Raw genomic sequence first — 72,089 nt, forward strand, 5'->3', positions numbered from 1 at the left:
TTCACTACTCATAATAAAGATGCTGAATCAGGAGCGTGGTCTTCTCATTCACTCATGTAGTTTTGCTTATCTGCAGTTGTACTGCAAACTATTTTGTTAAGGATATACTTATTTTTGTTAGGAAGGAACAACTGATCTGTCAGTGTTTGAAATAGCGGGAAGATTATCCTTGACACTTGAGAAAATTCTTGAACACCTGTCAAACATGGAACTGTTAGTCAATGGATTCAGGCCAAATCCTGATTTTATATCACTATACACATCGTTGTATTTGGGTCACCTTTTCAGTGGAGGGAACTGAGAAGCTACTTAGCAGAGGAGAGTTCCACTACTGTCATTTCACTGAGAATTAAAGGAGTATTTTGCACCCATGCTGGATAAAAGGAGGAAGAAAGTATGTATTAAAGCCTGCCAGCTAATACCTTCCCCATTCCATTTAAACAGACTTTGTATGAAATGGAGAATCCAGATTCTCGGTGTCAATGACAGCTATCTATATTTATCTAAAGGTTAAGTGTGGCTTTCATTTACTGCATCAATTTTCTTCTACAAATCAAAACCAAAAAATGTACAAGTGAAACAAAAGCTCTTGCTCTTTTTTTTTTTTCCCAATTGTTTCAGGCTTACCAAAGGAGTAAAAAACTGTATTTGAGCTAATTTTTGTCAGAACAGACCATCTGCATTAAAATTTTCTCAAGTAATACGGGGTTTCATCACATCACTGCTTTTTGTGTTGGTGTCTTCATGAGCAGAAACATTTTGCACTGACAGTGTCATCATATTAATAATGTCCTTTTTGGGGTTTTCTTCTAAGTCAGTTTCTATTGCTCCCACTTCTGCTAGTTTCCATTCGAGCTCTGTAAAAACACATTACAATTAATTCTGATAATTGCAATAAATTCTCCCTTAAGAGGAAAAGAACTTTTAATAAAGACCAAGCTCAATCTCAACAACAACAAAAAATAGAGCAATCCTTGTGACAACGCAACTTTATCTCAGTAAAATATCTAACTGTGGAATTGCAAAATATCCATGCTTATCCAATATTCGTACCACAGAATTACATAAATTAATTCTTTGCTTTTTGTACACTTTTTTCTACAGAAATAATCGAAAACCTTTTCCACCTTTAAGCAGTGATCTTTAGATGGAATGATTACAAACAACATAAAATCTTCTATAATGTGAATTATTTTAAAATATTTCATACCTTCCACTTTAAGATATATTCCCCCACATTCAGCTACTCCAATGAACCTGCCTTTTATTTCACCAGTTTTGTATACAAGTATTGTGGGTAAACATCTGTCATGGTAATTCTGAATGCAACTGTTTACAATGGCTTTGAGAAACTTGACTTCTGGAAACTTTCTGGCTAGCAGGCTGAGATGTTCATTAACCAGTAAACACATTGGCATGCTAGAAAAGAAAAAGTATGATGACACTTCCCACGTAAATGATTTGTAAAATAACTGAAGTTGTTCAAAATACTTTGAAGAATAAATGTACCTTTTCATTTAGTATGCCTCTACTTTAATTTGTTATAAGAATTGCACCACAAATTTTATTTAGCTTCCTCTAAGCTCACTGTGATTTAAAGAGCTGTCCAAGTAAAAATATGTCAGGAATGCTACAAGATGCTGCAAGCATTGTGCCTGAATTTTGTTCTCCACTAAGATTTTTAAAGCTCATTTTGTCCGTTTATTGTAGAGTTTAAATGAGATTTTTTAATCTGTAATATACATTTTACTCTAATTTATTTGAACTGGCTTTCAGTTGAACATTTAATTGCTTCTTCATTCTCTTAGTAAAAATCTAAGTAATGTCAGGGAAACCTTTGCATAGTCCTATTACCACCAAAGGCCTGTTCATTACTTTCATAGCTACTATTTGCAATACAATCACTATCTAAACCTCAGTAAAAAAAACACACAAAAAAACCAGTGGGTGTTGTTTTTGTTCCCCTCCAGCCCGTTAACCTTGTAGAAGTTAGGATCTTTGTTGTGACTGAAGTTCAAGAAGCCGATTTAGCCTATGGACCCTCGACGGGTTCCAGCAGCACCCTCTGGTGGCCAAGGGCAGGTGAGGCACCCTTATTACTAGCCACAAGAGACTTCGGTGGTCTCGTATCCATTCCTAAGGAATTAGGAGTTTCCTCAGACTCGTATTTATGCAATGGTAAAGTATAGAATTGGTTCTCCAGTAAACAAAAACAATAAAAAATCAAGAAAACCTGATATTTTCTTTCTTCAGATCTGTAAATTTAAATTACTGTAATCTGAACAATTCATTTGATTGACCTATTCCTATTGCTCCTGCAAATAATACTGAATTCCTGACAATTGAGAAGAATCAAAGAAGCTTCCTCCCAAGACACTTAAAAAGAAGGAAAAGAGAATGCTGATCTGAATCTAAAAAATGCGTTAAACATTCTATACTCATTCTCAGTGCTTTTGAAAAACATTTAATAGAGTTGCTAATGTATGCTGAACTAATCATGGGAGACCTTTGACATTTCTACTCAATCCTGTCACAACTTCTGCTACCATTAGAGAATTTATTGGGGAACCAATAAACTAACAAATTCCCTAGCTTTCCTCAATTTTCATAATTGAGACTTTTCCTATTGGGCTTTTGATTTGTTCATGTCAAAGGGGAAATAAAGGTAGAATAATCCTGTTAAGAGCATTCCTGCTGAGAAAAGAATCTGCAAATGAACTTCCCTTAACACAGACAGTGGACACCACTTTCTCAGTGAAATTCAGAAATGTCAGTGAGGCTAAGTACATGGTGATAAGCATACACAGCAAAAGAAATCTTTCATATAATTGATCAAAAATGAAGTGATTTAACTCTCACAAAGTGAATTAACGAGTCAAGGAGGTCCCATGCTCTATGATTCCATTGCCTCCAAACAATTGCTATTTCATTAGTCTATTGTATTTCATTTTTCTTGGAATTGCTTTTTAATTACCAGTTCAATTCTCTGTATTGAAGTATTCAACATCTTAAACAAGAATGTAATTACCTTGACCGATAAAGATGAATTATTACCCAAACATCCTCTGGAGCATTTGTAACTTCCTTTACATACTGCTCTCCACAAATTTCTCTTAGCTCCCCATACTTTTGCCGCCTCTGAAGACATTTCCATTCTTGCAAGCGTTGCTGCCTAATGAAAAAGTAATAATAACAATAAGCATCTTCAGAACATTTTAAATGCATTTTAAAATAATATCTAGTGCATTTATCTCAATTAATTTAAAAAATGCTTTGAATAACCCTTTAGCTCAAGGTCTTCTAATGTAATTTCAGAGCTAGAAAGGCTTCTGTTCTAATCTTTATTGAATAAGATAACAATAAAATACATTTTCTTAGTTCATCAATATCAGATTTGGGAAACTTGAGTAACAAACGTGTTGCAGAAGGGTTTATCATTTGAGACAAAGCAAGAAAAAATTAAAGCAGCTACTAATTGTTTTAAGATTCTGAAAATGAGATTAATCTGAGGAAGAACTACCAGTACTTATACTAATATTTATCAGACAATTTTAAAATCATTCATGAAAATTGGAATGTAAAAACAGTAGATGGCAGTCTTCATTTATAAAAATACTTACAAGGTAGAAAAGGAAAATGCCTTACTGAGATTTGTTGAACTAAAAGTAGCTGTTAATTTTACTAACTGGAAGCCACTATAGAAGTGGCTTTTCCAAAAAAGATTAAATAATGTATGTGCAATGTTATTATACTCTAGCAACATTGCATGATAATTTAGGTTCACAACTCCCACATAATTATGTGAAGTATTATCTTCCTATGAGAATACAGTGCTAGATACACAGTGTTAGCATTAGAATTATTAGTCATTTTAAGAATGAAAAAGCAGTAAGTACAGGTAGAATCTAGACAGAGGAAATGTTTTGATCACATTAGCTTTTTTATTCTGTGTAAACTGCATGTTTCATTTTTCTTAGTTACAGTACAAAACTCTGCAGAACTCAGCAGAGTACTTTGTAAAATACCTACAAAAATATACATGTGAATGTCCAGTACAGCTAAAATTACTAAGTCTCCATACAAGGTGCCAAAGTTTTCTGAACCTGAGTTCATAAAACATATTGACGCTGCATGGTATTGTAAGTGAAATGATTGGTGTACTCCTCCTATTAAATAGTTGAATAAGGTTGTGCCTAAGAACAGTTATGCCTAAGAACAGTATATGGTATCAGTATATGGTATATCACAGAATTACACAATCACAGCATGGCTGAGGTTGAAAGGGACATCTGGAGGTCATCTGATTCAACCCCCACCCTGCTCAAGCAAGGTCAGCCTTGAGCAGGCTGCCCAGGACCATGTCCAGACGGGTTCTGAACATCTCCAAGGATGGAGACCCCACAATGTCTCTGGGCAACCTGTGCCAGTGCTCGGTCACCCTCACAGTAAAAAAGTCTTTCCTGATGTTCAGAGGGAACCTCCTGTGTTTCAGTTTGTGCCCACTGACTCTTGTCCTGTCATCAGGCACCACTGAAAACTCCCTGGCTCTGTCTGCTTTATACCCTCCATTCAGGTATTTATAGACATTGATTAGACCTCCCCTGAGCCTTCCTTCCATATAAACTTTGAATGAGTATTTTCATGAAGTAAGAAACAGAGAAGCCATTAAAATTAATCTTGGATAAGAAGCAAAATAAACACAATAGTTGTGTATTAGGGGTCCACAGCTGACTTGATAAACATCTTTCAAAAACACGTAAGTTTATCAACTACCACCATTCCAGCATAGAAACTGCAGTGTATGATACAGTGAAACTGTAATTCATAATAAATTTTGCATTGCATTTTTATTTCAATTATATCTTTAGAAAGCATATTATACCACAAATGAGTGCTATCCAAAAGGCAGAGATGTATTTTGCTCATAATACTCAGATTAATTATTTAATTATCAATTAAAAATACTAAACAGTTTGATTCCAGCACTGAAATACAGTTTTCTTCTTTAATGGCATGCCATCCTGACATAGGTGGCACACACTCTATATGCACAAACCCAGTATCTTTCACAAAGCTGGGGTCACGTATGTTGGGACCCTGTTTTTCCTAATGTTCTTGTGCAACATGATAGAAAAGGGATACCTGCGACCAGCTGTCCTGGCTTGAAAATGCTATCCACAAGAGAGAAAATGGGATACAGAACTTCCCCTTTCTTTGAATATTTATCATCATTTCTCCAACTCCTAAAGACTGGCAGACAGTATCTTCAGAGTGGCAGACTGAGGGGTACAGTTTAATCAGGCAAACAGTGAATGAACCCTACTTGTGTAACTTAGATAAATGTGGAATATACAGCACTTCAAACATACAATGCCTCTAAAAATACAGTAGCACAATATATCTTCAGCTGAACTGAGGATATATAACAGTGGTTTCCACCGTGGCCCCTTCTATTCTTTTTCTTTTAAATATCCAGCTTTGAGACTAAATTAAGTACTTTAAAAGGGGAATAATTTTGTTCTAACAAAATGTCAAAGTAAAATATGGTGTAAAGTGCTTCTCTTTGCCACTGGCAATCAGGAAGAAGTAGGACAGTAATGTGAGTGCTGGCTATCTGCTGGCAAAGGAGCAGAAGGTGAAAAAAGGCAATTGTGCCAGTCAGCAGACATTACTGTGCAAAAGATTCTGAGTTTATTTTTCAGGAGCACGTACATGTACAATAGCAACACGTGCACTGTTAATCTGGGTAGAAGTATCTTACTATACCTGTACTTTTCAATAGCTTTCCTATCAGTCTCATCAAAGTCATCTTCAGCTTCCTTCAATTCTTCAAGAGTCATTCTTTCATACAGTTTCACTAGAAACAACAAATGAAAAATTAGTCACCTTTTGTTCTCCAAAGTGTTTGCAAACATTTTAAATGTACAAAAAGTAGTACGCACACATGGAACTAATGAAAGAAAAAGATGTACTAATTTCAGAAATGAGTCAACTACTATATAGGAAAATACAGAAATACTGGAGTGGATTACTACCAATTGTTCAGAATGTGAATCTTCCTTATACTGACTGGTTCCTTTATGGAATTATGAAAATCAGTTATCCATACATGTCACATGCCATAATGTTTGTCACTAACTGCGTTGTATGTTTAATTCAGAATCCTTTTTAAAATAACCAAGTGAAAATAATTAAAATAAAAATATAATTATTGTACGATGTTCAAAAAACATTATTGAAAATACCTCCACTTTTCAAATTTTGTTATACTGATGGCATGCATTTTTAGTTTTACTTGCCTTCTGCTTCTTTCTGCAATTGTAAAACCATTTCTTCAATTTCATCTTTTGGTTTTTCTTTTGGAGGTAGAATTCCAAAATGTCTCAGTATGTCATTCCATTCAGTATCTTCATTTGGATCCTGTTTTAATATTATGAAACAAAACTAAATCAACAAATCAGTCTTGTGTGCCCTTTTTTAAACCAAACCCAGCCCTTTTTCACTTTGGCATATATTAAGGATGTAACAAAAGGAGACCATTACTTAGAGGCTGCAATACCTTCGTGGACCATTCTCTATCATGAATTTTCATTTGTCATTTTTCACTTCTGAACAGAAAAAAGCAAGAAAATAAGAGAGAAAGAAAACTCAAAATGTAAGCATAGATAAAATAATCAGTCTCCAAAATATCAGCTAAAAAAATTGTCTAAAAGATATATGGAAACCTACTTCAGAAAGGCCAAACTGTATGCTGCTTACTTAATCACACTTAAAGAAATACAGCTTTATACAGACAAGACTTTTGTATCAGTATTTTTATGTTACTCCTAAGAATAAGGTATTGACACAGTGAATTATCATGTAAAAGCATGCCTAGAATCAGAAGAAAAAAGACCTTTTTATTTTAAATGAATGATTAATATTAATGTGTCAACATAAGCTACTTCATACACTATGTTTTATAACACAGGACTTCTGTAGGTGTTAAATCTACATTTGTGGTAATTTTAATTAAATAGTTAAGATAAAGGAACTGCATCCTATTTACAAGACTGCATTTCTACTGAAATTATCACCTTAGTTTATTATAACTGGACTGTTGTTGGAATGGTAGAATAGCAACACATTACGAGGCCTCAAATACAGATTAGAAGTAGTAAAGCAGATTTTAAAACAGGTTGTTAATCAAAAAGTGTGGTATTTTTGGCCCTGAAATAACAACTCTTTTGAAAACCTCCATAAAGAAATATCTGTATAAATACATGTATATCAGAAATATTTAGTGATATTCATAATTCCATAATAATGCAGCATCAAATGAACAAAAAGTACATTACAAAAATTTTACCTGAAGAAACATCCGGGATTTCCATTGGATTACTACCATGCCCGTGAGTACTACACTGGCCTTTCCAGCTGCCAGCTGCCTCATTTCATTTAACAAGGCTCTTGTAGAGAATTTAGCATGAGTATAATGAAACAAATTCTAATGAGGATCAAATGCTACACATGCCTTAAGGAATTTCACAAAGGTAAAAGAATTGCTTTGCAGTTTAGATGAAAATGTACTTGGGAAATCCACAAAGAGACTAAATAGAATCACACTGTCGCTCACAAGGAAGTTAAGTACAGTGGGTTTGCAAGAAGACTCTTAAGTCTGCCAGTTTCTCTGGCATGAGGAACAAAGCAAGGCTTGGCAGGGTTTGGAATGAAAGGGAAGTGGCAGTAGTTCATGACAGTTCCTCCAACGCTCCTATTGCATGGGCTCAGCAGACTGCAGGCAAGGGTAGTGCTACCAATGTTCACTACTAGCAGAGCACTCTGGCTTTGCAAACATCCAGTGCCTTATTGCTAAGATAAAGAAGAGATTTCATACTTCAGTACTTTAATTGATTCCTTCTGCAAAGCTCCAATATTCAGGTTTTGGACTAGAGATGGCAACTCCATTGTAAATAGTTATAATATTTGGAAAATTATTTTCTGTAACATTATGCCTCTAAGAACATGGTTATTTCATCATCAAGTCAAATATACTAGCAAACTTACTTTATCCACATATGAAAGCATAGATAAAGAATTAAAAATAAGTGATGTTTTCTCCTTCTTGGATTGAAAATTGATATAATCCTTTGGAAAAAAATAAAAGAGAAGCTCCATATATAGTCTAATGAATTAGATGGTCACTAATGGGTCTGGAACAGGAAAAACCCAAATGAAGATTTTGCTACAGTGCAATTCCTCAGGATTTACTTACGTTAAAAAGTCTTACACTTAGTCTTACTGCAAGTTTCCAACCCTTCACCAAAGCAGAATTTTGACTTAGATACAGCCAGGGTATCAAAAAATCCACAGAACTAAGAGGACTACTCCTCCAAGGGAACCCCTGAAGAAATATGAGCAATACGCATGCACTTTGGTTTGGCCTGCACAGAAGTGCTTTACTGTGCTTTTAATTAAGGATCAGATTTCCCCACTTCACAGAATGAAAATCCTTCTCTGTAGCAGAAGGATTATGAAGAATCATGAAGCATTAAAAAAAATAATAAAAATCGTCATCATAACTGGACAAATAATTTCAAACCACACAACAAAAAGGACTACTGAAACAGAATTGGAATGTAGGTAACTTACAAGATAAGCTCTGGCCAGTTTTTGCCAGGAAAGATTTTGACATTTTGTGGTTTTCTGTAAATTTAGGTCCTACATAAAATGTTTCCATAGTATTTTACTTAAATGGTATATTTTATACTATTTCTATTTAATGTTTGTAACATTCAATAGGTTTGTGTAACAAGTTGTACACTGGACATTTTCTAGATGCTGTTACATCTACAAAATGTAAAGCAAAAAAAAATTGGATCAAGAATCCTAGATCACAGTAAACATAACAGAAAGAGGTGTGTCTGATCAATCTGAACTCCAGTCTCAAGGAAGAAAAGATCAGAAGCTAGCAAACCTTTAACAATTTTTTAACAAATTAGGTTAAATCAATGTTTAAAAAGTTGGTGCTAAGTGACTAGTTCAAGGTTGCAGTAATGGGAACAGATGAAATAAATGAAACTGTGCATCAAAAACTTCAGAATATATCTGATGGTAAGAGTGCAAAGGAGCCAAGAAGTGACAAAAGTGATCCAACGACAACTGGTTTCAGAGTATGAAGCTGGACTACTGAAGCAGTATTACTCTACTAGCAGGCCACAATCCCAAGCAAAAAAACTCCTTATGACACTTCTCACTGCTGCCAGTGATAATGTTAGTTACCATCAGCTTTGCCAGAGTTGATGCACGTATCAAGTTTGGGAACTGGCAGGCTGGATAACTTCAATCCTTCAGTGTAAATAACACTTCTGATAGATTTAATTTGCAGTTCTTTTTTTTGGTGAATGACATGAAGCAAATTCTCAGTTATGTTTTTAAAACATGGTACACCTATGATTGTCCAGCTATCAAAGTGTAGTATTTTATTACTCATACAGGACAGTAATGGTGGTTAATTCTTAACCATTAGAAACTCAGAGTTTCCTGATGTATTCTCGCAAGAAAACCCACATAACCTGCCCTCCCATCTGCCATTTCTGGGGACCCCCGCAGGGACTGAGAAGGCCACACAGGACCGGGGCTGCAATGCCAGCTCTCTCTGTCCTGCGGGGCCCTGCGGCGGGCTTGGCCATGCCAAGGGAGCCCTTCTGGGGGCTGGCTTTGCTCCTGCCCTCCTCGCCACCTTGCCTTTCTTCTCTCCCTGCCCAGCAGGCTTGGCGGTTGCCTCAGGCAGCAGGACACAGCTCTCGAAGCACCCAGCACCTCTCGAGTCCAACTCCTGCCTCCGCCATTTCCTAGACATCCCCACCCCAGCTCCCTCATGGCCCTCAGGCTCAGCTGCTGCCCCACCAGGACAGCTCGGGGCCGGGGTGACCCTCTGCGCCCACCTGCATGGCTTCCCCCCGGGGCACTGCCTCTCCTCAGGGAGGCCGCTGCTCTGACCCGACGGTGGCAGGTCCGTGGCGGCTGTTGGGGCAGGGCCACGCACCCTCACCGGTTCTAACGGTGGCGGCAGGAGGCAGGAGGGCAGCGAGGCGGCGGCAGGCCCCGGCCGATTGCCCTGTCGGCCGTTGGTTACTGCTGACAAAACTGATCTGTTTAAACACATTTCAGAAGAAAAAAAAAACAAACAGGAAACAAAACAAATAAACAAAATCCAAACAAACAAAACATCACTTTCAGTCTGGGCCACTTTAAGCTGTGGTTTGGTGCTGGGTGTGACTGAGGAGACAGCCCTGCTTCCCTGCCTTGCCCTGCAGCCACGGCCTGCTCATCCCACTGCCTGCTTGAGTGGAAGCTGTCGGTCGCTAGTAAGGCAGTGGGGGGAAAAACTTGAACAAATAACCTAATTTAGTACAATACAACACAGTAAGTGTTTTGCGGCAGAAGACCACGTTAGTTCCGACCAGGGGTCCTATAAAACTGGACCCTCAGTTCACAAATAATTGCACCATTTCGACTGAAGACACAGAAAACTGCAGAGTCAAAACAGGTGGGTAAGAAGAGGAAAAGGACTTCCTTCTCAAGCTGGTTTCCACCTCCGAGGCCACCTGTTTTCCCAGCTAACTCCTGAAGTTCAGCTGCTCATCCAAACTTGCAGAAGCAGGAGTAGTAATGCTGAGGTCAGTTCAAACCACGACCAGCCAATATAATGTTAAAAACAATAATCCGCTTGTACACTGAATGATTAGTTACTTTCAACATAATTACAACCTTGACCATATTTTAACACAACTCTGGTGTGGAGGAAAACTCAGGGAGAGAAGCTAGGAAGATTGTGAGGCTAACTTGTTCTTTTGAGTGGAATTTCTTCAATTCTACATCAAAATCACTTGAGTTTTCAAATAGATCCTAATTCTGGAAGAATGTAAATAACGCAATTAAGTCTTCTGAATGAGAACCATACTGCATCTGTGTTCTTAATAGCTAAAAAAATGATGTCATTGTATTTTAGTTGAATTAAGTAAAGATATTTCTTCAAAACATGCAGCTTATTCTATTTCCTTTAGTTAGGGGAATAAAGATTCTCGGGTTTTGCAGCCAATGAAACACTATTAACCTTAAGGCTTATTGAGGACTGCCAACTCCTTTATCATCAATATGGTTCTGTAGACCACCTGCAGACCACTTATCTTGACCCTGCAGACTGTCAGAAGTCCACAGGCTACAGTGAAGGAAGTACAGGGGTAGAGAACAACATCTTGAAAAGCAAACCACACCTTTTGTTTGGCCTGCCTAGATAAGCTGCGATTTTTAAAGACTGCACAAATCACTTGCAATATATTCTGAAGAAATGCAATAGTCTACATTGCAAACATTCTCGTTAAAACAACAGAGTGCCTTTATTTATGAGGGAAAATAAATGCACATAGCAATCTTGTTAGAGGCAATGTCTGTTGCATGCGTACACTGTGACTTTTTTACACACAGTTGTAAACATCATAACACCAGGAAACATAACTTTAATATGCTTTTAATATAATCAACAAAGTAAAGAAACATTTGAATTCTTAATGGAATTGAATTTAAGAACTTTTACATTCTAGTGATTTTTAATTGTAAAGAATAATTTTTGTAAAGAAAACAGTATGTCCATGTACACAGCATTCCTCCAGCATTAGTTCTAGGTCAGGAATCTGAAATCCTGAAAAATAAGAAAAAGCTTCAGCTGTTGCTATGATATAACACTAAATACTTAAAATATGATAGAGATGTAAGATATATCGGAAAACAGAGCATTATAATATTGGCATAATGAAACATTTTTATGTCTCTCCAAACAGTTAAATGATTTAAAATTAAATCCTGAAGTCTGTAATTAGTTTCAGTGTGAGGGTTTTTTCTGTGTAAGAATAGGGGGATTACCCCCAGGATGTCAATATGTATTTGATAGGTATTTGAATCAGTTCTTCCTGACATACACTTATCATCGTTAACTTTCCAAAAGGTTTACAGAGCTGGGATATTTTCCATTTCTTGCTGCCTGAAACAGCTCTGTGTTCTCTGTTCTAGGAAATGAGTACCTACAGCTTTTATTCACTTCACCTGAAGATACCTGAATTTAGCGCATCTGGGAGAAGCTTGTCTGCAGAAATCTGAAGTTGCAAAAACAGTTAAAGGCTTTCTGAGACTACTCCTCAACATCAATATTGTGCCCAGTTTGTATAAAAATGAATTAATTTAAGTATAGATTGTGATTAAAAGCATTAAATAAATACCTCAGCGAAAATCCACTGATCTCCTTCCATTGCGTGGCTGAAAGACAAATATCCAATAAGCGCTCCATAAAATTCACCGGTTTCATTAACAAAGCCCCACCCAACTTGGTATGTATAGAAAGTGGGAAATTTCTCAGTTCTGTCAATGTGATCATCATTAAAGATAAACCTGAGACCAGTTATTTTTTAATGAATATCCCCCTCTGGAGGAGAATTATACAGTAAAAATTGCTGTATAGAGATTGAAGAATGAATTATGCGCATCTTGTGTTATTTTGTAAGGGAGAGAAAGCCACAAGAAGTCACTCTAAGAGACCATTATCCTTCATTCTTTTTGCATTTTCTTAAGATGTTCTTCCAGATTGTTGTTATTATTGCATTATAAGTGTTTGTTGTAAGTAACAAAGAAATATACGTCACTCAATGATTTTATTTTTAGACTGTTCTTTAATACGGGCAAAGAGTTTCTCCCTTTCCACCATGGTCATTTCAGAAATATTTTGTACTACAAAGGAACTTGATACAATGTCTAGTAAAGCTGATGAAAAATCTTTTGCTGAGCTTAATAAGAATTTGCTTTTCACTCTGGCACCATGAATGCATAGATGTTAATATTACCCATAACTGGCCTGTCATAAGAATTGTAAAGATGCAATCCTGATACACAAGAAATACAACTGTACAAACTTGACTTCTTTTCATTAGCCACTTTCTTATTTAAATAGAAAAACAGATTAACCAAAATCAAGAGAATTATTATTAAGTTTGATGTGCCATCTTTAACTTGCTCAATTTTGCAAAAATGGAGTAAAAAACTCTATGGCATCAAAGATTAACAGAGGAGTTTCATTCACATGAGAATTTCTGTATCTAGTTTCTAATCTCACTGGTCAAAACACAAGGAAAATAGGAAGGTCAGGCCCAGCAGCTGTTTTGATATGGTGTGTAAGCATGGTATTGTATTTATATCACATGCAAATGTACCATATTGAGCAATGCTTTGGAAGGATTGTCCAAGATGGCATATTTTCTAGAACTTTCTCTGAGAATTATATGTATAATAACCAATTACTTATTAAGACACAGCATGGTATCATGTATACACAAACATTAAGATGTGTACAAAACTTCCTACTACGCTTTTATTTTAATCCAAGAAAATGTCTGGAGCAGATCTTGAGTAGTCCTATACAGTAGGATGCTCTCGATTGAAACAAGTTTCCTCAGTCACCATACTTCTTACTGTAATTTACTGTTTTTTTCTACTTTTTGTTTTGTAACACTCATCACAAAATGAAAAGAAAAAAGTCAAACAAACCATACCCTGTAGAAAAAGTAGCCTCTGCTTTGAATCCCTCCAGGTCCTTGAAGTTCTTCCTGAAAAAAAGTATTTTAAATCATATCTACTCTTTTAAGTGAATCCGTATAGAGAGGTTGTTTATGTACATATTAAAAGTATTTCTTCAGTACTGCTATACAGTCTTGCCCCTTAAGGCATGCTTTATGTATATTTCTCCGTGTCAGTGACAAGAAGTTCATGTTGTCATCTAGGAATAGCAGAAAACACATGAATGAGGGCCAAATTCCACTTCAAGTTTTGACTCAGTTCAGACTGCTTTTTTTTTTTTTTTTTACGATCGTACTAGTAATGATGAGCAGCCTTTGCTTTCGAGCTTCCAGGTTTCATTACCCAGACACAACCAGAGTGTCTTCATGGTAGCAGAGTCTCTACGGACAAAGTAGAGTTGGTCTCTTTGCACCTTGCAGAAGGACAACAATGCCAAGCTTAAAAAACACAAATACTTGGGCTCCAGCCCAGGAATGAGATCCCAGACTGTTCCCAGAGGTTTATCATAATCACCCCTCTCAGATTAACTCCCAAAGAAAAGACCAGTGCCTATGATATTCTATCCTGTCCATGCTGCACATATTGAGAAACAACTTTCTACTAATCTGTACAGCAAGGGAGGGGAAACTAACGATGAAGAAAATAGAAATTCCATTTAAATGTAACAAGTACAATGCTTGAAGTATCCAGCTGCTTTAATGAGACCTTTATGATTGGAGAACACATAAATTTAATGACAGTATTTTCATTGCTTTTGTTGATAGCAGATATATGAAGTGTCTGTCCTACAGGTGTAGAGACAGGCCAATTGAGAAACAAAATAGTTTAAATCTTGTGTTTAGCAGAAAATAAAATTTTGATGGAATTTATTTAGCAGTGATGGTATTTCTCAACTAAAAACTGAGGTCATGTGATCTCTTGGGCTATGATCATAACCAGAGTTGTCAGAGAAAACAATCATTCCATGCTTTATTCTAATGCTGTAAGAATTGTATAAAACAGGATGGCTCCCATAATTTCCAAACACAGGAGCAGCTTCAATCCAAGGAAGCTTTCGAGTCTTGCTTTTAATTCTGACTTCAGTTCATCAGGTATACCGTGATACCCAGTTTCTTTGCTGTAGGTAAAACATGTATGATTTTTATTCCTATTGTCCACTTGATTCTAGCATTACCTGGGTTTGAAATACCCATCTCAGATCTTCCATCCATTCAATACTATAGGTTTTTTTAATTTGAAAAGGCTAAAAATTTGCCCATTAGTAGAATTTTGTACATTGCCATTGGACTGTTTAACACTATTTATATTTCATTATTTTTCTGGTTTTTCTATTCAATGTGTGAACAAACATAACAGAAACAAACCAGGCAGCTGTTGCAAGTTAAGGAAATTGACCTAGAACATGAAAGGAGTCAAGAGTACAATTACTAATATGGAATTATGATTTATTTTATGGACTTTTAACATATTAATACATCATTCTCTACTTAGAACCAGACACCTCTTAAAGAAGATTACATAGTTTCCTGGTTTGATTTCATGTCAGGAAGCTGATATTAGAAAACAACTGAAGCTAAAATCTGTCTTCATTTTAACACTTGCCTTGTAACTTCCAAGGCTTTGGACATGTAAAAAAAACCCTGATACGTTCTGTAGTGTACATGCATGTATATTCACAAACCTACATGTATATATGTATACAGAAACACATGTATTCCTGAAGAAGTATTTTCTCTGTGTTTATTTAGAGTTTAATGCCCGCCCTCTAAAATTTATCTTGTTCAATCTCTTTGACTGTGTCTTCTGTCTTAGATCATATTATATCAGTCAAGATGGAGCTCAAGAGGAATCAAATTCATGACAAAATCTGGTGTCAGTCCAAACTGGGAAGAAAGAATAAATTTAAGATAGCATGTTCCTCCTTCACCTATCCACCTTTTCAATTCCTTCTCTGGTCGGGGAGAGAGGTGGGTGTGTTTGCGTATAGCAGGTTCTGGTTTTCTTCCCAGTATGAGGAGGAAAAAAATCAGCAGCAAGCTAACCCTTCCTGGAGCACAGTTGGTGACAGCAGAGTCAGGTAGTCCAACTGAAGGTGGGCAGTGCACAGGAACACTGGGGCTTCTGCTGCATGGGGGAATCAGAGTTCCTCTGCACTTCTCAGGCAGGGTTGCTCCCATCCTCTCCTGGCTTTAAAGTTTACCTATGCCATTTCCCCATTGGCCCATCTGGTAGGGTCTCTGGGAAAGATAGGTTTATAGCTTTCTCACAGTCAGGGAATAATTGTAATCCTTTTATTATTGATGACAGATAATTTCAGTATTTTCTTAATTTTCTTATAAACTGCTATGACCCTCAGCAATAATATTTAGAGAGGATTTTAATCTCTTATACTAAAAGACACCAAAATCTGCCATGTAAATAAATATGATAAGCATAATATGGATGAATTTCAAAGATTTATTATGACATTAAAATAGATAAGGTGCATACAAAAATACCAAAACTAAAAGAGTATGCAGACAAAATTGATTCCAGAAGATGCTAGCATTTCATAAATGTCTGGCGTTTATGTACTGCATATCGGTAAATAACACCTTTAAAAAGGTGACTGGTATTCACAGCAGGAATTGACAAGAGGAAATCAAAAAAGTTGCTTTATATAAAATGCAATTCAATTTAGAGCTGTTTTCATTGTTTCCTTAGATTTTCTACTGGGTTTATGAATATTTTTAAATGGCTATATTCTGTAAGTGTTGGCCATGCCATTACTTCTCTTGGCTTCAGCCTTACAGAAGAAAATGTATTCAAGTGCATATTTAATATTACACATTTTACTTGGGATTTAATGAGCTCTTCACTTTGTAGGCCTGAATGCCAAATGATAAAATATTCCAAAATAAATAATCATTTATTTAAAACATATAGGGAAAAATCAAAGCTGCTTAAAACCATTAATGACTATTTTACATAATGGTCTGGATGAAGCCTTCAGCTCTGAAGGTCTCAAGGATGTGCTTGCCAGAAGCTGGAGAGTATATACCAGAGGAGTGATCACTCCACACTTCCCCTGGTCCTTCCACCTTTTTTGTGTCTATGCACAGCAGGACACTGTTAGACACAGGGTACAGGACTGATGAAAATATAGTCTGAACTAGTGTGGCTTTTGTTAATACACCTTCTTTCTTAAAAATTGTTACTATGATATGAATGTGACCGTTCTATATTCCATTCCTCTTCGAACAAACCCTAGTTAGACTACCATCCTTGTTCTGTTTAAGGATTGATGAAGTTACTGCACCACCTACTGTAACCTAATCCAATTATCCATGAGAGCACTGACTAATCTAGAAGATTCCTGTACTGGTAGTTCACAAAATATGGGTTACTGTTACTCAACACAGGAGTTGAAAGTGCCACAAATTCTGCATTCAAACTTTTAGCTGGAACTACAATTCTTATGTAGCAAAGAGCCTAGCACTAAGCATGTGAACAGTCCCACTGAAATAATTACCTCAGTTATGCATGTGCTTATGTATTTAGCTGGGTTAACATATAAGTGTAACATCATGATTGCAAATTAAAGACTGTTAGTTATCAGCGCAGAATAGTTGGAATTCTAACTGTTGCTATTTCCATGTACTACTAGTTATGAGTACAATCAGGTGCCTTACAAAAAGAAGCTTGATAAAATGTTTGCCTTTTGCCACAAAGTTATATCTGCCTGCTCTGGGCTTATTCGCAAACACTATAGCAATTTTTTTTGTCTGTTTTTTTAATTCCTTTTGGAAGAAATATTTCCAAACACTATCCTAAAAAAAGGACTTTTTATATCAGATAGCTAGTATAATTGTTCATTTTTTTCTAAGGAATTGTAGAGTATGGACTTTGATTTCTTTGATGTAAAAAGTAAGTCTTTGTCACATGATGGCTTGACAGCTCTTGAAGAGAAACAATTTATTACATTTCATTTGTGAGTTCTTATAAGTATAGTGACTTTCTAAATATATATAAAGACACATGATCTGACTGATATACTCTGTAGAGATTAGTATTATTATTACTTGGAAAAATATCCTTGTAGTAGTTTCTTTTTTGAGCCCACTAAAAATAAAACTGCCATGAAGCAGTTGAAATATGTTGGAATATGCCACATATACTACAAATTTTAGGTTATTATTTGTTAATTAACGTATTCTATTTCCATTAATTATGCCATCAACCTCAATGAAAGTAAGTTCAGGATAATAAAGTATTCTAACAAAAGGAATTTATTGACTTTAAAAGGTAGGGTTTTTTTCACTTACAGCAGTTTTGTGTTCTTGTGTTTATGCTTTCCTTCCCATTCTTTGTCTTAGTTGACATGTACATTCATTTAAAAGCACAAAGAGCAATTCCAAGCATATTCTTTGCCAGTATATAGGTCCAATAGCATAAATACAGTTCACATCAATGTCATCATAGAAGGTATATTTTACCCTGTATTTTCCTTTCAGATGTGTAGTGAGTTAAAATTTTCATAACAATTTTAGTCCATGAGAAGACATACCAACTCTTTAAATTCTTATATGTGGCTAGGTTCTGTTGCCAGATAAGAAAAATGTGATTTAGGGCATATAGTTGGGATTATGCAGTGATCCAAAGAGAGGGGTAGATAGTATTACCAACCACAACCATGACTAGATGAAAGCTGACATACATAATCACAGGATTAAGAGTTCACTGAAAATTTGGGAGTTAGCAACACAGTCTTTACCTGGATTAATAAAGGAAAAGTCCTACTTATGAGGATGTCACTATCTGAGTTATAAATACCACATTCATACACCTAATTTAATTTGTGTATCAGTGAATATAAGGAATCATATCAATGAACACAAGGAATAACAAGCTGAATTCAATGTAAAACAGGAAGAATCTAGGTGTTGGATTTTGGTATATTTTATTATATAGGAATCTTCAATATTCTTATAGAGAAAAATTCTTATATATCTGACTGCATTTTTCTCTTCTCTCCATAGCTGCATTAAAGAGATGGACATTAATAGCCATCTGCTTTTCGATTTTTGAAATTCGAAATTGCATTTGCAGCAAATATACCCAAATTTTATGACATCTTGGAAACAATGGGGCTATTTCTCTCTATGTGAAACTTTTGTTCTAAAACACACTACTATTCTATGGAAAATTAGTTCCATAGGGAACTTTCTTATCTGCACCTTAAGTTAAACAGTAAAATTGCCTACAAATTATGTGGAAATCCTTAGTGCTGTAAGTCATAAATAATACATATTTAAGGAGTAGACATGGTTTGAATTCCAAACAGGGGGAAAAAAAAAAAAAAAAGAACCCCCATAGAAAATATAACTCAACCGCAATATAATGGTACAGATAAATTTGAAAGTTGGGGTGTTTTGTTTGGGTTTTTTTTTTTTATAAAAGAACTAACAGATCCATTTTGATACATAGGCTCTGTGTTCTACATCTGTTCTGTGTTAAGCATATATTACTTCAGTGTTTTTTGTTTTAAATGTTAAATATAAGCAGGATTATTTTTCACTAATTAAAGAATGGAAAAACCTCACATTTCTAATGCAAATACACTAGTGTGATATTAAATCATGAAAATAAAAATGTTATGAGCACAAAGGTCTACAAGGACATTTTTAGAAGAGCTAATGAATCACAAAGTGTGAGAATGCAAGCATGCAGAGTTTAAGATTACATACGTCCACTTTGTATCTCTTCAGTCTTCTCTCATTAAGCTGGGGAACGAGTTGCAGCAAAGGATGCAGGACAGACGACTGAGAGGACACGAACACAGACACATGAGCAACAATGAAATTCGGGTCTTATGATGCAAAAAAAGTCTCTTCCCACAGTATTGGCTTATGGACCAAACATACACCAAAAAAGAACTGAAGTTGTTAATTGAGAAACTCATTTTTTGAGCATTCTGACTTGACAACAAACAGGTACCAACATTTATATTTACACTATGAATGTGACTCACAGAGTGATGGAGGGAAAAGCTATGTGTCCTCACCTTTACTCATTGAACGTTCAGAACTGTTTACAGACCTCTTGCCTGGACAATGGCAGTTATTCCGACTTTGGTCTGCCTCTGTGAGTGGTACAGAGAAATACACTACTCCTACTAACATTTCTATGATTATCTACTATGGAAGTTAGCAGCTTCAATCTCTGTTGTACTGAGAAGTTAATTTTACTTCAAAATAACTTAAATTGAAGCAAGAAAAATGATTTTTTTTACTAGAAAACAGTTTGCAGGAGGGATCCATTCTCAAGCAAAATTTGTAACCATGGCACTGGTCACTCTAACTAAAAGAGAAGTTCAAATCCTGAAATTCCTTGTGTTCAACAAGACTTTATGCTTGCAGACAGCCTGGTTAAGCACAGTGCCATGCTGTGCAGCATAGGTGGCCCCATGGCAAACCACAACCACGTGGGCTTGTGGAAAGAGGTCCATAGTGAGAAAAAGTAGAAAACCCATGTTCTGTCAACCAATTTCAACCTTCAACTCATGTAAACATAATTTTAAAAAGAATGCATTTTTTATACAATACTTCTTAGAAAAGAGATACAACAAAGAGAAATATAATTTATGAAATAACTAGAGTTACCAAAGTGATAATGTATTTAAAAGGTAAAATGAACTTGCCTACTTGGAGCCAGCTTTTCACTGTCTGCCTAAGGTAGGCAATGTGGCATCACAATAGCTAAAAATGTAGAGGTCTGATGTGTAGCAGAGGAGTTAAAGGGCATCCCAGCTGGCCACTTGGGCTCTGCCTTGCAGTTGGTAGAGAGAGGTTAATAAAGCCAAAGAATGATGGATCTCACCTAAGTTAGTATCTCTGAGAACTGGGCTATAAAACAGTCACCTGAACAGCTAAACCAGAAGTGAGAAAGCAGTAATCCCTGTGGGCAGGCAGGGGCAGAGGTATTCAGGTTGGGGGTGAAGGGGGATGCAGTACCCTCTTAAGCAGGAGCAGCAGCAGAAATAGCTCATTTCACTGTGCCCTTGTTACCATTAAAGCTCCAGAGCAGCTCTATCATGAAAATACTGACCCAAATATCAGCAATATCACTTTCTAAGAAATACACCACATAGTTCTGAAGAAATATAAAGAACAAGGAAAAAATGGACATTAACGTATAAGAATGATTGTTAAGAAATGAGAAAACTTGAATATTTTTAACTTTCTCAAAATCCTATGGTGCACAGAAAAAACACATAGATGCACAGAAATAACAGATTATGTTTGCACTTTAAAAGCAAGAATGGATCACATGTAGTTTATTTGTTGGTTTATGAAAATATTTTTATAGCAACAATACTAGGATATTTTTTAAATAATACTTTTCATTTAAAATATAATCCAAAGACTGAGTGAGACTTAAGTACTATTTTGCCTGATGCATATTTATGACACACACAAATAAATACATACAATTTAATTAATAATTAATAAAAATTCTTTAAGAGTTCTTAAAATTTATGGTCATATTCTCAGCTTCTATAAATCCGCATTGTTTCACTGCATATGTTATGTTCCAGTACCAGAAAAAAAGCATTTGTTATTCTTAAATGTTGAAACAACAAGATTAAGATGCAGGTGGGATTTCATGAATATTTGGTTGGGTTTTTTCACACCCATACAGTATTGACGGTCTCCCATGTTATTAAAACACATTCTATACCTTAAACATGAAACTCCCAGTTCTGAGCTTGCTATATAGCTGGAGAGACTACTGCAAACAGGAACATTACCTTGGTTTTATGTATAGGCACACAGGTACTCACAAGGAGGTGCTATGCCACTTACCACGATGTCCGAGTTGCCTGAGTCATGAGTCTTAGAATAATGAAATAAGAACTGTTCAAAAAAATTAAAAGTGGGGTTTTACTACAAAACAGGGCAAGGGTGTTATGATTTTCTTGACAATTTTAGTGTGATCATAAAACATACATAGAAATCTTACCCTTTTGTTGTTGTCTTTTTCATCTAAACCCTGTAGGAATAATAATTGGTAGAGAAGCTTTTATTTGTTAAAAAAAAAGAGCAATGGGCAATTTTGATTACATTATAAACTTTTCAGTACTGGATTAGAATATCATCCCTCCTTGACAGTTCTATTACATGTCTTTGCTTATCAATGTAACCACTCTTTTCAAATTCTGTAGAGAGTATTGATTACTCTCCAGTAGAAGACTCAATGGGTTTAGCGGATGTTCCTTTGCATATCCTTAAGGTCTCCTTAGTAAATTTCTTTCTCCGTTGAGAGCTTATAATTTTTTTAATCTAGAGCAATAAAAACACCTGAAACCTTGTATCCAGCCTGGAGATTATTGTCCAAACATTGGAGTCTCCCCATTATCTTTAATAGGTGTTGGATTAGGACACATAGCATTTCAGCGTAAGAACTGGTAGCATTAGTTCCAGCACCAAGTGACACTTCACATACTGGGTCCTCAGAATTCTTTGTAGACACTGGCACACTGAGAGATCAAGCTAAGTAGTCTTTTGTGTGTGTTACCTGTGGTTTCTGGAGAAATCCCATGACGAAAAAACAAAGTTCTTCCAGTGCACTGGATGCCTAATGCAAAGAAAACATGAATTCAGGTATCACACTTCCAATCCTACTACATATAACAAATAGTATCAAAATAATAAAGTAAAGTAACCTGTCTGACTCACCTGAGGCTGAGAATCTCTGGACAGGTAGGCAGAACATGCATCGTCTATCTGTAAAAGTTCACACAGTCCTTTTTTAAGAAGTCAGATTAATAAAAACAAATGAAATATGTATATTTTCAGAAACAGTTCAGTGCAGCTAAAGGCATGGCAAGCTTGCCCACCGTAAGGAATCCTTATAGGTACATTCATGAAATATTTTGCATTCAAGGGGGAAAAAAGCCCTTAACCATATTAAAAAAAAATATACTTGCTTGATCTGATCAAACACATACATATCTGTGTCCTTTATTCTCTTAGCTGCCTCATGCCCCTCCTATTTGTAACCTTTGCAGACTAAGTCATATTTTAAATTATGATTTTAAGCATCTAGGGTATGGACTATGAACTTAAATCTCTCCTGTGATATCTTTGGATTATACAAAACTGCAAAGAAAATGACAAAACCAAAGCAAGTGATTCAGTGAGCAGTCCTCAAATACAACCCTTCCAATTGGATTCCAGCACCCCTGCAGGTGTATGTCACATGCATCTCATGAGTGATTCTGATATGTGCCAGCACATCTTATGTATGCCAGTTACTTTCCGTGAGTCACCAAGCAGCCAATATCCGAGGTTTGCACTGATTTCTTTGGCAAACGAAGAACCTTACAGGATCTTGTTTAAAGGAGGCAGTTCCCAAATCACAGTGCTAGTAAGACATATATTCTATATATTTCAAGGGTTCTAAACTCAAAGAGGACTGTGGAAGAAGTCATTGCTGTTGAACTTAAACAAGTCAGCACAGAATGGAATGTTACACATGTAGACACAAAACAAACAAACAAACAAAAATAAATCTGCAAACCAAACAAAGAAGCCCCAATACCCATCAGCCATTTCTTCTGGATCAAAATAAATGTCCGTTTAGCTCTGCATCTTATCTCCAAAAATGGCCATATACTAGCACCCAGGGAAGAGCCTAAGAAGAGACCAGTGGTCTAATAAAACCCATGCTCTCCAACCAGAGTGGATTTCTGTGCTGTGAATTTGACCAATCTCTCTCTGAACCATTGTAAACTTTTAGCATCCACAATGTCCTGTGGTAAGGGTTTCCTAAACACTGTGTGAAATATCACTTCTGTTTGTCTTGTTCAGTCTTTTCAAAGCTAGCTTCATTCAGTGCTATCACAATCTTGTGTTGGAAGAAGTAATGAATGAGTGATTCCCACCCGTTGCCTCCCTACTGTTCCTGACCTTGTGTAGACAATTAATCACATCCTCCTTCTGTTGTCTCTTTTCCAGGATGAAAGAATCCCATAATACTGAATCTTTTTTAGTGGAGTTGTTAATCATGGAGGGAGAAGAAATGGAATAAGGGGTATTTGAATTCATGGAGGTAATATTATCAGTGCTGAAAGCTCAAAGGATACTGTAAGGATAAGAAAAGACTGCCAGTACTCCAACTGAAGATGCACAGTTTAATAATAATGAAAAAAGAGGCTTAACTTTTCATATATATCTTTAAAATTGTATCAATAGCAACGTGCATTGGTACGCACCATTTCTTCCACTGAATCTTTGATACTGTTTGTCTAGATGCCAAAAAGCTTTGCCAACCCTTTAGTTCATAGACTGCATAAAAAAAATGTGATTTTTAAATAAAGACTAGGCAATGCAATGAGTCTTATGATTTTAGTATAGGTAAAAAGCCCTAAACAACACTCCTTAGCAATGAAAACATTAAATGAAAAAAAGCAATAAACAAATAATGCATATCTGAGCACTTCAAAACAAGAGATGATTCATTTCTCTAGAGACAATCTATGAAAAAGCATTAGCAGAGATAGTGGGAAAGCTAATAGCTCATAGAATTCCCCTTTCAAATAGTTTTTGTTGGTAACACATCTTCCCCATTCTCTTTTCCCTTCACCTTGCAGTTTGTCTCTGGGTATATTAGTTCAGCTTCACTACTTTCAGAGCAAGAAAATGTAGGGGAGAAATCAGCAGTAAATAACAAAATAAGCTGAAGTCATCTCAGTAGCCTAAATTAAAACTTTGCTGTTTCTTCTTAAGGGTTTTTTTTGTTGGGTTTTGTTTGTTTGTTTATTTGCTTGTTTTGTAGTTGGAGGTCACTCTTAGAAAACTACCATAATTCGGTAGCAGGACAAGCCAGGGACTGCTTTGTGTTGGATGCAATGCAAGGCAAGGTCTCTCTCAGCTAAAACCTGCATGGACAAAGCAAAGGCTGAGGAAAAGCCACAGTTTCTGTTAATTTGTTTTTAAAAAAAAATAAAAATAAAAATTTAATAGTTTCTGTCATCCTTCATGCATCTTCTCAGTAATTTTCTCTCCAATCTCAGAAATGTGGCCTGAGGGTGGGAACTTGCGAGTTGTTTGTGCTTGGTTAAATAACATAAAGAAACAAAAGGATGTGAGAGACAAGTAAAGAAACACAATACTTAGTTAGTTTCCTGTATTTATAAACTCAGAATCATTCCTAGAAAATACCAGGTTAATTTAGAGGCAGGGCTTCTCCTGAATGATCCGCTAATAAAGTAACAAACAAAGAAGAACTGATTCTTTTCACTCTTAGAAACTCTGGTGGACTAGTATGATTCTGTAATCAGGTTGATTTAGGTTATATACCTATGCATCTAATTTGCTTTCCTTAGACCATCTCCAGTCCTGCATTATTCTTGTTATAACAGTAAGTTTTATATTGCTCATGTTACATAATTTTACATGGAATTTAGTATCTTATGTGTACTTTTTTGTTCACTGAAATCAATGGAAACTTTGCCTTTGCCTATACTTGGTGTAGAGACAAATCCTGTGTTACAACTAGCAAATCTCAACAATAAATGCAGAAATGTATAAAATAGCACTTTTCAATCCAGAATGTAAATAACTCCTTAAAGCTGTCAGGACCTTACTTCCCCAAAGACCACTTTTCCCCCAGGAGGCAAGTATCACCAGTGCTTGTTTAAGTGCCAGCCTAGAAATACGTTGGTGTTTGAGTCAACACTTCTGATATGAACTGAGGGGAGCTGACAGTAAGGGAAGTGTCTCCTGTAATGGCCACAGCAGGAAGAAAGTTACTCTCTGCATCTGTACCCCTGGTGAGTCACTTGTTTTCTGATGCTATCAGAAGCTACAAAATTAAATGTCAGAAGAATACTTGAAGGTTACAGCAACACCAGGGCAGGCAAGTTACAGGCTAAACTCTGTTATGCCCTGCCGCTCCATCTGTTCCAAAAGGGCAAGGAAGAGCCCATGTTAACACGTGTCACGTTCTAGAGTCAAAACAAATGTTCATTTCAAAGATGAGAGCGGAAGTTATGATAGCGATCAATAGCAAAACGTTAGAGGGACCAACTGACACAGTATATTATCCTTTACCTAGTAAAGTGAGAGGCTAGGATAGGATTAAATACAGTGTCCCAGCCCTGTGTACAGAACAGAAGAAGCAAGAGGTAAGACTGGCTGAGTTGAAGCAATTCCTGTGTATCATGCACAGACTATAAAACTACCAGACAGGACACTGTGTTGCTTCCAGGGACAGTGACTGCCTGGTCATTGGCAGTTGAATGACAACCGTTATCAAACGTAGCTCACCACTGAGCCAAGACAGGCTTCCCAGAAGGACATCTTAACACCCAGCCTCAACATCCTCCTGGAAATACTGTTCAGAAATTCTGAAAAATAAGATGTTTCACTTCTTTGCTGATGTCAGGATAGGAGATGTACAGGAGAAGCAGGACTGGAAGAAGAAGAACCTGAACTCCATGCAAGAGAAATACTGGAGAGTCAGGTGTGACTGTGGCAAGGATGGGCACAGAAGAAATGGGAGTATACCATATGGCAGGTGGTGCTTACCTCTTTCCACAGCTGCAAATCCTCATCTGCCTCGAGCGCTTGGGATGGCATCAGTGCACCTGGAAGCACAAACCACGCTTAGCAACGCTGTACAGCAAAGGTCATTTGTATAAGTATCTTGTGTCAGTGATTTAAATAAAAACTCTGAACATGATATGATACCTAGCACACTTACTAACTGCAAAGTCTGAGAGCTGGATGGTCCAAGGCAGTCCGCTGCCCTGGGCGTTGTGGGGTTTGTCCAGTAGTTTCTGCCTGCTCTATGTTAGCAACACAGCAGGAGGCTTCTTCCCAAGTTCACAGCAGATACAGACACTCACATCTCTTAGCAATAAACAGTGTGGAAGTTACTCAGGTTTCACTGAGGGTCAGGCTAGCATTAGTCTGTTCTCAGCGATAAGTAGCAGGCAAGAAAATTTGCATGGCAGCTCTTTAATACTAAGACCTGTTCAGGAAAACACATTCCAGCACCTACAACCTTGAGGTTTCTGAGAACTCAGGTCACCTCCAGCGCACTCATTCCAAGTTGAGAATTTGGATCCTACCTCTTGCTTTCCTGTATGTTACAATTCAAGAATTAAACGTGCTACATAACGTACGCTTGCATATGAATAATGCCCATGATATGAACATGGTGTTTTTGAGAAGGTGATAGACAGTACATGTGCAACTGGCTTTGTTTCCTCTGTTTGGTATATGTGATGTGGAAAATCTGAATCCCTTAGAAGATTAAATGTGTTACTAATTGCATAATGCTACAGTGATGCCATGCTTGGCTTGGGGGCAGCTCCTTTCTCCATCTCTGCCCACCCAGGCTGCAGATGTGGAAGTCACTGTCTCTGGGTCCCTCCGAACTCAGTGCCCTGAATACCCACCTTTCCACATTGTTATTTTATCTGGCAGTATACTTCTAATAGCAATGTACTATTGGAGTCTCTGTAAATAGTAGAAATGTGAGCATCGCTGAATTGTGAGTACACTAGACTCCACACAAGTGTATCAGTGAGGGGATGTGTTGTAACTCACCTGGGAGGGAGATTGGTGCTGGAGAGGGTGGTGGTTTATCTTTACAGTCCTAGCACTGCAGAAAACCCTACGAAGTCATCTAATTTATCCCCCTGCCCAACGTTGCTGCCCATGAGGCATGCCTAACCAGTTTATATACTGTGCTTAAAGACCTCAGATTAATAGAGATTTTTATACCCTCCCAGACAGTCTATAGTTACCTGTGGTCACATTTTTCTAAAGAATTGAACCAAATTAAACAAAAAAAGAGGTGAAGGTAGACTTAACTAGAATGGCCAGGTGAGTAGGGTACAAATGCCCATCCTCTCCATTTGTTTTACATGAACCATTAATAACAATAATTACAACATTAGTTAGTTCCAGACATTAAGGGGTGAATTTCAAAATCATATTACTGGCACAGGCTTAAGGTGCCTAATCATTCTGGATACTTGTTTTCCCAAAAAAAAGAATTAGAGGGGGTCTCAATTTCACACTGTGTAGAAGCGGGATATTTTTTAAATTTCTGAGATGTTCACGTAACAAAAAAACTGCTTTCCAAAGAAAAAGTTGCTTTTTTGGATGTTTGTTTTAGTTCAAGGAAAAACACCAAATAAATTAAAGGTGCTACCCTTCTCTTACTTTGTTTTCTATTCTTAAATTAGTATATTCAAATTGGAGTATTGCCTGGGACTGGTGTCCTGGTTGCAAAGGGTGAAACTGGGCAACATTTCAAATTAACACACCTTCCCCATTAAACCTTTGCCTGCCTGTCTCTGAATGCTGCTTCTGCCGTTGCCAAGGCTTTCCAGGGGGAGCAGAAGAAATCCAATAGCTGCTAAAGGTTAGGGCAGCAGGCAAGAAAGCCTGAATATTACAGCTTGCTGCCTTTTTTTTTTTTTTTTTTTTTTTTTTCCTGGAGCATAAACTTTTGGACAGAGGAGATGCAAGTATTTCACCACCTCCTAAGTTTCCTTAACCCTTCTCCACTTATTCACAAAAACCTTATTTCATGTGCAGTCCCATCCGTTTTGTGCTCACACCCAGGACTATGTTCCTCCCAGCACCTAGGGGTGTCCCTCCATACCCCATCCAGAACAGAGCTGCAGTCCCTACAGGACTTCATTCATTTACACACGTACACAACAGCACACACAGGGAAACAATGAGTTCGATTGCAATATATACAAAATAACCATAGGGGAGGGGGAGGGGAAAAAAAAAAGAAAAAAAAAAAAGAGTGCTGTTGAGGAAAACAGTCCTGGTGAAAAGGAACATGGAGGAGAAAATCCTCCTACAGAATTGACACTGTCTGTGACACGTTTGTTCTCTTGTCCTTCAATTCTGCCAACTTCTAAAAACTCAACTTCTTCCAAGGCAGTAGGATGCCAGATGCAGTTTCAGTCACTTTCCAACCTGGGATTCACTTCTTACATCTTCTCTTCCCTCCACTGCTCTCCCTACACAAGTTCCTGGCAATCATTTCTACGGGAACAATGATGAAATACTGTGTGCCATTGCCCTTCCTTGCCCCCCTTTTCCTTCCCTCCCCTCTTCCACATCTCCAGAATTTATTTTTAACAGAATACTAGGTATACTGTACTTACATTTCTTTCATTCTTGATATTAAAAAACCACAACAAATCAGAAAAAAAACTCTTGATGAAAGCAACTCACACATACATAATACAAACAAAACAGAAATCCTCCTTGCACAGCAACTTATTTTGTAATGTGACTTCACAAGGTATAAGCAGTTAATCTATCTGGAGTGGGAAACTAGAATAGAAAAAGAGAGTATGTTTTGTTAAAAAGCCCATTAGCTGTGCTTGTTTCACAAGCACGCCCTGCTACAAAAATAGCAACTTTCAGGTGTAAGACAACATTTCAAATTAAACCAAGGTAATCAAGCTCTACGCCTAAAGCAGCTCAGCAGCTCTACCCTTTCCCACTTAACGCCAGCCCCAGGGATTCCTCATGCAATAAATATCGCTTCAGGTTGGACTAAGTGGCTTCCAGAGGGTCCTAATTTTTCCTTCAATTCTGCGATACACCGCGTTTCTCTTTTCTTAGCTTTTAAATCCGAGTAAATTATGTTTAAAACGAAATCGCTTTTATCAAAAGCCACTTCCCCAAGCTGCTGGAGCGTAGTTTTGCCAGGACAGGGCAATCCTGCCGGGATACACGAAGCAGCCCCCCCCAGAACGGAGCCCCGAAACCGTGCCCAGCAGCTGCAACCTCCAGCGCACCCCTGCCTCTCCGACCCCAGCCGCGCCGCCCACCCCGGCCCCGCTTTGCCGCCCCCCCGCGAGGCTGGCAGGCTGCTGGGGTCACCCCCCTCCCCCCCAAAAAAAAAAAAAAAAAATAAAAAATCGCAGAGCTGGCAGTGCAGGAAGGGGTTGCGAGGGGGATGCTCCTCACCTTTGGAAGCAGACACCGAGGAGGCGAGGAGGAGGAGGAGGAGGAGCGGGGACCCCGGCAGAGCCGCGCCGTGCCCTGCCTTCCTCCGGCCGCGCTGGCGGGGGGCCGCGGGGGGCTGCTGGTGGCAGAGGTTTCCCATGCCGGCGGCGTCCCCTGCGCTGCCTCCCTGCCAGCCGCTCTTCTGGGCACGGCCCCGCTCCCTGCCCAAACTTTTTAAATCTCCCTGACACGTGGACGAGCATCGGCTCGCCTGGGGGAGGGCGCGTCGGCCGCCCTGCCCCCCCGGCCCGCTCCCCCCCCGCCCCCCCCGGGCCAGACCCTGCCCAGGCCGGGCAGCTGCCGACTCGGCCCCGGGGGGCAGATCCCCTCGTGAGCCTTGCTGGGGCGGTGGGTGCCCCTGCTTGGCGTGGAGGCGAGGGGCTGGGCGGGCTCCAGGGCCCTTAGTAAACCCCCTCTGTAGGAAAAACCCGTGTTTTCAAAGCCGCCCTGAGCCCTGCTAGCAGCCGGGATGGCTGGAGCGAAAGCTGCTGCTGCTGCTGCTCCTGCTCCCTCGCCGGGCTCGGCCGTTCGGAGTGATGAAACGGGGGTGGCAAAGGGGAGCGTTCAGACACGGTCCCAGCCCGCTGTGGAGGGGAGAAGAGGCAGGGTTTAAAACGGGGAAATCTCACGCAGATTTGGCCCCCAACTAGCTGAACCTGGGAGTTAAAACATGCTGAGCTTGCGTGTGGGAGAAGGCGTCGGTGGGTGGGATGTGGGGCTCTGAGGATGTGCACCCCTCTGCCCTGGGACCCGCCGATCGCTGACTTTTCTGAAGGACCCCCCGCTGCAGGTGTCACCGACATGGGGACACGAACTCCTTGACGCCAATGTAGTATTAAGAAGCAGGCATTCTTTATTGCGGTGCGGATGTTCGGGGGACTGTTCCGCCTATCGTGCATACCGTATGTTGCATCAATCAAAGCTTATATTACCCCGTTACATACATATGCATTAAACTTCCCAGAATGATTATACATATTCAGTCTATTACCTGGAACTAATTATCATGTTTCATAGTCATTATGCAGGCGGCCTGGGTCTCCGAGGGGCGTCCCTGGGGGTCTTTAGTCGTCTCTGGTGGTCCCCAGTGGCTGTGAAAAGGGCACCTCTTCGTGTCCTTCCCGAGAACTCTGGGTTCCTCCTTTCCAGACATGGTCACGAGTTGGCCCATCAACCATTTGGTCTCAGATTGTTACAAAAGTTGTCAGTTTCAGCTGATTTTTCGGTGTTTATCTAGACATAAGCATTCTTTAGTTCTTAAATACACACACACAAAATGCCGCAATATGAAACAGAACTCTGTCATTTGGTGATTAAAATCCTAATACTGTGCTTAGCAAGGCATTCTACTTAAAATACAGCTGCAGACCTTGTTCCCAGGTGCTATTTATGCCTGTAGGTAGCCAAGGCAACTACTTTATAAGATATTCAAAAGCACACAGACCCCAAACCTGTACAGCCACTTGGACAGCTTGGTCCCAGCCACCCCTGAACACAGCACGCCCTGGCTTACCAGACCTGCTACCCAGTCTGCCAGTGCCTCCCACTGCCTGAGCCAACAGATCATGCCCACTCCCAGCAGGATGCTCAGGCTGGTGCTGACCCGCTCCTCACACCCAGCCCAGCAGCAGGGTCTGGCTTCCTCCGAAGGCGCGTGTCTGACTCTCTGCTCCCTCACTGTTTGCTCCAGGAAGATCCTGCCCAGCTGAGGTGCTGCTCCAAGGCTGAGGTGCCATGGAGAGCGTTTCAGGGCAGCATCTCCCAATTTACAGTCTATCTTTATGATTTGTTTCCCCTTCTTTTTCCATTCACTCCTATTTTTTTGCTTGGTTGCTTTTTTCTGACTTTCAAAGGAAATACTACATCATGGTCCAGCAATGAGACAATATTAGAGATTGTTATTTTCCAAAACAATGTGCAGTTCCTTTTGACCATTTCAGTGGGTTTTGACCAGGGATGAATGGCAGGTGGTGCCGTAAAGCTGCCTGACAAGAGGGGTGGCTGTTGCTGTGAAACAGAAGATAGCTTTGATTTATAACCATAGCATTGCTGTCTGCTCTTTGCCTTTACCCTTATCAGTTCTATGTGTTACAGATTGTGCTCTGCCACCCTGAACACTTTGACAGGCCACCAAAATTTTGAAAGATTTGCCAACCAGCATGCCAAGATGCTATAAAATTCTCCTAGTAATAGAAGTATCTTCTCTATCAGATTCAGTAGCAAAGCTTTCCTTAACATGACTGGGGACAGAGCTAATCCTTGTGTTAATGGAAAGCCAGTTGTTAGACCAGTACATAAATTAAAGAAGCCTGTATTTTGTATGTATTATTGTATTTATATCTACCTAATTAAAAGAGTTGTTTTAAAACAATCCGAATGAGGAATTACATTTGGTTCTGGTTTCTGTTAATAAAAACAGAAGACATTTATTTAGAAGACATTATCATAAATGGGAAGTCATCAGCACTGAAAGGTATGTCCCTAATCTATCTTGATCCAGATGCATGAATCAGTGTCCTGAGCCTTGGCCTAAGGAAGGAATTAATTTGTTATGCATTTTAATTATTACCTTCTTGTTAAATATTTAATAGATTGTGAAATAAAGTAAATTACAGTCTTTTATAATCTGAGAGTGAGATACCTGTAAACATTCTGTACCCGTTGAATGGTACAGAGTGTTTTAGGAATAGTGAAGAAAAAGATACATCCTGAATTAAACTTTATTTTCAGTTGAAAGAGTTCTGATTAGCCCAGAAATTGCATTTTTGTGCAATGTGTTTTAATACTGCAGGCTGAAAAATTTTGCTGAGTCTGCTTGCACAAAAACATATTAAAAGATTTTGAAGATTATGAGAAAAATTTCCAGGTAGAAAAATTCTGGTCTTCCATTTAGCAGAAAAAAAAAACCCAAAACATTTAATACTTCTCTCTATGCTTGGATTTGTATTGCTCCATAATCTTTCATTTGAAACCTGAATTTTGTTTTCAGCAGATTCCTGTTAATGGGCAAAAGCAGTAGCCATTACACATGCAATCTTATTTGGGCCACGAGTCACATTATCTGAATCCTAGCAGTCTACAGTCTTCCAATACTTCCAGCCCAGTATGAAATGCATTTCATTTTAGACTATGCCTTTTTACTAAGAGCATCAGTGTAGTTTTGCATTTCCTGATAATATGAGTAAGGCAAACTGATTTGGGCATAACTGTAATCCTCCTAGTCATACGCTAGAAAAAACAGTATCACTTTTAACCAAAACATATATTTGCCTTAAGACCAAACTCAAGTTTATACCAAGACAATATTTCTACTGACATCTGTGCAAATTTTGACAGAGCAAGTTCTCTGAGCTTGAATCTCAGTTTGTAGGAGGTTTACATAGCTCACGCTGGTCACCTTTACGCAAGAAATTCACTGAAATGCAAGTGAGCATTCCTGTAAACAGGAGAAAAAAAATACATCTTTCTCTATTGTATCTGGTTTTGTTTTGTTTAATTGCTTGATGAAATTAATGTTACACTATTGCAGGAACAAAGCACATCCTCATTAAACGAATAGCTTGGAGGATGTTTTGGATGCTGTAATTAGCTTCTTTGAAATATTTATGTTCTTCCTAATGTTGCTTGAATAAATGTTAATTATGGCTAGTGGAAAGGAAATCAAACAGCTGAATATGTGAAAACATCATCTTCTCCGTCTTCAGCGAAGGCAAGGTCAGGAGGTACGTCACCGAATCCACTCACTTGCTGCGTACATGCACACACAGCCTGTGAAGAGGTCGATACATACTGGCTTTTCTATGACTTCAATTTAATAAAAATTATGAGAAATCATTCCACCTACATCTGAACATAAGCACGAAGAGAGCTTTCATCTGTACTGCACTTTGCTCACCAATATATTCCAAACTTACTGGAGAGTGCTTGAAATGGGCCAGTGTGTGCAAGCATGCTGATGTCTCTCATCACTTCAGATGGGTCCATTAATATCTTTCCTTCTTCTGTGCAACGAACAAGTTGCATACATGGATTTTCTTCTTACTTGTTTATGTTCTAGGCAATTAAACTTTGTGGAGGCAAGTCTCAATAATAAATTAATGCCTGCTCAGTTATTGCACTTCTTCAAGGTGTTGTCTCCGTATGTTACCGACTATTAGTGCATAGAAAGCTTGTACCAGAACAGAGAAAGATCCACAAAGGAAAGTCACTGGAGACTCAGTTCAAGAATCAGCATTTCTGAATGGGCTTTTATTATAGTGTTGACTTAACACAAAAAGATACTCACTCAGTAGAAATCTTTAGGGATATCTCCCTACAAGTAGGAAGCAAACAACAAAGCCCAAGCCATATAAGGCATGATAGGCCCTGTTTTTTCTCAGAATACTCTTTTTTTATTGTGTCCAAGATAATGCCTCAGATCTTCCTTTATGAATAATACAATTTAAATGACCTTAGGACTCTCTAATGAACTAGTGAGGGGAACTTGTCTGAACTACTGGAAATGAGCACAGAAACCCCTGCCCCTGGGCTAAGAGACACTCCCTTAGGGAACAGCGATGGGACTGGCTGCAGCAAATGTTCAGGGCTCTCTTCAAAAGACCCAGAAAGTTTTGTATAAAAAGTCCTTGCATAAAAGAGAGATGGTTGAGCCCTTTAATGACCAAAGAAAATTTGCTCAACAGACGACAATGGCCAAATTGAGCAAAACCATAATAATCTTTCCAAAATGATGGGTACCTTTTTAAATGAGGGCTGAATTTTGCTCACTCTGTATAGTGAGACTGAAGTCTCCTGGTCACAAACACACAGCATGGGCACAAACTGCGTAATTCCTCATTTCTTCAGCTTGCAAGGAACCCTTAGAATAGGAGATCTCTGAATTTCATCTCTGCATTGTTTGTACTCTCAGCCAAAAGATCCATGTTCCTATGTGAAAAGTAATGCATGTGGAGAAAAATAACCCTTATTGTACCTATGCAGCAATAGGCAGTGTACTATATCATATAGAAAGGAGATACCAGAATTACCATGGATGGTTATACATGGACATCAGCTCACTTCTCAGTGAAGTTAAAAAAAGTGAAATAGGATGTTTTGAATCACTAGGAAAGAAATATGATTACTACTATTATAATCATAAAGACATGGGGGGAAAAAAAAAGGAAAACCTCAAGGTAAAAACCACTACTCAGCCTTTGCACAAGCCCCTAGTATTTCAATATGTGGATTACTGCAATTATGATCCTGTCGTTCCTTCCAGATGAAAATTGACAAGACTGGGACTCTTCAGCATGGAAAGCTGAAACATAGAGAGGGATACAATATAGGTCTATAAACATACGTGTAGATATGAATAACGTGAAAAAAGTTGAAGAGTGACTTTTAACTAATTCCTACAATAAGACCTGGAAGCCATGACTCTGTAACTCATTTATTATATCCTGAGATGTTCCTGAATCAGTCCCATGGAAATAAAAAGCTCTGCGTTCCATTAGACAACCCTTGCCTAGTCCATGGTGTTTAATCTTCATCTTTAGAATAAGCAGATTTCATAATAAATATACCCAGCAGAAATGTGTCATTGTTATGGACTTGCATTTGTTTTAGAAGTGGAACTGGTCACAGATGATAAATCTTTCCCACCACATTCACACCATTTTCCAAATTTTTCACCAACGTTCCTCATTAATTCTATACAAAACATGGGACTGGAAACAGAAGGGTTTATTTGTTTTATGAAGTCCTGATGATTTTACAAAAAATGTAAATTTCTGTTCAAAGGAAAGCAATAATCATCTACTATCATTACTATGTAGGAAGTATGGTTGCATAAATTGTTTGAAAAAAGGCTAATCTTCAAGATACTTCCATCTCGCTTTTCTCTAATACACACCAAAACACATCAATGGCTGTGATGATTAGATTTAACTGGGGAAACAAGATTTTAAGCACCCTGACAATTATTCACACATAATTAATAAAATAAGAAAACCTCAATATCACTTTCAGAATCTACAGGTTTTATAACTAAAAAGACCTTAAGCAAGAAAGAAAAGAAGTGAAGGTGGATGAGTACTGACACTTAGAAGATGTCATCCTGCCTTCTACATGGCTGTGAGATGAGTTGGTTTTACAATGGGATCATTTCTCATTTAAAGAGAGACAAACTAATGTTGTGACCTTGCAATGGTTTAGTCTAATTTATTCACAATATGTACATAAATCCAGCAGGAAGGAAGGTATCCTGAAAATTTTTCTTATAAAACTCCAATATATTTTGCTGAAAGTTTTGAACTCCCACTGGCTTCAGAAAAAAATATAATCCAAGGCTGAATTTGATATATTGTCTAAATGCTGATATTTCACCACAGGTTTCCTCCCAGCTTGCTAGTGAGGTACAACTAACACTGACTGCAGGGAATTTCTTTGCATACATGCAACGTGTAAGCATTTGCTTAGAAGTCTGAAGGAAAAGACCATACAGAAATAATTTGGAAAAATGGACTAAATCCCCCTGAGTCTCTTCCAGCCTGAATAGTTCAGAGATTCTCTGTCTAAAGTGTTAAGCAATGGGATCCCAGCGGTCTGCTGCACAGCCTGTTTATCTGTTCACTGTCCTCCTAAGACCGAAGCATCCAGTACCTGTCAGTTTTACTTAGAAATCATATTTATTAATAGAGCAGTCAACAGAAGAATAACTAATAGATTTTGTTATGTCAAAATAATGGTAAACAAAAATCAATTCTAGTAATCCCTTCATTTTTCTCCCAGCACCACAAAGCTGCTCTTACTGTGGATTAATCCGCGAGGCAGCTTACCTGACAACGTATTGTTTCTGGACAGAGCCTGCAACCAGCTTTTTATTATACCAACCACCGAATGCAGAAGAATGCCAAAAACCATCAGTAGAGTCTTTGCCCTCCAAATCTCAAAACTCAAGAAATTTCTCTCTCCTTAGTTTTAAATTTTTGGAATCTATGATATTGCTAGCTCTAAACCTGAATTTTATTACATAATACAGTTTTCTTTGCAAAGTTGGATTTCGGAAGGCCAGTTCTTCTATTCACTTCTCTTGAGATTAACTGCACTGCAGTCATAAGCCTACATGGCAATGTCTTGAAAATTAAGTATCAATAAGGAGTGTTTTGTAACATGTCTTACTTGTCTAATCCCAGACAGCATGATCAGCCACATGAACTTTTCAATGTCTTTACAATAACAACCTGCAACTTAGAAATGACTAAAACCTTTATACACACCATATTTTTTATTATCGTAAAACCAGAGTAGTTTTCTGTAGAGACTGCTCAAATACATCACTGATGATCAGCTCAGCATCCCTTGCCCACCCTTTTCAGATTTTGACCTTCAGGCTGTCACCAACTTCACTTTCAGATCTGCTTAAATTCTGCAAAATGCTTGTAAATTGAACATGCCAATCCCTGCAACTCCTTCCAGTCCTCTATGATTCTGGCATCCACCTGCCAGGAACATACACTTGTCTTTAAAGACTCAAGACTTGTGAACCTAATCCCACGTTGAATGCCTTGTGAGCTTAGCTCTCAGACCCCAGCTTTATCCAGAACTGTGGTGCACTGGGAAACCATGAATTTACAAGGAGTCAAAAATTTATGAGTAGTCTTTGAATAGAAAGAGAAGCTACATGGAGTAGTCTGAGGCAGCCCTCTGAGCTGATTTGTTCACTAACAGTGTGCCCTGGACTCAGCTTTTGAGGCACTTGACTTCAAACTGCTTTAATTTATGGCAAGATTCTTGAGTCACGTATCATTCTTTCATTATATATATATATATATATATATGTCTGTCAAGTACAGCATAGTAGCAACCCCATCCTTAGTTATTGCTTTCTTTGCTGTACCACAATATTAATTTTTAGTATTTCTTTAGGTTATGTGTTACACATGGCACAGATTGGGAAGATGTAGTAATAAACTTTAAATCAATTCATTCTTCTTTCATTCTGGAGAACAAAACCCCAACCAACTCTCGAGACACCCTTACTTGTTGACATCGAGAAGCTGTAGCCACATTTCTGGCTCTGCTCAATAGCATCCGACCACTGTGACCGGCTGGACTAGCAGAGCTGCTAGATTAACTCCTTAAGGATGTTCTTACATTTTGGAAGACAAAAGTAACACCGTCTCTGTATAATTAGCTTATACTTTGGCATCTGTGTGAATATACATACAGATATATACGTAACTAGTTACAGTGTATGAGTCGTAAGAATGACACCACAGAGCAAATGTCCAAATGAAGCTACAGGAACCGCATGTTAAAAATCCTCTCGTTAAAAATCCATCTGCCCATAGTATGTGGTGGGTCACATGGGTTCTTAATGGAAAAACAAAAGGTGACTTTCCTTATGAAAAATGCTACTTAGCAGGAAGAAACATTTACGAATGCTGAATAATACAGGCTATTGCTACTACCACAGGTGACAAGTCTCCCCATAACAGCAAATAAAAGTAAACTGTCTGCACCACTGTTGCACTCTACACCTCAAGTGACAGCCCTGGATTATTATTTGTTATACTTATTATGGAATTGAGCCCGTAAGGGCTATAAAAAGGACACAAACTTAAAGGTATCAGTTTTCACACAAATACTCAATTTAAAAAAATTAGTTCTTTCCTAGAAGATTTTACAAAGCAGTTTGAGTTAGGAGCACAGAACTATGTTTTTGCAGGAATGTGTAGTCAGATGAGTGGTTTTCTTTTAAATAAACTGTTTTATTGAGATCATTACTTTAAATAAGCAATGTATTAGTGGAACATACTTGCACTGAAGACTGTTGGCTGGATTTGGAATAATAGTTAAAACTTCCTGTTCTTAAAGCCATGGCAAAATCAATTATCCTGGTACAGAAACAAATATATTTTGACACAAGTGCTAAGAAAATCAAAGAAAAGTGGATATTGTTAACTTCGTACCTTGCCAAAACGAAACAAAATCAATAATAGGGAGATGGAAAAAGACAAAAAAAGTTTGGAGATAATTTTTATTTTCAGACTTTTAGAGACATTTTATATGAACAGCTGAGAGTAAAAGTACCAAAAAATAGCTTAGTGGTTTGTTTTATGTGAACACAATGCAGCATTATGTATGTGTATATTATACACACATACAGAGAAGGAAATCCTTTAATAGACCTTTCATACTCTCATAGCTTCCATTATTTTCTTTTAATTTAATTAGGTTAGGAGAAGCCGAGCCAGCTTAAATATATCTTATAAAGACAGTGGAAAAATTTATAATTATTTCATCATTTCCTTTTCATCACATCAATTAAAATGTGAGTTGTGCATACATTTCTGGCAGAGAACATCCACATACTCGCAAGAGTTACGCTATAGAAGCGGAGCATCCTCAGTAATGTACAATCCAGTTTGCATTTATGCCTTTTGGTTGCTGTGCAGGTGTGTCGCAGCGAAACAGTCAGCGTCAGACAGGATGTGTTCAGCCAAGTAAGAGTGATGTAATGCATCAGGTTCCAGCTTTTTCAGCCAGCTCTCTCAGTTTGCCAGGCTGAGTCCAATTTAGGGAGATGCTGTCTGCCACCGGCTTTACTTCTCAGATGCGTAACCAGCTCACGAAAATCACATCTGTCTGTGCTCCACCGGTGGATGTTGAACACATTCTGTACTTAAGTCACCCTCCTTTCTATTTAAATAAATGGGAGAAGCTGCTGCTGCTTAGTTTATTGGAAGCTGAACCCCGGTTGGGCAGAAGCAGTAGGAAAGACTCATGGCAGGTTAATCGAGGCTGCAGGCAGCGGTCTTCCAGCTGAAGCTCGGTCCAAGTAGAGGACTGGATTTGAGGTTATAAACAGCACCATGCTATCACCTAAAAATAAAGACCTGCTCTCTGGCAAAGCTAAGGAACGGAGCAGCATAAAGCAGATAAACATATTTTAATAGGTTAAAAATTACAAAAATGGCAGCCAGGAGAAAGGCATGCTTTTCTCCGTTTTTTTTAAATACATTTAGAAATTTAGGACAAAAATGTTTTAGCTGTCAGGAAGAGCACAACAGCATCATACCCTTCAAGGAAAAAAATCAATCTAATCTCCACTAATGAGCTTTTCCTTCCTAAATTCTTTGACTGCTGATTTTATACTGCTGTCTTCTCAGACAAAAGAACTCCTCAAATACACATACCATCTATGTAAAAAAACAGTTTTACCAGTGACATGAGATTTGTTAAGAGTTATTATTTGTTTCTCTTGGTGAATATCAGAAATAAAGACTGCAGAAAGCCAGGATGTCAGAGCAACTCCCATCAAACTACGACATTGCGAGCTCCAAGACAAAATAACAAATTAATTCAAGCAGTGCATGCTTAAAAATACAGATTTGTTTCTTTTCAAATGGGCTGCAAACTGACAGGAACTTATCAAAAGAAAAATAATCAGCCTAAAGCACACCAGCTAAAAGGGAAGCAGGCTACAATACATAATACTTTATAATAGGCTATAATATATACTAGGTCGAATTGTGCCTCTTCTTGAGAAGACACAATGAAGTCTCAGCAAGGATTATTTAACAAATATTACTAGATAGCAGCTGTGTAGGGGCTAAAAGGGCTAGAGCACACTTCTCTCTCCAGAATGTGGTTTACCACTTCTGCATACATTGGCACAAGGGGAAGTTGTAAAGGTTTTTTTCAGACTTGCCCTGGGCTGAGCATGGCTTTGCAGAATAACGTGATATAGTCTTTCCCAGGTGAAAAGTGAATGCAAAGCACTGCTAAATCTAAATGGAAACCCTGTGCAATTTTTCTGCAATAGGAAAATTGGGACAGAAAACCACCAACTTTTTGAATCAGGCCCAAATCTACTTTTAAATTACTGTGCTATGGTTTTACATTTGGAGATACCAGCATTAAAATGACCTACCCTTGAGATGAAAGTCCTCAGTGTTGCTCTCCTGAGTAACAATCACCCATAAAAAGGCCTAAAAATTTCAGTCAGGAAAGTTCAAACTAACATATGCAGTTTGAAATCTATTGATACTCGCTAAGGACGCAAAAATCTCTTTACCATAATTTTTGACGCAGCATTGTTTAAGGTTAAAACAAAGCAAAGTTCGTCTGCGTTTGAATCACTATGAAAATTGACAGAATGCTTGAAAACAGAGGTTCAAATAATAACAGCACTCGGTGACATATAATCATGTTTCTTTTGTCCTTTCTGGGCAATCTTGTAGTAACACAGGGAACATGGGCAGCCATCAGCCCCATCGGGAGTGGCCACAAGTCGACACTTCTGAGGTTTGCTTTTGCTGGGCTTGTTTTCACTTGTGGCAGATTTTTACTGACAGATCAGTTGAATCTCATTATTTTGAGGAGTCATGCTTCAGGAAGTGAACACCTTGAAATGCCATGACCTTTCCATGACAAGAAAAAATGTCACCAAAGAAAAGGCAATAAGAGTGAAAGAAAGAGACTGAGGATCACAATTAATGAAAATATATTTATTGCACTATAATACAGTAATGGACTTTTTTAATGGAAATACAATTTCCACTTGAACAGTTGAATTTCTAAGAAGACAGACATAGAATATGTGTACCGGTTTCTCAGTCGGTCAGTCCCTGGTGAAAGAGCATCTCTTGCTCTGTTACTCTGGTTTGACACAGGTGAAGCAGTGAAATAATGGAGCTACACTAACTTTAAATTGATATAACAGATGATGAGGCCAAATCAGTCATTAACATAGGCTGTTCTGGAAATTTTTGTTTTAAAGCTACCGCTTCAGTGTATGTCAGGGTTGGAGAGCTAACATTTCACTAGACATACATGACCTGACAGCTCCTGACGTTAGTCCCTTGTGATAAACTCTCTGAATCTAGAGACAGCTTCTGACTTTTGAAAATATGTAAATGAGAAAAATTTTTCAGGTGCTCTGTTGGCATGAACAACACATTTATGCTGAGGAGAAGTATCAGTGGAGTTATCTGAACTTACACTAGCTGGTCTTGCTCCAGACAATCTTAATGCCTGGTGGCTCAGGGCTGAGCTCTATATACAATAATCTATGTAGAGTTTTTCTCTATATGCATTTACAATATTTTATGCTGCATATAGAGTTTTTTGTACTTTTTTTTGTACAACAGGGGTTTTGTAGAATTTTGTACATAGGATATTGCATATACAATATTCTATGCTGCATATAGAGGTTTTCTCCATCTTCCTCCCAAATAGCCACAGAAATTTTTGAGCTGATGCAGCAAGGCAAAGGAGCACCAGCACTGACTTTTCTTGGTGGCCAGCACCAGCTCTGACGTCTCGGGCTGGAATTTGCAGGAGGCAACTCAAAGCTGACCAAGGTTTTGGGCAGATAGCTGAGGGCAAACACAGCTACAGGGTGAACTGCCCTGTATCATGAAACCAGCCTTTAGTTACGCAGTCATCACCATGTGCAGAATGATATAACATGATAACAACCCAACTTGTGAAGCTGAAATTAAAAGTATTATTTTTCACTGACAAAAGTATTAGTGAAATGCCATAGAAGCTGCATGGAAATCAGTCTAATTGCCCGGGCAACTATCTGTTGTCATTAAATTCTTGTTCATTTGTAAATCTAATCTTTTAATTAGAGGATTACAAATACAGTTAAGACTCAAATAATACTAATGCACTGGCTGAAGCAGCTCAAGAGATATTTACAGGGCTGTCTACTCATAGGCTGGTGTTCAGGCCCCAAAGGAGGGTGCACAGCAGAAAGTCAGCTGGTCCCCTGCCTCCTGTGTGCTCATCCCATGCAGTGCTGCAGTATGGGGCCATACGCCTCAAACATTTGCAAGCTTCTGCCCACTCACCCATAACATGGTGGCAAGGCTCTGCTTTTCCTCCACCCTACAAGTGGGCCCTCACACGAGGTTGCAGGTTAATTCCTTCTCTCTTTCCAACAGAGATGTAATTCCATAAACTCCACCTGAAACAGAAGAAAGTTGGGATCAGCCGACAAAGAGCGGCCAAGTGTGGGGAGCAGGCTTCAGCTGAAGATGATGATGGGTATCTAAGGGAAGACTAAGAGCAGCCCTTTGTAAAGGAATCATGTTTACACATCTGGTGGTTTTATAAGCTTTATTGACAATATATTACTGAAGTAGCAGTGCTGTTTTAACCCAAACACATTCAAAGAAAGAGTAAGGACACATTGCCATGCTCTGCTTCCTTTTCTGGACTACGTTTTTCTGAAACTTTGTGTGTGTTTTCCAGTCCCATGGACAAACGTGTTTGTACAGGATAGCACTTTTACAGCAACAGATACTTAAAAAGATTAATTACTCCTGAAGTCCCCCAAGAAGGAAGGTTAACAGAATACATATTACCTACTTTACTCGAATATGGAAAACGAAGCTAGAAATTATTTGTCAGAGGCTAACAGGGACACCCATGACAGATTTGAATTCTCTGGTTCTTGTTTCAAAACATGCCAGCATATACCCTTCCCACAGGCGATAAAAAGAGAAGACACAAACCACGATGTACTTTCTACCCTAGTTTGCTGTAGCTAACAGGCAGGCAAAAAAGAGACAAGGGATGAAAAGCTCCTTCCTTCCACTGGTACAAGGCTCTGTACACTGTCAGGAGGCTCCTATGCAGAAAAGCGGAGTGGACCCCTCTCTTTGCAGCTTCCAAGAGGATTTGAAGGGCAGGCAGCACTTGTGAGAAACTCCTGGTAACATCAAGTGATTAATATGCCCTGGCTGCTTCTGCAGAACGACTGATCAGTGTCAGTTGCAATTTTCCCCTTTCGGAGCGCATGATTTCATGACTGTCAGTCTTAATCTTCTGATCTCTTTTGGAATTGAAGTGCTACTTTTTCTGTATTTTTTAAGTTTGATTCAGAAGTGGCATTTGGGATATTATCTTCCACAAAAATTGACACATTCCCATCATTTTGAATTGATTTATATCATATTGCACGTTTCCAGATTAAAGTTCTGAAAAATTGTAAGTGCTTCTGTGTGTTGGACAGATTTACAGCCTTTCCTAGCTGAAGGACACTCAGAAAGTCTTAATGCTCAAATGGGGTTAATTCCATACACTATGGATGACTCAAACTCTCAGTCTTTTTTCCTTTTTAAAAATCTCTGTGTTGATGACTGTCATAAAGCAACTGCAATATTTGTGTTATACCTGTGCAATGGGTAGAGTACCTATAACTAGGAATACTGTTTTATGATACATTAATTCTTTGAGAATAAAGATTCCTTACTTAGCTTTTTTTTTTATTCCCACCTTCTCCCCTATCTTGGCAGCATACCTTTCTGCAGTCTCTTGGGGATTCCTTGATATATCCCTGGCTATGTAAGATTGCTTCATAAGTCCCCAGCTACAGTCTTCTGGAGCTGCAAAGCATCTCCGATGCATTGTAGGTAGTAGCTTTAAGAGATTTGTACAACCCCTTTACCTGTTTCAGTTTACTGGTCCTGATTCACCCCAAATTATAATACATCCTACAACAAGCATTACATAAAGATTTTCACTATCCGAAGACAAACTTTGTTTAAAAAAAGAACAGTCTTAGAAATAAGTGTACCCAGGAATCTGAAAAATTAAGTTGGGTTTTCTAACAAGTCTATTGCTTTTTTACCATCTCTAATTACTCATAAGCATTTCTTGATCTTGCAGTAACGATTTAAAAACACATCTTTTTTCTTTTGCTACTGCAGACATGTGGAGTGATCAGGTTACTTGTGCAGCATCTCCATCCCAGAAAAAAAAAAAGGTCTAAAATATAATGTCCCTGAACTCAGCTGATCCTAAAAGGCAAGCATGAGTTGACGTCACTTACCTGGGCAGATCTAAGTCTTTGAAATGCCTTTTATAAGAGCTGCAACTTCTGTCATTGCAGCTCTCCTTTCTGAATGCACGACACTGCCTAACACTCCTCGTGTCATCAAGGAGAGAGTGGGACATTAACAGTTCAAACCCAAGGAAACGGAGCATAATGTTGTGTTCAAACCATTTAAAAAGCGAGATCCGTAGGCTTGTGTTGTGCACTAGGGATCTAAATTGAGCTTTTCAACTTTTGTTGTATTTTCAGATATGTGAGTAATAATACCTGTGGGGAGAAAAAGTTGCAAATTGGGGTTATGATGATGCACTCTGATACTTCTTGTTAAAGAAGTGTGATCTCTTCATTTCAGTCTAGAGAATCACCCCACACACCTATTACAAACAAAAAGCTGTTTTCTTTTGCATTCTCAATATAGTCCTAAGGAAACAGTTCAGTGAGCTTTCAAAAAATAATACGCCCAATTAGGGTTTTTATTGCTAATACCATAAAAACAAGATTTTCTTTTTGCTAAAAAGCAAATTAATTCTAAGAAATATGAATCACTTTGGGGAAGAAAATGAGGGAAAACATTCTTGCTTTTTGCAAAAGTTTGTGAACTTTAACTAATTTTACAGGTTTCCCTACTGCTCCTTCCAAAATCAGGTGGATGTTGGAAAACCTCAGCACTTTGCCCATGTTTACTGAGTTACATATGTTGAAATAACTGATAAATGTTTAAGACACTAAGAAAACAGGTTTTAGGTAACAATGTTTACAACAGCAGGGTATGAAAGTCTCCAACTTCAAGGAAGCTGCATTATTATTGAAAAGAAAAAATATTACTGGAAAGAAAAAGGCTATAAGAAAAAAATTGAGCCATTGGCCTAAATTTATGCATGGAGAAAGTATGGATACCCCAATATTTGTTTTTACACCTTTATACCAGATCCAAATGTACTTCATTGCCAAAGCAATTATTATTAATTATTATTAATACTGCCCTGTAATCTTGCACTTTCACACCAGATTGTTTCCAAGGACAGCAGATGGTGTGATGCCAGCAATAGGGGCCAATGTTCTGGACTGTGGAAGGTCAAATAAAACAAACTGGAACTGAATAGCATAGGTACATGCAATCTGGTTTTTACAGTGGCAGTAGAAATTAGACATAGTGAAAGATGCAGCATCTCTGTGATTAAAGTAAATTTGTTGTTAACCATTTGAGTTCAAAATCATGCATTCAGGAGTTGCTTTCAGAATAAGAAAACAGAGGCAGATGCAGTTGCAAGGTGAGCCCCTCTCCCTCTCTCTGCTAAGAAATTAAATGCTTATACTGGTCACCAGTACAAGACCAATGTGCATCAGCTCTGACTGTGCAGTAGAGACTAGGCTACCGCACCGTTTTTCTGGTATCTTAGTACTGCTGTAGTTACTTCATGTTAATCAGCATGTAAGCGGAGGACACTGAAGAGCATCAACCTACACCGCTTACACTGTGCTGACAGAAGACGCTTTAAAGGTGAGTAACTCCGTCTTGCTAGGACAGCTTTCCTTGTTCTCCAGCAAACCTTGCTTTCCCTCTCTTTTCTAACCAAATGTCACAAAATGATATGCTGCAAGCAAGAATTATCCACTACAAGGCTTCATGTTGGCTTTCGGTTAACTTCAAAGGAAAGGAAATGTACTTGTGCTTTACCTGCTTAGTTAGGAGAAGATTTACAAAGCAGGTATGGCAGCACTAACACTGAAGTGACTGTCAATATGGCTCTTTGTAGGATTTAGTAGTACTAATAATGGCTCTGAATAGAAGTAATAACCATTTTCAGCCTGCTTTGAATTCCTTTAGTGGATAATTTCAACAATACATTTCGATTTTAACACTAACCCATTTACCTTTTTAATGATTTAAGTTGTTGGAGCTGGAACTGCAGGACACTAAAGAACAGCTCAAAACTATCATTACGATTTCCCAGACTAATGTTCTCCCCTTTTATGACACCTAACCAAACTGCTAAATATTTAACAGTATAATGACTAGGAGTATAGAATGGGTCAGCTGTCAATTTAATTTCTCTTCACTTGGCTAAGATGGCTTTTTTGTTATCCTGTGCAGGTGGCGGTAGCCGTTGTGTATCATTAACAAGAACAGCAGCTAACAAGTTCACCTGCATGTTACTCCAATAGCCAGTTTTCATACAGGTCTAAAGGCCAAGTTTCTTTCAGGTAGTTTTCCCAAATGGAGGACAACAGGTGTCAGGTTGGCTTAAGAACTGTTATTTTCTATATTTTCTTTGTGATGATTTTTTTTCCCAGCTAGTTAAGTACAATTTGGCTTCAAAGATAACCAGACTATTATAAACAATCTTCTTGCAATTCACTGTAACACAAACATCTCACATACAGGTTTTTAAGATTAGCCAGTAATTAAATTTTGCCTCTCCTAAACTGACTGGTGCAAGTGTTGGAGTTTACTAATAAATTACTTCAAGCAGTCTAACTGTGATACATATGAAGCAGTGACACTACAAATGGTGCCTAATACCTGAAGTATCCCCCAGATCCTTTTAGAAAAAGTAGTCTTTTTGGACCAACTCTGGTGTAGCTCAACATCTAGCACATATCGTTTGACTTCATACTCCTCTTTCAAGTAAGAGAACAAATTAAATGCACTCACCCACAAATCATACACAGTATTATGCAGCTGGGTACAAGCAACAAGCCGTTTGATCCCAAGGCGACAAAAGGCTTTGGCATACCTGGAGGTGTGATGCTCCTCAACTGATTCTGACGGGCTTCTCTTCCACACCTCTTCCCATTTGCCCTGGAGATGGCAAAGAGTTAAGAAGGAATAGAAATTGGGCACTACTTAATTTATGAGAGGAACATAAGAAATTTTCCATCCTACAAATATAATCCTACACTGAAACTTGTAAATAAATTATGCCATATTCAGACATGTTTTTAATGATGATAAGGATCTTCTAAATTATAGATGATGAAATGAACTCCAGATTTACACAGAGAGGAAAGTACAATAAAGTCTCATTCCCCTGCAGGCACAGGGGCAATTTGTTATCCTACGTGAGAGGGTGTTTCGGAGGCAAATTGTCCATTGAACATCCTGAGATGCTTTATAAGGGTTCATCAGTTCTATACTTAATACTCCATCAATGGCAGCCTGCAATGGATATTAATTCCTGCTAAAATTTCAGGCTTTGTTGCAAGGTCACTGTCAGACTGCAAAAGTAATCCTAAAACTACGACGGTAAATCCTGAAGTTGCCCCTATACCTTACCAGACAGCCTGAAAAAAGATGCCTGTGGGAGGGAGAGGAGCTGCTGGGACCCTGGAGGCAGAGAGCATAGTGCTCGCCTGAGGCAGAGCAACTGGAGATGGAGTGCAGCCAATGTGCTGTTAGGGGCACAAGAGCCCTGTTAAACTGGGGAGATCGCCGTTCATCGTGCACCGCTAGAGATGTCTGTTGAGCTGCTGTCTCTCAGAGAGGGCCCAGAGATCCTGGGTCAGGGTGTCCCTGGATTTGGAGAATTTAGCAAAAGCTGTAGTACAATTAGGATAGAAATCAGTGATATAAGGACCTGACCAGGGCTGCAGGTTGGAGGATAGTCCTGGGGTGTCCTAGGATTTTCCTCCTCGGAGTGTCCCCACACATGCCCCATATAGTTAACATGCCACAAATGGTGCTCCTTTTGTTTTTATCAAAGCAAAGAATCTCCCTCTGAAAAAGTGCCTTCTTGTGTGAAACAAAGTGCCTTGAACGACAGAACACCAAGAGACAGTTTCTGCTGAATTACACCTGAACCCTGAGTCTAACCACAGCACGGAGAGTCCCAAGCAAGTCATCTGTCTTCAGTTCATCCCGCTCTTGGTTCAGAGATTTTTTTTCTTGCTACAGCTAAGAGCAGAAGATGGCCCTCAGCCTGCTGAATAATAAAATCAGAAAGATGACAAGGGACAAAACAGAGTTCGGTTCATACCAGAGTATGAAAGCTGTCCTGAACTATTTGCCCTTGCAGCTTTTCCTTCACTGTTGTTGCACTCCCATGTTCACACTGTGTCACTTCTAATAAACTTGCCTCCAGTAAACAAGTAAAACATAGAAGATCTACACTCCGTGACACCAGCAGTGAAGTATTCAAGTTCAAAAAGCTTTCTCCCAAAGTCTGTGTTTCAGTACCACCCAGCTGCCCGCCTGTTGTTCAGAGGTCCCCGAGGAGACCTGTTTCACCACTGCCTTTCCATTTGCCCAGCCTGGGAGAGCTGTTTCCGTGCTTTCCCTTAGGCTATGCCTGCACTGGGAATGTTTTGCCTGGTGGGAGCACCTCTGGGGGATGCCAAAAGAGCAACCCACAGAGCCCTTAGTGGCAGGAGCCCAGAACCAGGATGAGGTGCCCCAGCAGCACAAAGTCTTCATGTGGGAACAAACCTCTGTCACTGCTGTCACTGCTCACCCGTCATCACATCCCACGCTTCAACAGCTCTGCTGGCATGAGCTTTTGCTAATTACATGAACACTAATTACAGCATTACATGCAAAATGCAAAATAATTGAAGTTCCTGTAATGCTTCCCCACTTCTCCAGCTTTGCCCTGGAGCTCAGAAAGCCTCATCACAGCAGCTCACTGCAGCACAGCTCCCGTGCCTGCCTGCTTGGTGTCCTTCTGGCCCTGGGTAAAATTGGTTTTGCATAATGAACACACTCCAGCACGGCCATGGAGCCATTAGCTTTACTTCAGCAGGGTTTTTTAATGCTTTTTTTTAAATTAACTGCTATGTAATCACTACCCTAAGGCCAAATCCTAGAGCTCTTATTAACATCAGTTGAGTAAAACGGTGCAGCCAGCTGTTGGGAGAGTTTCTCCAGGTAGATCTTGGGATTTTGACATCTGAACTGTGTAAGGCTGTCTTTATCTCACTGAACACTGGAGTCCCAGTCCTGGCTACAGGACCCTGAGTCTGCAGCAGTCTCCCTGGCCAGGCTTCACTCACGTCACAGCTCTCAGGCAGCAGAAATGAATTTTCGGTGCAGGTTTACCTTTCCTTGTGGGTTCAAGACAGAGCTGAGGCACACGTCTAATTTGGGGAGCTGGGAAGGACTAAAGTCATGAACTTAAAATATAATTCCCCTCATGCTACCACGGTGGTACAATAACCACGGCACAGTAACAAGTACTATGTGTAATAGGTAAGCCTCTCTCACAGTACCTTGCGCTGCATCTTGTTTAAAGATCATCTTCTGTTAATGTTTCCTCACTGAAGACGGTTAACTGAAAGGTCTGCATTAAAAGCACAAACAGGACAATCTGAGGACATGTGGTAGGTAACTGGTTATGATGTCCCTGAAAACCACACCTGTTCCAGGAGCCGAGCGTGCCGAAGGTGGAAAGATGGAAGAATGGGGAGGTACCCTTGCAAATTCTCCTGTTGTATGCCACGGTGCAGCAAGCACGATCACAGCTTTTGCATCTCCCTAGGTATGGTAGCGCTAGTGCCCATCTGAACAGGAGGACAAGCCACTGGCGCACATTGTGGCTGAACTTCTGACATAGGGGAGGACTACAGGAGGGTGACTACAGGAGAAGGTAGTACAACAGAAGCAGGCAGTGAAACGACTTCAGCGGCAACACTAACAAAAGAGGCAGCTCGTATCTTCCCAAAACACACATCACACAAGATACAAATACACCACAAAACCACCAGGCAGGCTGGATTTGTTAATATAGTTTTCTCTAGGGTCATCTTCTCTATAGACACCTGTGGATGTTACACATACATAGCAAGTATAGTAGCTATAGCACTAATCAATCAGTCTCTCCTGATTCTTATTCCAGGCATGATCCTGTGGGATATTTTAATAGTAAGAATAATTTTTTAAATTATACAAGTCTCAAGAGGCACCTTCTATTTCTAGAAGCACACTGTAAAAGAATTAGACTCCTTAAATCTATTTCTTCAAGTGCCTCTTTAAAGGCCTCATCAGAAAAAAATTATTTGGCTTTATTCAGTTCTCTCTTTTTCAGCAGTACTATTATCTTGGGGAGCACGTTAATGTATCTTGAATGTAACTTTTCTCTTGCCCTGGCTCTGATAGTGGATTTGCCTAAAAAACCTGAAACTGCAGCTCAGTATTCTTTGAGTGGGAATCATGAGGGTAGGGAATCTGCATTTCCAGCCTCTGTAGTCCTCATTTCATGAAACGAGAGATGAAAATAAAGTAGCTGTTAATTGCAACATGTTGTTAAGAGGTTCACTCACCTTCCTCAAGGGGTAATAGCCTTTAGAGACTGATTCACAGTGAAGAAAATTGAATTTTTCTTTTCCAGGGTCTGTCCTGCCTCTCACAAAAAAGCCTTGGCTTCACATGATTCCTATCTCTGGGGTAGCAGTTTATCTCACTCTTTCTGAGGATATTAGAAAACTGGAAGTTATGTGTACCTTCCTAGCCCTGGAAGGATCTTTATGTACATGCCTTTGAGACTCAAGCCATAGCACTGGAGGCCATTTTTTATTAAAAGTGTGTTTTAGAAAGGGTGTGATTGTGCAGACAACCTGCAAACACTATGGCAGCACAGGCTTCCAAATCATGTGTTGGCTTAAAATTAATAACTGAAAAAAAAGTATTATCTTTAGCTCTGAAAAGAGGCTTTTCAGGTTTAAGCATGCCATGCTTTAAGTTAAATATGATGGTCTATTAACTATATCTTGGTTTAGCATAAATTGTATTTCATACCCATGTACCCATAGGAGTTCACTAGATCTGAAAAATTAAGATTATTTTTAAAAAGGCCTATGGTATTTGGGCAGTGTATAGAGAGCATACATACAAATTTTATAAAATAACAGCTTATGCAAAACATATTAGAAGAACCCCACACAGCTTCTTTGCTGATGATTCATGAGGATATATTTTCACCTGACTATAAACATAATCTACATATTACATTGAATATATATGTGTAGACAACTGCCAAGCATGGGAAGTTTTATAGTCCAATTCAAGCTGCTGATAATAGGAAAAACAAGCTGCAGATGGTTTGCTCGAAGAAGACAGTAAAGCAAAAAAATAAACCAAACCCACAAACATATATAGTCCATGAAAATAGCATAAACAGACAATAAAACGAGTATGTGCAAATTCCTATTGTATCTAGATTATACAACAAATTCTAATTACAGTATTACTTCATTTATATGACAACAGATTTTAATACAAAGCTCTGATTTCCTGTTTTGAAAAAAGCAGAGATACCTTTGATTCATTGCATTTCCACCTCCCCCATGTCCTTCAAATCTAAAAAACCCTGAATATTTGTTTGTCCCTTGAAACATAATTAAAATAATAATAGCACCCTGGCAATCTCTGCCTGAGACTAAACAGTGGTCTACAAAGTCTTTCCCCTTCACAACTAGAGCAGGTATTTGACTTTTGTTCTTTTCCTCTCCTGCAAATTTAACCTGTTTTGTTACATTCTTTCCAGATATAATGTGTTTAAAAACATGCACCTCTGGCCTTAGCAGAAATGGAGGTCTAAATAAGAACAGAAATTTCCTCCAAAATAAAAACTTAGTTCAAACTCTGACTGGCAGTACATGAACAGGAAGACAATTTAATTTATCTAGTACCTTAATTTTTTGCATCTGCAGTCCTATATCCTGAGAGACACAAAAAATATTTTGCAGCAAATTAAACAGATAGATAGGTTTTCCGAGACTCTTTTGGAAGGCAAATACAATTTTGAGAGCTATGCTTGCTATATAATTCCTCAGCAGATCAGTACTTCTATAAACCATGTCTTGGAGCAGAGTTTGGACAGCTGCGGTAAAGGATTCAGCCCTCCTCCATAGCTGATCTAAGGTAGGCACTCACATTCACCATGACGGACCAGAAACCTCTGCCACCCTGAGCTGGAAGATGCATTGTCCTTACTTAGAGACAAACTCGCAAACACAACTTTAACCTACAGACTGTGGCAAAACTACAAGCCCATGCAGTGCAAGAAGCCGCCAGACGATGGAAAGACACCTTTGCTTGAACATACAGAACAAGTCCCACATGCACGTTACACATTTCAAACAAAGGGGAAAGCAGGGCCAGGCTTTGCTCTCAAATGAGCCAACAGCACTAGATTGCGTTTTGTTTCCAGGACTACCCACAAGGAGCTCTAGGCTCTGTTGGGTTTCGGGGCAGTATGCCAGAAGCCCAGTGCTGTAGCCATCAGAAGGTTCAGTGTTTTGTTCTATCATTCTTCAAGCCAACTATACCGGCCAGCTCTTGGGATATGTGACAATTACATGACATGTGGGAACTGCTAGTGTTTTCGTGTGGGTTGTTTGGTTTTTTTTAAATCACCTCTGACCTTTTCTTGAATTATGTATCAGTTGGCTCTACAGTGATCAATACCATGGAGGAGCCCGAGGGAAAGCAACCTGTAGGAACCAGGACTTGCTTCACAGACTTCCATTTTGTAGGTCCTTGGCTTACAGGGGACAAGTGCACATTCCCTCCAATTACAGGATTGCCACAGCTGTGGGGAACAAGGATTCCTGTCCTTGTCCTGAAGGTTTTGAAAATCTTCATAAGTTTATGAAATACTTTTTTCTTCATTCCTGATAATCCTTAAAGCCTAATCAAGGGTATTAATACAGACAAGAGCTGGAGTGGGCTGACCACAGGCTCAATATGAGAAGGAAAAGGGCATCTATGCAGAGTGGTGCATAAACTCCTTGGTTAGCTCTCATATCTTTCAACATGAAGTTTCTGGTGCTTAATACAGCCAAGGTGCACAAACAAAATGAATCAAAGCACTTTTCCACCTAGCACAAGAAAAGTCAGTGTCTGTACTCGAGGAAAAAAGATGGCTAAAGCATGCACAGCAACGGCCAACTCTCCACTGAGTCTGGCATTCATTTATTACAAGGCCCTAACAAGTCCCACTCGGTCGCTCCACGACAGTCCAGTCCAGCATGCAAAAACTGGTGGGTACGTTCTTGTTCTGCTTTTGTTCCCAGGCTCAAGTGCAGAGGGATTTCAGTTCATATATTGCAATGTCTCCTGCCCGACCTGCAAGATGCAGGATGGCTTGGTAGAGCTTGCCAGCTCTAAAGATGTTTCCTCACAAATGGCAACCTTTACATGTATTTTGTTACAATTTCCATTTTCAATGTATTATTATTGGGACTGCCAGTATTAGTAACATCAAACTCTTCTCCAAGCCTCTTCAGTTTTCTTTGTGTTCTCCCAGAAAACCACACAAGTCTTTTTTTTTTAGAAATACTCACTTCTTCCGTTGGAAGAAATTTTTTCTGTTTCCAGTTACTGATATTTTATGAGTATTTTCATATAGCACAGATCTTCTGGGACAAAATCCACTATTTTTCATGTAGTTCATATATAAACATCACAGTTTACAACTTCTATGCTTCCACAGGTTCATTTATAGTAACTTCAGCAAACTACTTCTAGTCAAATGCTGATCCACCTCAAACGTTGCTGACCTCAGCAAGTCAGATTCACCCTCAATTACAGTGACAATTTGCTCTGGCAGGATAGCCCAGTGATTGCCTGAAGCAGACTCCCACAGTACTGCTTTGAAATAAGTCATAACATACAGAGTCTGAACCTAAAGATACAGTCTGAGGAAGCCAGCATCAGTGAAGACACAGGCTACAATACACTTAAATGATGTTTTACATCTGACTATATAAAATAGTAAGCAGGATATGACTGCAAAAGAGTTTTTACCTGCCAAGTAGCAAATAACTCAGAAATCCAGCACATGGCACTACCGAAATCTCAAACTGCAGGTGGAACATCTGAGATGTTAAACCAGCACTGCAAGGTACTTAAGTAAGCATTGTGGTTAGGAAGGTATTACAGCTCCCTGCAGAGGTAGGCTAAGCTAGTGCTAGATGGAGTAGAAACAAAGAAGTGTTGTTTTGAAGTAGGATGGTTCCTCATTTCCCTTCCCACATTATTTGGACAAGCAGTTATTTTTCCACAGTGCAGAGGAGGAAAAAGGAGCCTCGAAGGTACATAAAGGTATGTAGACTGGTACAACAGGAATCCAGTAGTCACGATTCGCGCCTTGTTTGTGGTTGCTGGGCTGTGCGAGCCTCCTGACAGACTCACTTGGACACTTACGGACAACCATCCAGCAGCCGTTTAGTTCACCCTGCAACCTCTTTCAGCTGCAAGGGTGGGAGGATTAAAATAGTCATATCGTGCTGGGAATTGCTGGTTTCGGAAATCAGTTTCCTGCTTATTCTTTCACTTGTTCCAGTTGTGAATCCCAGGAAACCACTAGCACATGCTGACCGGCTGTGTCTTGGAGAATGACAGCCACCAGATAATTAACCCCTTTGCCCTCTGCTGTTCAGTCGGTGTCTGACGCTACATTAATTATTTATGTTCCGTATACTAACCATGCAGATGTCAGCACCACTCAACATATGCATCACATCTTACAACTTCAAAGGAGGGCACTAGCACCAGGGTTTGAACCCACAGGTGAGCTGGGTAACTTTCCAACCTGGGTGAACTGCTGAGGCAAGTAAATGGAATCATTCTTAATGGAAAAAAAAAAAAGAATTAAAGCAACTTTTCAAGGAAAAAAAACCCCTGCTGTTCAAGCCCTACCTTGTACTTCTGCCATGCTGCAATCTCAGAGAAACACAGGATCTGCCCGAGATGGTCTGCTCCTGCCTTGTGACAAGTGTGCACAGCTACCAGCCATCACCAGTAAGAAGCACGTCTATGGTCAATCATCCTTCTCCTTTGTTTTGCTGCCCATAAAGTCTTTGTATTATTAACATAAAGTAATTCAGTAATAATCGCACTTATAAAAAATTGGTTGTTAATTTAACAGCTAACTCTCTAGACAAAATCTGTATTTAAACTTCTATTAAACTTGTATTTTAAAGTTGTCATGCACTAATTTGCTAATGCCTGCCTTGTTTTGAACTGTGAGAATGCTGAAAATACTGCAACTATTTTATTTTCCAGGAAGGTATACTGATCAAATCTGTTAGCTAGAACCAAAAATAAAAGACATGATATTTTTGTTAGATTAGAGCATTTGGATTGTTTGTAAAGCTTGGTTTTGGCAATTTAGCAAAAGTTGTCATAATGATATATTGAACTGAGACATGTAGCAATGCAACTTTGATGTCGGTGATTTATGTGGTCAATAAGAATCAGACTCACAAAAGTATTAATCAGCAGAGTCAGTAAATGTATAGAAAATGTGTAAAGCAGATAAATGACTTTTAAAGATACACGAACAGTTGGGAACATTTCCCCAAGTGGTATTTCTGAACACCATACCATCCTCATTTTGCTAGTGCTCTGCTAGCATGAATGAAGTTAAAACAACTTAAATTTTAGCAATAACAAATATTAGGAAAAAAAATAATAAGATAAAGAATCTAAGTTCCTATAAAGTCATCTGTGGGATTTCAACATTAAACCTAGCAAAAGTAGCAAGTGCCAATTCAGATTTATTTGATCTTACTTGAACAGGCAGGCCCTGATGTTCAAAGATCAGCCATCAATAACTCCCCATGGTATTTGGTGGAATGGGACCATAATCTACAGAATCATCTGTATTCACATGCATGTCGTATATCTCTGTGGTCCTGTACACGTACCTACAAGTAAATGATTTCCCATGAGTGCACACCAGAGCATCATCACCCTTTCACTCACTGAAAGTGAAAACATCTATTTACCAAGTAAATAATCACCATCCAGGGCTTCCAAAAAGAAAATTGAGGTGAAAAAGGCCTCATGGATCTCCCTCGCTGTTCAGTGATGAGTTTGGTCTTTAACATGCTCCCAACCTTCAGACTAGCATACTATTCACTAATCGTACTCTCTGTTGGGTGGCTGTTCACCACGGCAAGTGCCACTCATCTGGATTTGATAGTGCTTTTCCAGGGATTCTGTTTTTTAGGAATAAAAATGCACTCGGCTGCCTCACTAATGTGTGGAAGACTTAAAAGTTTTTTAAAAAAAACAACAAAAAAACAGAAAAACTAAACAAGAATGGTTTCTAAGCAATACAAAATTCTTTTTCTAGATGTTCCCATGCATTGTTGTTGTCAAATACTGCTCAAACTTGCATGTGCATTTGCCACCATGTGATCTGTATTTACCACAAATATCAGATCCAGAATTGTAACTAAATCCAATCAGAGAATTGACAAGGTGCAAGAACTAACAATTTTGCATTACGTATCTCTAGGCAAGAGATAGGAAAGGTGAAGTACACTACCATTCAGGATAATACTTTCTTCTATTAGGAAAATGGTGGGTTCATTTTGACCTTAATGAAATCTGCAAGGAACAAGTATGCATTTAGAGACAGGTTAAAGTAAAATCAAATTAGATTATCATCCACATTCTGCACAGACATTTGCTGATACGATTAGGGCAATTGCTTTGGTTTGAAATGATAGCAAAATTATTCTCCTGAGCTGTCGGATTTCAGGCCACATCAATTTTGCCAGCCAAGCTTACACAGGGTTTAAAGAGAAGCTGCTGTGGCTTCAACTGCAGTTAATTGCAAAGCGCATGTAGTAGCATGGCATTTCTCAAATATCTCCACGACACTTTAAGAAACCCTGCACTCAGGAGGAGTGAGTGCAGCAGGTGTGGAAAGGTGCCAGTGCTCCCTGCACCTCTGGCTACAATGTGGCATATCTTCACATTTCAGATTTTAGGAGCATGGCTTTGTAGGGTAGAAGCGTAGGGAAATCTCCTCTTTAAGTGAGACAAAAAGGCTAATGTTACTGAATTTTGTGTGGCCAGAGATTGTGAAGACTAACTCACATCCTGAACGGTACAACACAAAGCATCACCTGCTGATAAAACTGGTGGCAGAAGCCATGGTGAACAGCTGAAGGATTCACTCCACGGCCTGTGCAGGAGGACCTAGGAAAGCATCTCAATGCGCTGTTATTATTTTCAGTCCTACAGTAATTTTTGTTGTTGAGGGAGAAATTGTGCAAGACCTGGTACAAGCACCAAACAAACAAGATCCATAGTTGAAATGTTTACAATCGAAACAATTTTTTTTTCCTGGAATATTTATTTTGGTTGGAAAGGGCTAATTTGTTGCAAGTGAAACACTTCCACTTAGAAAGAGAAAAATCGCAAAAAAAAGAAAACAAAAAAAGACTCGGGGAGAACAACAAAGCTAAGATATAATACTGGTTGACATGGCAATCACATAATATAAGCCTGGCACCAAGTTGTTTTTTAGACTTCTATACATGCAATGTTAATAATATAATGAATATTAATTTTGTTTACAATTTTTGCCTCTAGTTAAAGTAATAGTTCTCCACTATTTTGTACTTATTAAAAGAAGGAGTATATTATTAGCTTTTACTTCAGTCTTTGTACATTGAGCATATTTGTGCATGTGCTTGTGTGTGTGTACAAATGCTATGAAGAGCCTACAGGTTTTCACTAGTAAATAGTAAGACCCCAGTCTCTTTACTTCCCCACAGAAATATTAGTCTCTGAAGCAGGATGAAGTGGCCAGAGTCTCAGCTATACCAAACAGCCAGATTTCCATTTAAAGCCACAGGGGACTGTACATAGTCAACATCTCTAAAAATCCCGTCCATCAAGCCTGTATTTGTTTTCATGAAAGCAGTCATGATGACATGAAAACAAAACATTCCCCAGATTAGTGAAAAGCTGAGCACTTAAAAATTTTTCCATTCCATTAATGAGCAAAGAAGTTTCCAAACTAATTTGCCTAAATGCATGTTGACAAGCTTCACAGGGAAAAACATTTTATTATTTTACTCCTCAATAAAACAAAATTGCTTTCAACCTAAAAATCTCACAAACTCTGGCTTACAGAAATCTTGGTAACATTCTGGAGGCTTATAAAATGCTGCACAGTGGAATATAGAAAGGTACTGGAGTAGAAGCCACTGCTTTCAGAAACCAATGGCTAGGTGCAGAAATAGCCTGTGATCCACTTTGTAGTTCAAACTGCAGCAGGACCAGACCTCGAATGCTTCTACAGTTCAAGCCCTAATTCTGCAAGGTTACTCATGAGCTGTCTTTGCCTCCACATGGGTGCAGAGCACCAGAAGGCTCTCAGGAGACACAAAAGGAGCAGGACCGCTGTCAGATCAGAGTCTGGCTGGGTGTTACTCTTGGCTTTGCAAGCCATTGCCTTGACTTCTTGATTTAGAGCACAAGGAGACCAGCTACATCTCTGAGTGTGTCTTCTAGGTTTATCTGGTGAGACACATGAAAAAGTGCCAAGTCATTTGAATTTGCCAGACATTTCCATGTCCCAGCCATATGGCACAAACAACGAAGCGGCTTCAGATCCCATTCGCTACTGCTGCATTTTATTTATATCATGAGGATATCCTCCCTGTTGTACCATTCACCTTCTTCCTCCAAGACTTTCTTTATAAGGTAATGGCCAAATTTTCTGGTTTTCAATGAGTAACTGTCATATTAATTTGTGATTATTATCTTGATAATGAACAGCCTATGCAATTCTGTTTAGTATGAGGCTCTTCTCTTAAATGTCCACTTCACTATACATTCACACACATGTACAAAATTTTATGGTGAGATCTCCACCATCTAAAAAGCATTACAGCCAGTGTCGATGAAGGCATTTGGACTAAAAGCCTGAAGAAGTCAGCAAGATCAAAGGCATACGGTATAGAAATAATCTCTCAGCTATTCTATGTACATAAAATATTGTGAAGAACATCTGCAATTTAACCATCATGCCAACAATAATATCCAAACTTTTTAAAAAAATGGTTCAGGAAGCAATAAGTAATACCTGTAAGACTGAGGAGAGAGGGGTTGAATGAACCTATTTGACAGGGGGGAGAAAGAGGAAGCAAAGACGTAGAAGAAAGGAATAACAGTGGAATGTGCTTTTAAATTATTGTAGAAATGTAATAAAAGGGAAGTCTGCTTGTTTTAATGGCTGCATTATTTCTACATGGCTAAACTACAAAACTGGATATGAGATCTTGCTAGTCACATGTATTTTTGTCTTTATAAAAAAGTTTAAATTCTTGTGAAAATAATCACATAGAAAGATTATCAGAATAAAATCTCCACCTACATTGCTGACAAAACATCCCAAGCGACTGTACAGTTTGACAGGTAAGAGAAATATTTTATAATGCAGTCCAAGAGCATAAGGCTGGGCACGGGAGAGGAACCTGTTTTCCATATGAAAACATGGCTGTTGAAATTGTTGCTGGCAACAGAACAAATCCTCTAACAAGAACATTTTAAATAGGCAAGCGGGGAGATGAGACTTTTACTATTTCCATAGTTTCATAATTGCATTTAAGTTAGTAGACTTATTACCAGTGTCTGGCTTCAGCCATGTGCGGCTGATGAGGAAGGTCTGCCCTCACTCAGAAGTTCTGCCTTCACCCTTCAGCTTTCCAACAGAGCCGTCGCTTCCAAGAAGGACCGCCTGCTATTGGATCTGCCTGCAGCACCTCATTACCGCTCCAAGCCAGGTCACCGAAGGCTCCTCTGGCCAGCAGAGAATGACACGATACTGCCATTGTCTATTAAACCAATTGAGGAAGATGTTAAAGGAACAAAGTGCTTAAAATATTCATTAGGGTTTAGAACGACATATATCTTCTTAATTAGCTTTGTCACTGGATCAAATTAACAAGGTTTTAATGACAGTTAGTAAGTGATACATTAATTAATTTAGGAAATGATTAATTTTCTCTGACTTTTTTAATTCCCTTCTAATAAAATAAATTCTGGCATGAGCTTTTCAATTAGGCATGATGTCCTTATTTCGCATGGTGTAATATTGCAGCTTGAACACCAGGATACGATTAGTACATTTGAGAAAAAAATTAGTGTGATTAATTCCAAATAATTGTGTGACTTCTGAAGTCAAGTTTTTCTTTTCCAAAAATTTGTGTTTGTTTGGTTTTGGCTAAGGATTTATTAGCAACCTTAGCATACTTACAATTCTTCCGTACCAACTTAAAATATGCTTAAGTACTGCTTGATTAATATTATTTCTTAGACACTTTCACTATCTGGCCATATACACAACATCAGCACTACATGAATAAAGAAACAAACAAACAAAAAGCAATCTTCATAATAAAGAGGCATTATTTCAGCAATACCTGACTGGACCAGCTTCCTGTCCAAATCAATCAAACCACTCACCAGCACCAGTACCAGGCTAGAGCTTAGTAAAATATTGTAATTATGCATTTTATCAGTATTTATGCAGCAACATGTGAGAAGGTCAAGCTAGCGCTCTACTAGTAATTTTAAAACCACAAAACTTTCTGATTTGTGTTTGAGTCTCCAGCCTAAAAAATTGCATGAGACAGTCTGCTCTGTGAGGTGCAGGAATTCACCTGAAACTGCAGGTGTCCATACAGTTTTGCTTTAAGGAATTTAGATAATTTTCTTCCCAACAAATTAAATGAAGAAGAAAATAAAGGTACAGTATTGGTTACAGTATCAGCATGCAAATACCAGCAATATATTCTGAGGTTGCTCTGATTTATGTTTGTAGAAGATGTTCTCCCTTTCATATGCTCTGGGCTCTTTAATCAGCCTTTAATCAAAATATGAAATCTTAGCCATAAATCTTGGCTCTAGAAATCTACAGTGCTTCCCCAATGGCTCTTGAGGTAGCATCAACCATCTTTCCAGCCTTGAAAGACTCTTCATAGTTAACAAACCTCTGACGATTGATTACTGAGATGTTAAATCTACTTCCAGTTTTCAGTGAGTGCTTCAAGTCTAAGTAGCAAGTTGTAGCTATGTGCTGACACTTCTCCTGACTACCTGTGGCTTTGCTTTTGCACAGATGAGCAAAAACTTGCATCCTGATTACACAAAGCTATGCAGAGGCTGCTTTATATGAAAGCCCTAACGTGGAAAGGGGGGAGATCATTTCAGCCTAAGAAACTTTAAGTCTGTATCTCCTACTGTCTAGGAGAGCATCCAAATCACAGTTTATAGGGTAGTCTACATCATATGAGTGGACGACTCACCTAGATTTTGGTTCCCCACAATAACAACAATGCAACAGTTAATTGTGCAGGGGAAGAGGGACAGACGGGGGCAAGGGGAATATCTGATTACCGCGGATACATGCACCACAGACCATAAATATCCCCCATACCTGCAGGAGCTTTAGGTCAACTGTAGCACAAAAGCCACAACTTAAGAAGTCCACCCAGGAACAGAACAGGTGAGCGCAGGCTTTGCCGAGTCTGAGGTGCCTTAAAATAGCGGGTAATTCATTATCGGGCCTGAAAGGTAACTAGCAAACTCACCACACTTCTCCTTTTCCCGTTCTCTCCTGTTCTCAGTCTGGAGCCCTCTAGTCATGTTTAGGTCCTTAACTGACAGGATGGTTTGTGGAAGAGGTCAGGATCCCACCCTGGGGCTGGGCTTGGCAGAAGGCACCCAAATCTTAGGCAGATGGGTGCTTAGCACCACTTTGATACCAAGACAATATGTTGCCCTGAAAATCCCCACCTCATATTCAGAACATGAAAAGCTCCAACTCGCAGCCCCTGTTCAGAGCCCAAACTCCAGAACAAGAATACAGCATTTTATGACCACTTTCCAAGCAGAGGCAAAGCTCTTCAACGAGGACCACAGTGTCATTTGAAATACGCAACAATTCTGCTGCTTGTCGTATTCACATCCTATCCTCTTCAGTTACATGGCTGTCTGGCCTTTCATCAGCATCCTCACAGTAACTCTCAATACCATGTCTTATAACAGCTTAAATGTACCTTCTGTAAATCAGGTATCTTTAATATACTTACTGATATTACAGTGACCGTTTGAGCTTTCTGGGATAATTCTTGTTCCTGTCCTAAAGAAAGCAGAAAAAGTACAAATTCTTGGAAGCAAAGTAATCTCCAAAGTTTCTTAGGGCAATTTTCATGCCATAGAAGTGGAAGGAACGTGTGCTTTGCAAACTGCAAAAAGCTGACTTGAGAAAAAATTTTTTAACATATTTTTCAGTGCGTGGAGAAACATGAAGCCTCATGAGTAGAAACATACCATTGCTTACTTGTGTAGCAGTGTTAGAAGCCATGTGGTACACGTTTTAGTTATAGGTGGAGTTTTTAAGAGCCTGTTCTCCGGTGACTCGGAGCAATGTAAATCACGAGCAGTTTCACTCCACTTGGAAAGCCAGAACCTGCAGTATAAATCCAGGAGAATGCTAGCAATATAATGGTGGCAGATCAAGGCAGATAAATACAGCAATAATGCTACAAAGCAATGATTTTCTGAGCTATTAGAACTGGCTACATTTGTACCTAGTTATTAACAAATTCTCCCTACTGTTTCAAGAAAAAGTATTCTTTTTTTAATATTTGGTTATGTTACATTTTACTGGCAAGAGTCTGTAATATCTCCACAGGGAGCGGTGAACAAGATAGCCTCTTTTTTTCTGAAAAGGGCACTGCAAATCTCCTGTTGAAAAAGGAAACGGGGTTTTATGTTTGTTAATAAGCCTCCTACTCTGCTCTGAAGCATTCGGATGAGATTATATTTTTACTGAAATAGAAGTGAATTACTCTTTTTAATTGGGATCTTCAGGTCTTTCTGTATTACATAAAGCAAATAACAATGAAAACTGAGCTTGAAATACAGAGGCAGAACCATGCCTCTCACCACACCTTCAGTTAGCTTTTGCTCAGAGATGTAAGAGGCATTTGCAGAGACCTCCAGACCCCCCCAGCTTTGTCCAGACTTCTCTCAGCCCACCTGGGGCTCTGTTTTAACTTGTCTAGCTGTAGCTGCAATTATCTAATGACCAGGTAAGTATAACCTACTTCGTTTTAGCTTTTGCTTAGCTGTATATGAGCGTGTGGTGCAACACGTACATATTTCTGTGACTAACAGACAGTGACAACAAGAGGTTATTCTGTGCAGAGTGAACTGTCTCTGACTGTAGGGTAAAAATGCAGCCTGGGGGGGTGCAGGTACAGGAGACCAAGCACCCAACTTTCAAGACACACCGTATATAGCTCATTCAGATGTGAATTAGCCTTGTGAACTGATGAAGAAAGAGCGAGGTGTACAGCACGTAAGCAATGACGCCAACCAGATCCTAAAGTGAGAAGGAAGAAACCACCACCGACATACCCCTCTCTCCACAGGACTTGGGATGCTGATGGCTCCCTGCCACCGCCCCTGCTCCTGAAACCAGCCTGGAAATTATACTGTCATATGGCAAATTTAAGGAGATCTGCAGAGGAAGGACCGATGTACTCATAAGGTGCCTGATTCAATTTTTTTTTAATATCCAGAAGCCATAAAAAATTTAATTTTTTAGGGCTTCTGTCCTGCAAAATCCAGACTATTTTTGTTCTAAATTAAATTGGACCCAGGGAAAGGAAGAAAATCTCCCTGTAAAGATTAGACAAATATGGAATAACATTAGAAATGGCCTGATAAATGCTTTATGAAGTCTAATTTCATGATACATCTGCTGCTTAACTAAACAAAACTGTATTACATTGCAAAGCGATTACAACTCAATCTGATAATTTTCCTGGTGTCATTCCTCACAAATTACTTTATCCTTGTGGCAGTCTGTAAGGGCTTTTAAAACAAAAGGGAATCAGCAAAGGTTGATGCCATGGCAATCCCTCCCCCATATGTAGGGTAAAAAGGGAGACTCTGGGGCTGACAGTGGCAACTGGAGGGAAAAAGAAGTGAGCCTATGACTTTTTTTAAGGTGTCACCATCAGAAACTCAGAAATGATGGGTGAGAAAAGCTCCCATCCCTTCCAGTCAATCACTTTTCTCCCAAAAGCAAGATAAAATCCAAGGGAGAGCGGGAAAGGACAACAGGGAAGCTTCTTGTTTTGGCACGAAGAACAGAGAAGGATTTTCAAATAGCATGCAGAGAGAGGGTGATCCGAGGCACCCTTTGCAGGCCATGGAAATGGGATGCAGAACCAACCCTGGAGGAGGCCATAATGTCCACAAGATTTCTGAACTGAAGTAATTTCGTGTTTTGACTTTCATGGCCAGTTTGGCAGTAAGCGGACCAGGCGAATTTAAAGTCCCTGCTGTGAAAGAATAGCTCGAGGCATACCTTTGCTGCAAAATTCATTTTCTTTCTCACACACGTACTCATACACACACTTACCCACAGTTTCTTCTGTAACACAGAAATGAAATAACATCCGCTTTATTCAATTAGGTGCATAATTGCACCTATTTGGAGGTTTGCACATCCTTGATAAGCCACTGTGAGATTACCCTGAAAGAGCTTCCTAACTTCCAGCGAGACAACAGCATGCTCAAAGCTGCATTTGATCACGCAGCAGGGAGTCTGTGATGTGCACTGGTGCCACCAAAACCACCAAGGCTTTCTTCTCACTGTATTTGCAACCATTGACTTTGGCAAAGTCATAGGAACATATTCTGTAGGACAAAAGATAGGGGACATCTTCCATTTTCAAGATCAGGAAGCGATACGGTGTAGCGCCAATCATCAGCTCAACAAGTTTCATATGATTCAGAGCAAAGTCAGATGTTTGGGGACGCTCGGCCACACCTGCTGCTGGAAGGCTGTTCTGGTGCCTCCCTTCTCAGTACCACAGGGCAAATCTACGCAGATGGATGCAACCGCGCGTTTGCTTGGCCCACACTTCGAGCCAGCTGCGTGCAAACTGCAGTCCAGAAGGCACGTAACTACATCAGCGCTGACTGTGCCTGCTAGGGAGGTAGGGGCTCAAGCCCAGGGCTGTGCTGTCACCAACAGCTCCCATCCTTCAGAGGAAGAACATGTTAGAGCAACGTGGAGGGTGTGTTGGCTTGAAAGTAGAAGTTCCTATGTCGGTTCCTCTAGGCAAGCTCATTATTCACTAAGGCTAAATGTGCCACAAGTCATAATTTTTTCATAAATATGGTTACCATGAACACTTCAAAGTGCTCCACAGTGCATTCAAGTATTGAGGTTCTTTCCAGATAAAATGTAGTGGGTGGCTGTATATTTACCAGGGAATGATGCTTGGCCTTGGTCAGTTTTAATGCATAGGTAGATTTCTGCCTATGCATAGTCAAGGATTTCAAGCATTTCTACACTTAAAGTTATTCCATCACTTTAAATGATAAATCGTCCTGTCTAAATTGCTAAAAATGAATCAACATGACAGAATAGTACAAACATATGAGATATTGGTTTCTTAGTAAAATATCTCTTAAAGTTGTTAAATATGCTATTATATGAAGCCTTACACTTTTATCTATAAATAATGCAGTGGAATGAATATAAAAATCTTATCATAAACAGAGTAGAATAAATTAAATGATAAACAGATATCATGTTGAGAATATAACTGTCTATTTTTTGTACTCATTGGTTATATCTAGTAAAACAATGATCATACTAATTTTTTGACAGCAAAGCCTTTTTCATTTAGAAATGCATTACAGAGCAAGTATTTAAAATTTTCAAATAATTACTTGAAGTGCTTTTATTGTTTTCAAAATGAACAAAAGCTGCAGTAGAAAAACACCCACACAGAAACCAGGAGAAATTAATTCCTGCCTCAGTTAACACTTTAAGAAGAAAGGAAGTCTACCCCTGCTACAAGTATTTCCACTGGCAGAGAAGCGAGCTCAAGGAGGTAGTTTCAATGGTTAATAGCACTTGATTTTTAGAAACACATCTTATTTTTACTTGAATTTGTCCAGTTTCAGTTTCTGGTCACTGGGATGTTTCATGCGGGCAGCTCACACCTGCCTGTCACCGGTTTGCCTAGGCGCAGATTAGCTGCGACGTGGACGCCGAGGGACCAAACCTGGCTCTGCAAGAAACCAGCTTGAGCCAGACCACCAGCTCAGACCACTGCTTCAAGGGATCATCTCATTTCTCCACGTCTCTGAGGAATCCTGCTCTCCCGTTATTTCAGACAAGAGCAGGCAGACCAGGTTTTCCTATTCTTTAACCATTCCTGCAGCTCTTCTTTCAGTCTTCCCAAACTGTCAATATTATTTTTTTAATTCAGGTCTTACCTGATATTCCTCCTTTTTATACATTCACAGATTAATATTAGCTCTTGTGGCTACTTGCCCAGTAGGCTGCAGTGGGATATCACGGTCAGTTGGCTTTCCATCATACAGCTGCAGCACTTCCAGGTTTCCTATTTCCTGAGATGCTATGCAATGACCTGTAAAAATGCCCCACCTGCTCTCCATATCCATTTGTGTAACTGTAACAAAAATACAAGAAGTTGTATCCAAATCACCAAAGAATTCAGTTACTCTTTGTTTTTTTCCAGCATCTTTAGAATTGGTTGGTACCCTAACATTTGCTCAGTCAACACTAGTTGTCCAAAGACCTCTAATGGGAGCATACAAGACCATATTCTTATTAAAATTCCTCCTAGTTACTCCAAGAACAAAAAAAAATTCTGCAGCATCACAGAGAATATGATCTCCATTAGCTGAACTCCTCCCCAAAAGAGAACAGAAATATGTAATAAGCAATTCTGTCTTTTCCAGAGTAAAATTAACTTATTCAACCCATTGCACCTAAAGTAGTCCAGTACCATTGTCAGACAATTCAGATAACTAGAACTCCTGGTCTTTCCAGATTTGTTCCATTTGCCTTTTGCCATTCCCTAATTTTTCTGATTGTTTCTTAATTCTTACTTTATGATCTTCCACAATACTTACAGAGAATGCTTTTTTTTTTTTTGATCACTGGATTGGGGGTTTGGCATCCTGTGAAATGCACTTGAATGGCTCCTAATTGTTATTTTCATTGTTCTGTTCAAATCCTCTCTCCACCTGAATTTGCTTACATTTGGGTTTTGAGCTTTTGGAAACTTCCCTGTAAACCACCAAGTATGACTGTTCTTTGGTATGTTCATTACACAGACCATATGAATATAATGCACATATATAGTAGACACCAGCTAATTATGCATCTTGAGTTTTCTTTAAAACTTTGGTCTAAGACTGTTCAAGATAATTTGCTACAGAAAAGCAGACTGAAGCCTTACAGTCCACCAGTGAATCATTTACTTGCTGGGGCTGGAGTTAAACAGCAGCTTTTCTTAGCTAGGAAATAGTCTAAAAATAGTGAGAGCAATGCTGATGCCTAGTGGTAAAGAATGAAATAGTCACAGGATCATGAAGAGGAAGCCAAAGATGCATCCTAAAAAAGAAAGTGGAGGGAATGTAAGAGCCCTAAAAGCAGAAAGATATAGCAAAGAGTGTGAATCACTATGTTTCTGTGGTGACTGGACAAGTAGGACAACATCTCAGAGAAATAAAATTAAACTAAACTGAATCTTTGATTTCAACTTATTTAAAGCCGACAGATTTCCTTCAAAAATAAATTCAGCTTTGTGAGATTTCCTCCTTAATTCTTTACTTTACAATATTTGAAAAATTAACAACCTCATGAAAATTCCGGTTTGGGTTGGAGAAAGGACAGCTACAATGATATGTCTTGGGACTTAAATGAAACAAATGCTTAATTTATGACAGTATTTTCTCACATTTATTATTAAGTGAAGATCAAGTTTTGGACAAGAGAAAATTAAGCCCTTGGAGGCAGCAGCACTCAAACATAGATATACTAGATGATTAATAAACTTTGCAGCCTTTTTGTTTAGTAAGGTAGGAAAGAGGTAATTGGTGAATTAATCCAAAGGTTCTTACTGTCAAAATCTTTCCTTTTTGTGTGTGTTGAAAAAAATGGAAAATCTCAATTGGCAGAAAAATGCTGGTGAAAGTAGACAAGGATACAAAGAAGGTCTGACTGTGTAGCAATGGGATTTGATAAAAGGCTAAAGAGTGTTATCACGAAACAAAAACCTGTCTCATCATAAGAAAAACTAATGACAAGCAGATGACTTGAAAAATCAGTGACAAAAAGACATACAAATACGTATGACTTTCAGCAAGAGAAATTATTTGGGAATCCAAAAAAAATATGAAGGAATTCACTATGGAATGGTGGATTTCTACCAGAAAAAGGATAAAATTTTGCAAAATCAATTTTAAAATGTTCAAGTCTAAGGCTGATAAGGTTATTCCCAACTTCTTTGGAACAACAGCAAAAAAGCATCCATGAGCCTACAAATTTCTAGTCTTCTTACTGCCAAGAGATCACAAAACATTCAAGGTCTTACTATTCCTTCATGAGACCTTTACATACAAAGAACAAAACAGGGAAAAAATTCAACAACCTGGCTTTTAGTGGGACATATAGGGCTACCAAAGCCTGGCTTTTCAAATTGAGGCTTTGCAAAATCATGAAATCACTATTTATCTGAAGCACCAGGACATGGATAAGTGTGAGTGGAAATCTGAAAGGACAAATGTATAGAAAATCCCCTCAGACAACTTTCTTCTCACTTCCTTCAGGAAAACTGACTGTATTTCTAACCAGAGGCTGTCCAAGGTTCGTTATAAGACATTAAGCAACGTTTCCCCCATTAAACAAGCTCACCCAGGGAAGGGTCTTCCTGCCCCCTCCAGCACTGCCGTGGGTGAAGCCTGAGTGGCAGCTGCCCTCCGAAGGGTGCTCACCTCTCGGGCAGGTAACGTGGCACTGGCTGAATCAGAAGAGGTCTTGGTCTCACACAGGTCAGTAAGAGTGCCTCAGCTAAAGTCCTTCAAAATCCACAACAAAATCTGTCCAACATAAGGAAGCTTGGTGGGCTAGGAAGTACAAGCAGAAGATGAGATTGGACGTGTGTCTTAATGAGTGTTTGAGGTTACCTCCACTTAAAACTCTGGAGGCAGGTTGTATTTACAGCCGAATGGTTACTTGCCAGTAACCATCTGGACAGCGTCCTTTCATTTTCATCAAGCTATGAAGCCACAAGCCTTTCTTTTTTTGATTCATGTCCTTTCAGGTTATTGTAGCACATGCCATATGAGTCAGCATCCTTCATCTATCAAGAGCCAAGGCAGGTACGAAATGCAACATTAAAAGCTTCATGCCGAGATTATATATTACACCAGATTTCTTTCAACAACAACAGTGGTTTCTGCTATCGACATAAATATCTGTATTTAAGTACAAAAGCATTAGGATTTAAAAAGGCCAGATTGTCATGCTGAAATGTCTAATGGCTAAATCATGTGAGAAATTCATACAAACATGTGTGAGCCAAATTTTTTCAAAAGAAACTGGTTGCTACTGAAGTATGAGTACATAACTAAAGTTATTAGATGTGAGATGTAATTGTGAATATAGATTTTTGTGTGCTTATATAATGTGTCAATATCTTTAAAATATATTATTTTCTAGAGTTCCCATTTTTCTTTACATCTACTTTCAGCAGACTTGTGACAATAGAGAAAAAACACAGAAAATGATTGAATTATTTGCTTATAAAATACCATACCAATTCTAAGAAAAAGTTGTCATTTCAGCAATTATTTCGGCTCCTGCTCCAATTACATGATCATTTTCTCATCAGTAATCCTCTTAAGAAGACTTCATCAAGTGGTTGTATTTTTCTTCCCTGACTGGGTCCCTTAGCTATCATGCAGCACCATCTGGTGGACATTTTTTTCCTCCCTGTGATACCGGCTTGCCTTTTTTTCCCTGGAATAATTTGACTCCCAGGTGAAGGCAGAGCAGAATTTGCTGAGGGCTGGGTGAGATCCAGGTTCTCACGGGCTCTAATCTGGGCCAGTACTAGTTCCCAATGTGTCTCTTGGAAAGTTACTTACCTTCTTTGCCTCAATTTACGTGTTTAAGATTAATTAAGTAAAAGCTAATTTTTGTTTAGTTTCACAGCATTATTTCAAAATAGTTCAGTTGATTTAAAATAATAGGATCTGCCCTGCTTTCTACAAAGAGGTACAAGCATGCAGAGTAGTATTTAAATATTTATTCCTATTGGGAGGAGAGGGGGAGGAATACTTCCTTTTACAGTTTACAAGACATTGCATGTCAAAGTTAGTCACATATGCGACATGAATAAAAAATTAGCAAAGAACTTTCCAACAGGGCATGCATATATTCTGGAACATGTAAGCATAATCCCAGTCATGAGCCTTTTTCCACCACCCATTTGTTACGATACAGACACCAGCTTTCATCTGCCACAGGAAATCCTTTCTGTAATCTTGGCACCAGATGTCACCAGCTGCCTAATCAAAAACTGCAACTTTGCAGAGAGAAACCACTCAACTGTTGGGCATGCCACACGTTTAGACACAGTGAAGAGCCTGACCCCTACTAAATGTTGTTTTGCTACTCACAAAGGAATATATTCAGTGTGCACCAAATCCCTTTACAAACCCTTTAATCTTTCCACATTATTAAGGAGAATAAACCTAATGTAGTCTAGAAGGGAATAGGATGGGAGACTTGGCAACATGCTGGAAAAGTGCTTAGAAATAGTAAGCCAGCAAAAGATATAATCTATCTGCATTAATGAGAGGGGACTAAAAGTGTCAGGATTATTCTGTTTGGGGTACTATGCAAATGGACAAGGAAAGTTTCGTCCCCCAGTCCCGCATTTCTAGGGGCTCGATTGCTCACCAGAGTTTTACTTTAAGATCAATTAAGCCAGAAATTATTTCACCTCCCTCTGCTGCTGCTCGTTCCTGCAGCTACCTCAACCTCTCCTTCTGCTGGCAAAAGCAATTATGAGGCCAAACTGGTCTGGGGAGCTTATTGCTTCCTGCTGCAGTTGGACCATTTTCAACTTGGATTAAGTCCCCGGTTCAGTTTCCCGCACAGCCAACACAAACTCATGCTGGCACAAGAGAGCTTGCAGAGACAGGACAAGAAATTCCCTATACATGGATAATAAACTGGTAACACACACGTCAACGTGAGAAATTTGGACAGGATGACATGGATCAGTAACGGAAGCACCTAAGCATCTTTCTCTCTGGTCTCTCCTAGTCACATTCATCACACCAACAAACCCAAACCTATTCCAAGAATGAATGTTTAAAGCTTCTACTACAAAATTTTAGTTCTGATACACGATGTGCATTTTTATTATATTATTTGCATGAAACAAAAGTATTATTTGATCAATTAATTTGCCTTGAAAAAAAATTACATAAGTTCAGTCACAAATTGCTGCCAAAAATGCCTGGCATACCCCAATCTCCTTAAGAAAAAGGGAAATATTTTAGAAAAAACTTAAAACAGAAAAAGTCTAAAGATAGGTTTTGACACATTACATTTCTAAAAATAATGCTGGGAACAAATCCTTTTCCCTCAGCCAAGGTTGACTGAGTTGCTGTAAAAAGTAAGGCCACATCACATCAGGGCTCTAACTACAAGTATACATTAATAATGTACTTAAATCTAAAAGCAAAACTAAACAGCAAATGTGGTCATGGAACATTAAAGATTATGGATGGACATGATATATGCTCCTCGGCAGCCATCTTTCTATCTGAGGTTGCCAAAAGAAGCCCTAGAACATATTTTGGGCTTCAAGAAGGCTGAAAGAAAATCAGTCATATAAAAAAGAGAAGGCAGATTCAGAAAAAGGAAAATTGTCAGGAACCAGTTCTTGAACAATGTTCCAAATAGTCTCACACCTTCAGAGATTACACAACTCTTTTTGATTTATAG

General features: G+C 38.9%; 2 protein-coding genes across 2 annotated transcripts; both read right to left on the reverse strand.

Moving 5' to 3' along the window:
- Positions 1-693: 693 nt before the first annotated feature.
- PDCL2 (phosducin-like 2) lies at positions 694-9,947 on the reverse strand. Its single transcript, XM_010574518.1, has 6 exons — positions 9,927-9,947; positions 6,300-6,420; positions 5,767-5,857; positions 3,029-3,172; positions 1,211-1,419; positions 694-857 (listed from the first exon to the last, which is right to left on the reverse strand). The coding sequence occupies exons 1-6, from the start codon at positions 9,930-9,932 to the stop codon at positions 694-696; spliced, it is 735 nt and encodes a 244-aa protein (XP_010572820.1). The 5' UTR covers positions 9,933-9,947.
- A 2,311-nt stretch (positions 9,948-12,258) lies between these two features.
- NMU (neuromedin U) lies at positions 12,259-29,742 on the reverse strand. Its single transcript, XM_010574573.1, has 9 exons — positions 29,604-29,742; positions 26,178-26,236; positions 22,323-22,370; positions 22,162-22,221; positions 21,607-21,636; positions 21,450-21,500; positions 19,332-19,406; positions 13,581-13,634; positions 12,259-12,294 (listed from the first exon to the last, which is right to left on the reverse strand). The coding sequence occupies exons 1-9, from the start codon at positions 29,740-29,742 to the stop codon at positions 12,259-12,261; spliced, it is 552 nt and encodes a 183-aa protein (XP_010572875.1).
- Positions 29,743-72,089: the final 42,347 nt, after the last annotated feature.

Source organism: Haliaeetus leucocephalus, unplaced genomic scaffold, assembly GCF_000737465.1.
Source record: "Haliaeetus leucocephalus isolate CR32 unplaced genomic scaffold, Haliaeetus_leucocephalus-4.0 Scaffold439, whole genome shotgun sequence".
NCBI lineage: Eukaryota > Metazoa > Chordata > Aves > Accipitriformes > Accipitridae > Haliaeetus > Haliaeetus leucocephalus.

What these genes read in the sequence shown, in the direction of transcription:
- PDCL2 (XM_010574518.1), bottom strand. An exon ending in ATTGCAGAAAGAAGCAGAAG is followed by an intron (nt 5,858 to 6,299) that starts GCAAGTAAAACT and finishes TGTTGTTTCTAG; the next exon opens with TGAAACTGTATGAAAGAATG. An exon ending in AATATATCTTAAAGTGGAAG is followed by an intron (nt 858 to 1,210) that starts GTATGAAATATT and finishes GTGTTTTTACAG; the next exon opens with AGCTCGAATGGAAACTAGCA.
- NMU (XM_010574573.1), bottom strand. Translation starts at nt 29,742, where the DNA reads ATGGGAAACCTCTGCCACCAGCAGCCCCCCGCGGCCCCCCGCCAGCGC. An exon ending in ATTTGCAGCTGTGGAAAGAG is followed by an intron (nt 22,371 to 26,177) that starts GTAAGCACCACC and finishes GAACTTTTACAG; the next exon opens with ATAGACGATGCATGTTCTGC. An exon ending in GAGGCTACTTTTTCTACAGG is followed by an intron (nt 12,295 to 13,580) that starts GTATGGTTTGTT and finishes TTTGTCTTTCAG; the next exon opens with CCACGCAATGGAAGGAGATC.